Raw genomic sequence first — 72,089 nt, 5'->3', positions numbered from 1 at the left:
GATTTTAAAAACTTTTAGGCGTACAATATGATTGCAACAGAGTCCCCAAACTCCGTACTTTTCTTATGTTTTGAGTCCAGAAACTCAAAGCGAAAGAAAAGTATAAACTTGCCTTGCTTTTCAAGCAGAGTTAAATATTGATTACGATGACATTAATCTCAGAAACCATTTTTCTTCTCCAAATGAAGTCTCGGCCAGCCAAGCTCTTTTTTTTTAATTTGCCAAAACTTGATCTAACCTCTTGAATGAAAAAAGATAAGAGAAAAAAAGAGAAGCTGTAAAGTTCATTTACCTCTGTGAAATTGATTTCATTTGCCTGAAGCATTTTGTTATCTTTGATGAACATTTTCAAAATTTTGCTCCAGATGACTATCATAACAGCAGTCTCCAGCAAATCTTATTTTTAGAACTTTACTAGCTTCTACTAGAATGTTTGGTTGTTGCCTTTCTTTAATTCCGTCTAAAAATCATTAAAAATGGTTTTCCCTGATTTTTATAAAAGATTTAGTTTATGGTCTAATTGCTAAGCTAAAAACATTTGCTTTTTGGAATGTTTTATTAATAATTATTAATAACAAAATGGCTAGTTTTTTTTTTTGTGACATAGTAGAGCCATTAAACATTTCAATATGTTTCTTAGTAAAGACATGATAAATGTAAATCTTATTAAATATTTTTGATTGATGGGCTTTTCTATTTACAAGATATAATTATTTTTAACTTCTTATTTTTCAATAGTAAATATATATTTATATATATAAAATATACTTTTAAACTTGAAGGTAGCCTCAAAAAAGCTGAATAATGACAAAATCTAGATTTGTTATTTTTTTATTTTGTTAAAAAAGAAAAAAAAAAAAAATTCAAGATATAAATATAGAATAAAAAGAGCATTTTTATTTTATTTTTCATTTTTCACTTAAAAATTTTTAATTTAAAGTCACTTAAAAAAACTAAGTTTTTTTCATTATTCTTCGATATGTTTTCGAAGAATAATGAAGAAAGTCCGCGTCACTTGATTTTTTATTTACGAAAAATACATTTAAAATAACTTTCGCTCCAAACATTTGAATGAGGAACAGAATTTGATTGTCAGACAAATTTAAACTTAATTAAAGATAATATTTTAAATTCCCTAAATATTTGGGAAGGTTGTTCAAAGTTCACATGGTCATATTTTTTGAACACTAAGAGATTATTGAATGATATTAGAGATTTGTTAAAGAACTTAAATTTAGTTTAAAATGTAAATATAAGTGTTATAAACTCGTTGCTCTTACTCTAATAGAATGAAAGGGAAGTAAACATTTTAGGGATTTATTGTTAACAGACGATTATCGCTATATTTTTACAAAGCTTTCATTTTACATAAATATGAGCATATAAACGTTGCAGTTTGCGCCGTGTCGTGACATAAAGTTAAATTCTTAAACAAAAACAAAAACCATGCTATAAGCCTGATTTTAAATATGTGATTGGGATTCGGTTGTTCAAATATTATGATTTGCATTTTTGTTAATTTTTTAACTTTAAATATTCAAAAATTTAAAGCAAAAAAAAAAAATTACTGAAAAAAATGAACTTGATGTCATTTCATCATATAGAATATTTCTCTTTACAATCGATCATATAATTTTAAATTAAAAAGAGTGTTTTTTTGAACCACCTTACTTAATTCGCCATTTTGAATAAATTAAATTTAACAGCTGTTGCGGTTATGAAAATTATCCATATTTTAAGGTGGAATACCTCTCAGAACATTTTTTTGAGTAATAATTATTATTTTATAAATTTAAATTAATATACATAATGTAAATAACAAAAATAAATTGAAAAGAAAAAATTTTTTTTTTTGGTATAATGGCACCTGTAAAATAGACAAAAAATCACAAAGGTATTGAAAGACCCCGGCCAGCGTATCTCAAGATCTACACAACTTTAACAAAATCTTTTTTGGATAATTGTTCTTTCAAGGTTGTTCTGTGATATGAGTGAAACAGATTTTTGATATGATTTTTTAATAATCTAAAAAGTGGGACCAACATTAGGCTAAAAATATACTCGAATTTTGTGACTTCGTTCCAGGACTGTAATAAATTTTATAAAAAATCTGTCGCACTTAAATCACAGAAAGTAATAAAATGCATTCATACTTAAAATTTTATCTTTACACCACTTGTGGTTTTTTAGATATGTTAGACCGGCGTCTTTATAAACCTCCATCTGAGAAAAACAGCTTTTAAAAATGCTTACATATAAAATTTCTATAAAATATATATATATATATATATATATATATATATATATATATATATATATATATATATATATATATATATATATGCAAATCTTAATAAAATAAATGAGATAAATCTTAGAATGCACCAGTTTGATATGGGTTTTCTTCTTTTTCAAGAGTTTTATCATATCTATTCTTCTTTTTTCCTTAAATTACTTGTCTGCGTTTTTATACGTGGTTCAATTTTTTATATCTGGCTAAATATAATCGTTTTTTATTTATTTGCCTACACCCTTCTAACAAGTACATTCCAGGTGTCAAATCCATTTTTTTTTAAATTAACACACTAGCTTGTTTACCAATGTTAAAATGGGCTACTGCATCAAAAGTACCAAACTGAAGATGTGAAAGCGAAACATAATGACCTTGGTATACGATCTCATATTGTCATGTTAAATGATTCGTTATTACTTTGGGTAACAAAAAAAAAGTCTTTTAAAAAAATGTCATTACTTAACTGTAATGACATTCTTTTCAAAAAATGAAGACATTTTTTTAAAAGAATGTCATTACTTAACTCATCATAAATTGGTTTAAGTTTCCAAACAATTGATATAGGTAAATCAGGGCCAGGCTTATATGTTGAGGTATGATTTGCTTTGTCGCGATTGTACCAAAACCAACTACCTGCACCTTCAGGACAGTGAGGAAAATGTAAATTTTCATTTTTTGATGAGGCGACATGATAAAGCGTAGCTCTTATAGCAGATTTCATATCTTTTAAATTATTTTTGTTATGGCGAATTGCTCTGCCGTAAAAATTTTGGAGACAATCAATGGTCAATTTTCCGCGACCACCTAGACCTTTTTCCTTTTTTTTATGTTACGTAAACGTGTTCCAACTCTTTTTTGAACATGTTCAATACATTCACAATTGTTTACTTGTACACCTTCATAAACAATTTTAACAGCATCATAACCCTTGCTATCTCCATCACCATAAATTTCAGTTAACATTTGTGTTTATTGTGCCATTTTTCATAGACAAATGAGTTTTCTTTTCTTAAGTGTACTTTAAGAAAACAAACTTTACATACCTTATTTATTGCTTCAACATCTAATACTTTGCCTGTTTCCATTGAAATAACAGAAACAACTCCATTAATTGAGGAGTAGCCTCGTCGCTGCCAAGTTCCATCACATGATAGTGCAACATCAATTGGATTGAGCAAACGGTCAGTAATGGAGTTTAAAACAAAATGATCATTTTTCAAACCTTTTAATTCTTGAGCAGCATCCATCATTGTGACTTCAGCTACACATTTTACTGCATTAGTTAATTTTAAAACAATTTTATTATAATTGTTAATAGTCATTGGTTTCGGCATATCCATCAATTTAACAAATCTTAAAAATCCAGAATAACCTTGACCGCATGATCTCATGGCATATACAGCCCTGGTAATTATATTAAAATTTTTTTGTTTGTTGAATGTCTATAAGACAAATTCTTTTGAGTAATTACAAATAAAACAGTTAATATAGAGACAAGAAGCTAGACCTTTTCTCTTGTTTTCGTTTTCTGAAAGAAATAGCTCTAATGACATGCATTCTGGACATGTAAGGGTAGAAACTACACAGTTAAGTATTTCTAAATCAATGAAACGGTATCCTGTAATTAAACTACTCAATATTGTGGGTCTTGATGATGAAATGTTTTTAATTTTTTTAGCAGAAGCACTAATTTGATCAGAACCAATTACATTAAAATCAACAGTTCTCATCATATTTACATTTATATCTTCAACACTTTTAGTAATATTTACATTCATATCTACACAATTTGACTCTATGCTTACATTGCTTTTATTTACATCTATATCCACACTATTTACTACTAATTTCTTCGTTCCATAAAACATTTGTTTCCTTTTATTTCCTTTAGTTCTTTGTTTAACTCTATAAGCCTTAACCATTTTAAAAGAATAAAAATGGACATTCCAGTGATTGCTTTTATTCTAAAGTGGTTTTAAACAATAGAAAATAAATTTACTTATTTAAGTATGTTTTCCAAACAGATAACAAGATTTTTAGTGGATTTTTTAGTTATAATGAAAAAAAGTGCCGTTGCTATGGCGGTTGTTATGGAAGTTAAAATTTTTAGGGTTCAATAAATTCTAGTTTAATAAAGATCTATAACAAATTTTTTAAAATGGTTTTGAGATTGTGAATCTCTGATAAATTTTGCACAAAATAAGAAAACAATATTTTTTTTCCAAAATTTTTATATTTCTGAGGGGTATTCCACCTTAAAGTTAATTACTTTTACTACTGCCTTTTTAACTTTAATTTTTTTTTTTTTTTAATTTTTCTTGATATTATTTACATAAGTTATCTAAAAGTGTAAAAGTTTAATTTCTAATTCGTTTAAAAAAAACTGGGAATTGCTCTGCATTTTGCGATTTTATTTTAGGCTTTGTATTTTGGCTTTTTTTATTCAGCGCGGTTGTTAAGATTCTCCTAAAAATGACTAACTGGAATAATTGTTGTCTGCAATGGACTTATTGAAATTAGTTTGTTCCAGACAACAGTTTTTTGATTGGCTATTTATAAATAAAGAAAAAAATTAATTTTGATTTTTGTAACGTGGTTGTTAACTAAGATCTTATCTTCAATGCGGTTGTTAACAGCGAACACGCTGAATAAGAGAAGCGATAATCAGCAGCAATGCTACCAATTTGACCGGTTCAATTATGATAAACTTTTATCAGGACCACTTATCTATTTCCTCTCGACATAGTCAATAATGAAACAAGTAAATCAAAAAAATGTCTTTTCAAAGCTATATTATAAAAAGTCTTTCATTCTAAACCCCAACCAAAAGTTATAAATCCCAACGAAAAAACTTTTTGAGAAAAAATTTAGGATGAGGCCCCCCTTAGCCAGGAAAAAATTTAACATGCATGTTCATCGGGATTACACAAATGCTGCCAGAGTTCTACCAAGTCTAAAAGATAAAGTAAAAAAAAAAAAAGAAATTCAAAAAAGCGTATTTCTCCGGTTTGCTCTGAAAAAAATTTTATCATGTACGTTTATCAAATTAACACAAGTGCTGAAAGTTTCTAGCTTGTGTGGAAGCTCTAGCTTGTGTGGAAGGTAGTGAAAAATCAATCGCGCTTATTCGGGACCGCTGATAATCGACAAACAACTTGTCAAGTCAAGCTAACGATTAAAAAATTAAATGTTTATTCTAAAGCAATTGAACAAGATTTTAGTTTTCTAATCTTTCTTGAGCGGGTTAGACACCAACGCTACGAAAAGGTTATTAGCGTGCCCACTACCGGCTTTTGTTATCATCTTTTTTTAAATGGATTATATATAATAAAATGCAATAAAAAGATTATATCTGATAAACACTCCTTTTATTATATAGCTTATCTCAGATAGTTTAAATGATTTATAATTTTTAAAAACTATTTTATCAGACGATGCCCTTAAAATAAATCTCTTTTTCAAGTAACATTTACTTATTTAAAAAACTTTAGTAATAAAGTTTTACATGTTATATAATTTATGTAAAAAAAAAAAATTACTTTTAAATGTAAGTAAATTATATTTTTTGATAAGAGTTGTGTGAAGTAATTTACGCATAAAAGAGCCATACCTTGTTTGATATCTCTTTCATTACTTTATAAAAACAGTTATAAAATTATATTATTTTATGGCTCTATGATAAAGTCATATAATGGTAAATGATAAAATGTTACACGTTTATGAACAAGTTATAAAAAAAGGTATTTTATTATAAACATATTGCTTACAATTTGTTAGCTTTTCAATCAGCCAAGGGTGTTTTTTTTTACTCCATATGATAATAATTTCTCAATTAGAACTTGATAGTTGACGGTATTAAAAGCTTTAGATAAGCCAATAAATACTCCTTAAGTGAAATGAGATTTTTTAAAAGATTCTGAAATGTTGCGCGTAAGTTGGAAAAGTGTGTAACAGAGTATTCTGTTGAACTAATATTTTCAAAACCAAATTGGTTTTTGTATACGATATTACCATTAATAACATAGACGTAAATTCGATTAAACCTTAATTTTCCTGAAATTTTTGAGAAATCTGAGAGAGCCAATAAACTATTTATGTTAGTAAGATCTCCGGTCTTGAAGATAGGAACTACTTTAACAATTTTTAGACAATGTGGAAACATTCCTTGACTTATGCTCTAAAAGATTTTGAAAATATTGTGTTTTATAACATCACAAAAAACATAGTGGTAAATCGTATTTTTGACATGTAAACTAAGTTTTCAGAAAGAAAAACTCTTAATATACCACCATATTTTGATAGTTAAAGGTAAATAATTAGAAACATAAAAGCCACAAGTGCCTGAATTTATATACAACGTGCCTTTAGAAATAATAACTAAAAAATCTTGCGAAAAACACATTTTTTATGCCAATGAGTTTTGACTTTTTTCAAAAAATTAAAACTCAAATATAATTCCAATAAGAGCCACAGGGGCACCTTATTGGAATTATATTTGAGTATAATATCAACAGAATACTCTGTTAAAACAATCTTTTCAAAACTAGATTTATTAAACTTTTCGCAAGCTAACTTGGATCAAAACGCGAACAAACATTTCAAAATGCAAAGAAACTTAATAAAAATTCAGAAAATATTACTAGGATCTATTCTCATTAGATTTTTGCAACCTTGAACGTTTGCCAGCTGGTGCAATTAAACACAAGTTAGAAAGAACTAAATATTCAAAAAGTTTACATCTCGATAATTTTCTTGTTGAAAAAATGAAAATAAAATTAACATAGATGCAAATAATATTTATAATCATTATAACAAAGAAATTTGTAAATTTTCCATTAATTCTGATTTAAATATAGAATGCAGCATTGTTCATTTTAATACTGGAAAAAGCCATGATTTTAATGTTGTTTTCTGTTTCACTTAGTCATTTATTGTATATAATTTCTTTGCTTTAATGAATCTCAATTATTTAGTTTTTTGACTTTCTTGGACCAGCAAACTGTCAAATTTCATACTTCAGGTCAAGGAGTGCGAGTTTTGAAACAACGTCTTTTAAATTATTTGTAAAAAAGTACAATCATGAATCAAATTTTATATCAGTATGCATTTACGATGTGGCTATTTTTCAAAAGTGTGGAATTATGGAGTATATTAATTTTTAAGTTTTTTTTTCTTGTTTATAAAAGAATTTAAAATTGAAAAGTAGCTTTTTTGCACTAGTTTATTTTGAACGATTCAATTAACGCATTAAGATTTAAATAAAAATAAACAATTGAATTAAAAGTTTGGATTAACTTGGATTAAGTTATTTGATCGAGTAATGCTTTATTTATTGGCTATAGCATCTTAACTAGTTTATGTTACTTTATAATTAGTAAATTTTTACCAATTATGAAATTATGCTTGCGTGCTTTAATATATTTATAAAATTGAAGTTTTGTTTATACAAGTTTACCTCTTTATTTATTTTATTATATATTTTGCAGGATGCAATTTTTTCATTAATTTTCTATGAGTATATAAAGATTCCTTCGTGTAACCTTTATACAAGTACAAATATAAAAACAAGTAAATTGAAAAAGATTAAAAACCATTTTAAACAAATTTTTTAGAGTTGAAATTTTGGCTTTCTTAAAAATTATGGATTAAAATTTATTCCTCAACAATTTTGTAAATATCTTATAATTTTTTTTGGTCGCAACTTTTAAATATATTTTTATATAAAAAAATCATTTTAACAGTCAATGTTTAGAGAGCTTGCTATAAATTTTCTGATCTTGTAAAGTTTTTTTTGTTTAACATTTACTATCATGTGCTTCATACGAAGGAGGGGAAGTTTATCAACTTTTGGAAAATGTATTCACCCTGAGCGTACTAAGATTCTTTAAATTCTTTCGTTTATTTAATTTCACTTATTGTCAAAGAAAGCTATCAACTGATAAAAATAAAGACATAGAGAAATCAGGTTTTGAAATGTCAAATTAAAACTAAGCGATCAAAAAAAAAACTTTATTTGTATTCAGCTCTTAAGTGAGTTTGCATGTAAAGTTGGGAAACTTGAATGGCTATTGTTATACATTGTTAAGTAGTTTATCCGCATTTGTTATACATTGTTAAGTAGTTTATCCGTTTGCTTTCATCCGTGGGATGAAAGCAAACGGTACCCAAAAGAATATAATGCCGAATTATCTAAACGTAACATTACATTCAAATCTATTGTTTCAACTTGTATTCGTTGTTCTGTACAAAAAATTGAATTTTTTTAGTTTCTGTTAGTTCTATAATGTCTCAACATTTAAGATATTGAAATTGATATACCCTAATGCATTAATTTTAATGTTGGAATAATAATAATAAATTTCAATAAAAATCTTTTATTCAGAAAACCGTATTCAATTGATATATGGTTTTGATTTAGTATTTTTACTTTATGCATTTTTTCAACACTCACTAATACATCATGGTTTTCACCCAAGCACAAGTATTATGAGTTTACAAATGCTAACTTGTGTAACAAATGAGCTCAGTTGTCAGGAAATATGTCAGAAATTATGACTTTGTTACTGATAACCGTTATATATTTAACTGCTTTGGCGGGAATATTTCTTCCAAGACAACTATATACACTTTGATCATTGAATGTATAAATGCCCGTGTGTTAAAAAATTTTTTCGGGCTTTATGATATAGATATTCATCAATTTTAAAAATTTAACCAAATAACATCTCTTTAATTTCCTTTTTTTTTTGATTTATTTGTTTCCTATCACATGTTTCTTTTTCCCAACCATGTTTTGTTTCTCCAAACATAGGAACATCTGCCATTCGTAAAACGTGCATATCATTCGATGGCAAACTTATTAAATAAACTTGCTTTTTTTTGCACCGTTGAAACAAATTTTAGTTTTTAAGACTGCTGTGATTATCATAAAAAGTTAGCACCAACATTTTTTTAACTCAATTATTTCTTTTCTAAAAGTAATTAGGGAAAGACTCTTGCTTTTCCATCCGTTTAGAGTTTGAGTTAAAAGAAAATTGGCAGCAAATGCACTACAAGACATCATGCATCCAACTAAATGAATTTTGAAATATTATTTGACGTTGAAACATTAATCCAACGGCAGAAAAACAGTAGATAGCAGTTGCAACTCTTGCCAGAGGCGCCCAAAGCATTTTTTGGTCTTTGAGATAGAAAACTTTAAGATGTGGAGCAAACTCCAAACATTTAAATGTTTATACTTATGTTAAATAAGGACTTGCGAAAAATTGTGATGCAATCATCAGCTTGGGAACAAAAAAGCCTTAAAAATTAAACCCCTTCCTGCCCCAAACGTGAGAGCAACAAGTTCATGAAATTTTTTTGTATTATTTTCAACTAGACTTATATTCATCGATAAATTTTAAATTTCATAGTAAAATATTTTAGCGTTCAAAAATTATCACCATATAAAGTTTAAACCCCCCTCAATTTGAGGGGGTTGCAAATTTTATATTGTCATAATTTTTGAACTCTGAGAGATAATACTATGAAACTTAAAATTTATTGATGAATATAAGTCTAGTTAAAAATAATACAAAAAATATTTCGTCAACTTGTTGCTCTCATGTTTGGGGCAGGAAGGGGCTAATTTTTTGGGGCTTTTTTGTTCCCAAGCTCCAATCATCGCAATTTTTTGCAAAGCATCCTTATTTGACATAAGTATAAATACAAAAATGTTTGGAGTTTGCTCAATATCTGGAAGTTAGCTATCTCAAAGACCAAAAATGCTTTGGGCGCCGCTCACTCTTGCAACACTTTTTGAAACATTTCATGGAATTAAGAACAGTAGTCGCATAAAATTTTTAGTTTGAAAGCCGATAGGTTTAAATTTCCTTAATTGACGAGAACTTCCTATATTTGTAAAACGCAAATAAAATTTTTAGTTTGCATAACCATTTTATTGTCTATTTCTATATTCAACCAGGTGGTATGCGGAAAAACATGCAACTTAAAACAGCATATTGCACTTCTTTTAAAATTGCACTTAGATTAAATTGCTTCACCAGAAGTTTATAACATTAGTGTAAAATGGTTTTTATTTTTTAAAGTTTCATAGATGCTGCAAAATTATATTGCAATAAACAAAACATTTAAATGTCTATCTTTTCTTCAACACCTATACCCCTTACGATTTTTATTTAAGTTAGAGATATCCAAGATTTAAGTTTTTTTTGACCCCTCTTGCAATTTAACAAATATCATGCCACTAACAATGTAATTTTTAATAAATTGTTGAGATACTTTAATAAAATATACATAAGATAACTGATGGCTTTACTTAAAATACTGACTTCCCTATCTTATCCCGAGGACCACGGTTATGGAAATCGATCCTTAAAGAGGAAATAAAAAACATGAAGTTATCAAATCTCTTTAAAGCAGCAGTCAAACAGCACCTATTTAACTTAAATGACATCAACATACTCTCTTATTTTTAAAGATCAAATTAATCATAACTAACTAAAACGAATTAATCCCTTTTGAATGACCACAAACGATGATTATATTACAATACAAATAGTTTTTTATTTCTTTTCTATACTCATCTATCAGATCGGTATGTAAAAGGCTTTGTTTTTAGTTTATTTCTACTTATTTCTACTTATTAAAAAATTCTACGAATTTTTTATGTCACGGTTATCTCACGCAAAGTTACAAATGAAAGGGGCCTGATTGATAAGACTGCAGTCTTCTACTTGCTCCTGCCATTATTTTAATTTTTTTTTTTAATCTTATTTATAAGTGTATACATATAATTATACTTGTATTTATAAATGTATTAAAGTTAATTGTATGTAAAATAAATAGTGACAAAATAAATTACAAAAAAAAAAAAAAAATGAAGTATTAGTGAAAAAACTAAAATCAGATACAGCTGGCTCATATTTTTGTAGTTTACTAGTCTAGACAATATATATTGAAGAGGAAAGGTATCACCAAAATAAAATATTATGTACCAGGTTGCTACTTTTTATATGTATGTATAAAAAATCTGGTAGAAAATAAAATTTTTTATTTCAAAAGATACTGTCTATTGAATAAATTTTGGATAAAAAAGTAAATTTTTGGCATTCTGTCTATAGCTTGATTAAATAAGACTTTTCTTGAAAAGTATTTTAATGAGAAATTTTAAATCACAGTATTATGCCACAAACACGACTTTTTGGATTCAATTGTATTACAATATTATTGCCAGTTTTAGTATTCTTTCATTTGTTATGAAAAACTTTCGAATAAAAAATCTATTAAAGAAAAATTGTTACCTTTTTTTTTTAACTGAAATCGAGTTATTGAATCAATTGAGTATTCTCTGCAATGTCGTTATAATGAAACATTATTAAACCGTATTTTGTTTCTTTATTGTTTTAAACGTCAATCCTTAAGCCTCAATATAAAAATACTATCTTAAATTAAAATAAGAGCTTTCAAACGCATTCAAACATTAAGTATTTATCTTAGCTGTTGTTTTGTTATAATAGTGATTGTTATAAAGTTGATTTACTTTGATGTACAAAGAATGATAAAACGTTTTAATATTTTGTGCTCGGGTAATTTTTATTTATTACACACATAAATACTTGACGTTTTATTTATAATTAAGACTGTCAAATAATGTAAAAAGTTCTATTATAACCCTATTATAGCAGAAAAAATCTAAAAAACAAGACTTTTAAATAATCAAATTTATACAATTTGTGTAATACAATCTTTTAGTATTAGTCTCATCATACTCATAAAAAATAGATAGTCTGAAAAAACGGTCCGTTTCCATTATTTTGTCGTTTCAATTTGAAGCTTGATATTTGGCCTGTTTACCTTGCACAACTTTAAAAAATAAGCAATCAAATTTATGTACTATATAAATTCTTTATAATATAGCAACACAGCTTGAAGATATGTATATAGCTGATGGAGTTTTTGACAATAACAAGGAAATTGAACAAGATCTAGATGTATTATTATTTAAAGATTGATTGGTATCCAAGTTTTCTTACAACTTGTGTTGTAAAATTTACAAAACGAAATATGCCTAAAAAGACATAAATCTTCGAAACACAAACTCATCAACCTATTTAGCAAAGATAAAAACTCCATAACATTTTGTCATCTTGATCTAATAAAAAAAAAATGTTGAATAGTCTGCTTACAAATTGTCAAATGATTTATGGGGCTTCGCGATAAGGCTGAATTTGTCTTCTTCTAGCCCTAGCAGTGTATATACATTTTATTTCAGTCTAATTTTGTAAATGTTTTTTTTATGGCAAAATACAAAATAATAATAATTTATGTTTGCCTGAAGAAATTCTTTGAAAAAAAAGAAAGAGTTAAATTTTCAAAGCAGAGCGTTAGTTTCAGTTTTGAAAAAAACTGCAGATTATTATTTCAAAGTATGTGATGCAGAAAAATTTTATTCTTAGTTTCATGGGCTTCTTCATAAAATCTTATTGCTTTCCAAGCTTGATGATGTTTTATTAACCAACACTTAATAAAATTATTAAAAATGCCAATCAAATTCTTTAAGATTTTTCACAAAGTAAACATAATACATCATCTAACATTATCTACTTCAACTACATAACACTTCAAAAAACGCGAAAGTGAACGGACGTGTATTTTGAAAAATAATTAAATTATCAAAAAAGATACAAATGATAAATTTGCAACTTCTTGTTTATTTATAATTTAATATCCTATATACGTTGTATTTTTATCAAATATGACTTCTATCGAAAAAGAAAACACCGAAGTCTCGATTATATTAGTTCGGGAAATATTTCAAGAAATGTTCCGTAAGCAACAAAAAGATATATTAGCGTTAATAAGTGCAAATTTAAAACTATCTAATTATCGAATCGGTAGATTGGTAAAAGAAAGTAGTAAATTAAAAGATACTTTCAAAGATTTAAAAAAAGAAAACGAAAACCGAAATACTGATCTTAAAATAACTAACAATCAATTAATAAAATATGAAAAAACTCAAAAAGAAATCGAGGAAAGTCTAACGTTTTACCAAGATTGCAACGACAAAAAAGTAAGAGCATTATAAAAAAAGATAATAGAAAAAATGAGCCTGAATTCAAACATAGGATCAAATACAAACATGGGAAAAAACGAAAAAAATAAAATTAGACAACTTGAAGATTGCTAAAAGCGATATAATCTTCGAATCGAAGGAGTCAAAGAAAATGAAAATTAAAGTTGGGATGATACAGAAATAAAAATAATAAACCTATTTGAAAACAATCTTAATGTAAAAGACGTAATCATAGAAAGAGCTCCCAGAACTGGTTCAATTGGCAATGTAAAGCCAAGAACAATTGTAATCAAATTACTTAACTTTAAAGCCAAAGTAAAACGTTTAAAAAATATATAAAAATATTAACCCGTCATACTATAACCCAAATTCAAAAAAAATTGATAACGGTATGGAGAAAAATTTCTTTTCATTACTTCATATTAATATTAGAAGTATTCAAAAAAATTTTGAGTCGTTTACACAGTTTTTATAAACATTGATATTAAATTTCAAATAAATTGTATAAGTGAGACATGGTGTCACGATTAAAACACTGAAAACAATTCTAATTTTCATTTACCTAATTATAAAGCGATTCATCAAATAAGAGCATCGAAAAAAGAAGGTGGGGGTTTGTGTATATACATAAAAAATTCAATATTATTCAAAGTTAAAACAGATTTAAGTTTAATCACAAATGATTACGAATCGTTATGCATTGAAATCATTAATAAAACCTCAAAAAACATTGTCGTCCATGCTTTATACCGACCGCCCTCAGGAAACATCAAGGTATTTGAAAATCACATCAAAAATATAATTAAAAACAAATCATCTATAAATAAAGCGGTTTATATTGTTGGTGATATCAATCTCAATATATTAGATTACGGAAAAAAAAAAAAAAAAAATTTCTTTAACATCATATTTCAAAATAACTGTATTTCACTAATCAATAAACCAACACGAATAACTAGGGAAAGTGCAACTTCTTTAGATCAAATTATTACAAATGAGTTTATAAATACAAAAATAAGGACGGGAATATTTAAGTCTGAGATTTCTGATTTTTATTTATCCCAAAAAAACAGAAATGATGATCAAAATGAAAGAAAAAAAAAATTACACGAAAAAAACACGTTTAGTAAACGAAGTTTCCATTTGTCACTATCATAATCTTCTATCCTGTGTTAACTGGGATACCCTTCAACTTAATCTAAACACTAATAAAGCGTATAATATATTTCTCACTCAATTTTTTAATTTTTATAACAAGGCATTTCCAGTAGTTACTAAAGTAATCAAAGCTAAAACACTTCTAAACCCCTGGATAACGAGGGGTATTCTTAAATCTTCTAAAAAAAACAACGTTTATATAATAAGTTTCTTAAAAAAAGAACTCTTAAAAATGAAAACAATTATAAAAAATATAAACGGCTGTTTGAATCAATTTTAAAGCGCTCAAAAAAACATTTTTATTCTGATCAATTATTAAAACACAAAATGATTCCAAAAAAACGTGGAATATCATTAATGAGGTAATCGGAAAAAAAAATTATGCAGAAATTTACTTCCTGAAAATCTTAAAATAAATATTAATCGTATTATAAATAAATCCTTAGTAGCTGAAGCTCTAAATCAGTTTTTTGTAAATATAGGGCCTACTTTATCATCAAATATAGAAACCACTCTAGTAAGTTTCCATTCATACTTAACCTCAACCAACACTAGATATATGTCTAATTATAAACTTACAGAAAAAGAATTATTACACGCAGTCTCTTTATTAAAGCCTAATAAAAGTTTAGGATTTCATGATATAAGTAGTAATGTCATTATCAAACCAATTTAACATATCACAATTCCACTATTGCACATTTTTAATTTATCTTTACAGCAAGGTGTTTTTCCTGATAACCTAAAAATTGCTAAAGTCATTCCAATATTAAAATTAGGTGATCCTTCTGATGTTGCCAATTATAGACCAATCTCAATACTTTCTTGTTTTTCTAAAATATTATAGCGGGTTATGTATAATAGACTATATTCTTTCTTAAATGTTAATAATATTCTTTATAATAAACAGTATGGGTTTAAATCTGGTCATTCCACATAGCATGCAATCACTCATCTTGTTCATGATATATATAAAGATTTAATGAAGACAAGTATACCCTAGGGGTGTTCATTGATTTAAGTAAAGCTTTTGGTACAGTCAATCATCAAATCTTTCTATCAAAACTCAAAAGTTATGGTATTATAAATAGTAGTTTGTCCTGGTTTGAGAGTTATTTGACTAATAGGAAGCAGTGCATTATATGACGGAGGAAAAACTGATTATCAAACAACTACCTGTGGTGTCCCTCAAGGATCAATTTTAGGACCACTTTTATTTCTTGTTTATGTTAACGATTTAAACAAATTCTCTAACAGCTTAAGCTCCATTTTGTTTGCTGATGATACCAACTTGTTTTGTTCCAGTAATGATATAAGTTTATTGTTTCAAACTGTAAATAAGGAACTTGACAAATTAACCCAATGGTTTAAGTTAAACAAACTGTCTTTAAATATCAATAAAACTAAATACACTTTGCTCCATCGTCCTCATAAAAAAGCATATATTTCCCTAAAACTACCGGATCTGTTTATTGATAATAAACTAATAAAAAGAGAACAATCAATAAAGTTTTTAGGCGTGTTATTAGATGAAAATGCAACCTGGAAAGACCACATAGGACTAATTGAAAATAAAATATCAAAAAATTTGGGTATATTGTACAAAGCCAAACAGTTTTTAAATCTGTCTTGTTTGAAAAACCTTTACTTTTCTTTAATTCACTGCTACTTAAATTACGCAAAGATTGCTTGGTGCAGCACTAACTCAACGAAAGTAAAAAAATTGCTGAGTAAACAAAAACATGCTATAAGGATAATCTCAAACGTAGATCGTTTCACTCACACTCGAACAATATTTAATGAACTCAATATTCTAAATGTATATAAATTAAAACTCTATCATGTCCTTATCTTCATGTTCAAACTTGATAAAAAAATATGCCCAATTTTATTTAATTCAATTTTTAAAAAAATCAGACACCTGAATACCTTACCAGATTTTCAAAAAACAATTATACTCAATCCAAAATATATTATTCAGTTACTAAATTCTCAATTGCAAACCGAGGTCCTAAACTATGGAATATTATATTAAATAACAAACTGAAAACAAATTATTCTCTAAACCAATTCAAATTAAAACTTAGGCAATTGCTGATGACAATTGAAAACGAATCAAATTTCTTCTAAAATTTTTAATTTTTCACTATATTTTACTATATTTATATATATATAGTTTACTATATTATTTACGAACAATACTAACAATTAATTAACTTGTAATTAAATGTTATTGCAGTTTTTCAAACTTCAGATTGTAATTTGTAATTATTGTAATTTTTTTATCTTTGTTATGTCTATTAATCTTATAGTTCCCGTATAACTGCTTGTTAACTTATTAAAACAACATCAACATAAAGAATTGAGATTAACTCAAATATAATTATTTGTAAATTGAACCACCTAAAATTATATTTTTTAGTTTATAATTTCTTACTTTACTAGCCAATTCTTAAATTTAACTCTTTAAATTACTAAATATTTTGAAAGTTGAAAAGCTAAATATTGTAAAAATTTTATATTTTATTTATTTTTTGCATTTTCTTGGAAAATCTTATTTTATAATGATGCATTTTTCGGGGCTTAATGATAAGACTAATTTTGTCTTCTTCTAGCCCCAGTCATGTAAATTTTTCTTTTATTAATTACAATTGTAAAATTTTTTTACTAACTGGCAAATACATAACATTATTATCTAATAGTGAAATTATGCCAGGCAATAATTTTTATGAAAAGGAATTAAGTGTAATTTAACATGTGGCTGGTTATGTTGTTCAAAAACTTTACTCAAAGTTCAAGTTTTTTAAATCTGATAAACAATATAAAAAACAATTCATGGAAATATTATACATTATGTATTTTGATACTAATAACAGAGGTGATTTTTTTTAAAATTAACATTTACACTTAAAATATCTTTATTCAATGTAAAGCAATTTTTCATAGTGATTCAATTTTTGAAAGTGATTTAATTGTTTATAGTTATCTAAATTACGCAAACATTGCTTGGTGTAGTACAAATCAAAACAAAATTTAAAAGCTTTTTAATAAATAAAAACATGCAATGAGAATAATAACTAATGTAGGCCGTTTTACTCACTCTAAAGAACTATTTGTAAAGCTGAATATACTCAATGTCTATCAAATAAATATTTTTCATCTTTTAATTTTCATGTATAAAGTTAATAAAAGAACAACACTAAATAATTTTAATTCGTTATTTAAAATAAATAAACATAGATACTTAACCAGATACTCAAACAACACCTATATTCAACCCAAAAGCTTTTATGCCGCAACTGAGTTTTCATTATCCATTGGAGGACCAAAAGTATGGAATAAAATCCTATCTAATAAACTTAAGACTCTTGAAACTCTTGACGAACTTAAAGTAAAATTGAAGCAAATGCTCCTAGTTGATGATGAAGTGCTTGACTTTTTCGGGTGACGCAGATATGTTTTTTCGATTTAGTTTAAAGTTTATCCTTGCCAACCCTCATATGGTTTTGGTTAAAGCATGCTTAAATACATATATATATATATATATATATATATATATATATATATATATATATATATATATATATATATATATATATATATGTATATATATATATATATATATATGTATATATATTAATTGGAAAGGTTCAATTTCTTCTCAATTCTGTGTTTTATTAATAATTTTAGTATTTAATCTTAATTAATTAAAAAAAAAACAAAAAACAAAAAAATTGGTAAAAACCCTTTTTTTTATAATTTATTTTTTTTATTGCAAGTTTTACTTTGTGCAAATTTATATTAATCTTTATTTACTTATTTATTTAATATTTATTTCTAAGAATTTGTTATTTTACTTTTTATTGATTATTTTATTACTTTAAGATAAATTTTTTTTTTAATTTTTAAACTTTTTTTTTCTTTAAGAAAAAAAAAAAAAAAAATTCTTTATGACCCTGTAACTTATTGTTTTTGTTTTACCTTTTTAAATATAAAGTCTTATTTTATATATATTTGTAACATATATATACTCTATACGCAATTATTTATTTTTTACGGAATTAATCTTGGGGCTTGGCGATAAGACAAATTGTGTCTTTTTCTTCCCCCGGCTCTATATACATTGGAAATATTGGTCAATCATAATTTTATACGGCAAAAAATGCAGAGAAAAAAAAAGCAATTTTTCGTAAACAAAGCAAACTTTTTGTAACAACTATTAACAGCAAAGCTCTGGTTAATAAGTGCTTAACAACTCAGTAATTATAAGTATCTTAAAAAATATGTTACAGTACTGAATTGCAGATTGATAAAAAAATATCTTTCTCTGTTCTTGAAAGTATACTTGTTTTGTTTACAAAGGTAAGAAGCTTTTTCTATACTTGAAATATTCGTGAAAAACATCAGATCAACAAGCGACAAACACGCAACACTTTTATAAGAACAGAGATCTTAAAAGCAATGTGCAGCAACGTTATTGCTCCTTAACTCCGGCCATTAGGTCGGAAAAATACAAATGAATATTTTTATGGCTACAAATTTAATAAAAGTATTATGGCTAAAACAATTTAAATCTTTTTATATAAATATATTGCAAGTTATACGTTGAATGAAAAAGAGATTATTAGCTTTTTTCTTTTTTTTTTTTTTATGTATAATATATATATATATATATATATATATATATATATATATATATATATATATATATATACAGTGCTTTTTTTCTCCTGGAACGCTCCGGAACGGCGTTCCGGCTCCTTTTTTTTGATATTTATAATTTTTTTGCTTTATATAAACATTTTTTTCCTCGTATTATTATATAATGAAAATAGTTCATTTTTAAATATTAAAATATTTTTTGCAGAGAGGAGGCTGAATAATTGCAAATTTCATAACTGCGAATCTGCATAAATGCGAAGCAGTTGCAAAGACTGGCATAAGTGCGAACTGGCATATGTGCGAATCAATTGCAAAAACTGGCATAAGTGCGAACTGGCACAAGCGCGAACTGGCGTAAGTGCGCCGAAAGAATTTGCAAACATTGGCATAAGTGCGAACTGGCATAAGTGCAAACTGGCACAAGTGCGAATTGGCATAAGTGCGAACTTGGCATAAGTGCAAAATGGCACAAGCGCGAACTGGCAAAACGGCACAAGCGCGAACTGGCAAAAATTTTATAAACATTGGCATAAGTACGAATCGGCATATGTGCGAATTAGCATAAGTGCAAATCAGTTGCAAAAACTGGCATAAGTACAAAAAAGTCAGAATTATTATTTTGAAAATAAAAGTCACTAATAACTGATAGAGAGCCAAGATGGGTCCCGTGGCAAATTTCTTTATGGGCCCTATCTTGACTGAAAATAAGCACCATGTAATGCCAAATTAGCTACTTTTTTTTTCTGGGAGAATTTTTTCTGGGAGATTTTATGGGAGAAAAAAAAAGTAGCCCGGCTTTCTTTAAGAGTCCTGCTCCGGACTCTTAATGAAAGCCGGGCCCCAGGACAACACACCTGCCTAATCTTCCCTCTCTACGGCCATGCCGATAACCACTGAAATAACCTCTTAGTGGATACTTAATTAAATTTTTGCAACTTTTATGTAAAGTGCATCAACATTACTCTTCACATTTTGATTTTGCTTTTGTTAAAGCAAACGGTATCCAATGACAACCAACCAAATGCTATAAATTCAAATATTAGTTTGAAGATGATATTCAACTCGTGCAAAAAACCAAATAACGATTAATAAGTTTTACACTGACCACAAATATTATTTTTAATTACATTATTGATAACCTGACAATTACCATTATTTGTAACGATCATTCTCTTCTATACTTTTTATTTTATTTCGGTACGCTTAGTTAAAAACAGCAGGAAGATATGTCGAGCAGAACAGTAAGTATCATACCCTTATCGAAGGTTTTTTAATTTTTAAGTTTCATTTTATAAAAGGTTTTATAAAAGCTTTTAAATGCTCATAAAAATATTAGAATAGTTTATTTATGCTATAATAAACATATTCAAAAAAAGCACTTTTTATATTTTATATTTATAATAAACATATTCAAAAAAAGCACTATTTTAATATTTGAAAAAACTTTTAAAAAACTTTTCCTTTTGGGTTGCCATAAAGTACGCACGAAGTTATGGGTTTCCATAAAGTATGTTTGAAGTTATTTTTTATAAACTTTTCTGGTTTTTGAAAGTTCATTCAAAAATTTAATAAAGCAAAAGAGAGCACAACCACAACTGATGTAAATAACACTATAGTCATTAAATATTGATATTCATTAGAGTCATTAGAATAAACTCAAGTTTATTACAAAAATAGGTAAGACGTTGTTCGTCAATATTTACAGTTTTATAGGTTAATAATAACCTATAGGTTATTTTAACCTATAATAATCGAACAACTATTTTATAATTGTCCTTAATAACACGTTATTGGTGGTAGCCAGTCGGTTTTCAAAATCTGTAGTATCAGTATTTTTTTATTTAAGAATGAAGCCAACGACATCAAAAGAATTGATTAGTTAAGGCAAAAAACTGAGGAATATGTTATTAAAAATAAAAATGACTTTATGTCGGCAGATGATGCTGTCGGCAGATGATGCTGTCAAAATGTTTACATCGAAAACAACGATGTAAAACTTATTCCGTTTGCACCCATTCTATCTATTGCTGGTAGAATATTTGTTTTTAAAAGGAAGTCTGAAAATGAAGACGATTATAAATGCAATCATTATAGATGGAAAAATAATAAGAATAATAAGTTCTAAGAATAGCAAAAAAGGTTTTAAAAAAACTTATTATCTTACCCAAACTACTACAGGCCAAAAACATTGTACATCCGCGAATTTTAGTAAACAAGTGTTCATAAAAAAACTACAAAAGGTCTTATTGCTATTATCTATTATTTAGGCGATGAAAAATGTGGTGTAACAGATTTGAAACACGAAAACAGTAAAACTGACCATTCATACATTCGCACTGCATTGTCTGTAGTGTCATGTATAAAAAAAGTTTTAAAACCAAATGATAAGCCACAAAATATTTATGAAAAACTAATGTTTGAATCAAATGTGATTCAAACATTAACAAACGTTAAAAAAAATAGGTCGCGCAGGGTCGTCAAATTTTTCATGAGTTTTTTCAAAAAAAAAATAGGCTAGGCTCCTTATGCAGGTAAGAAAACGGTTAAAAAATAACTTTTTTCGTTGTAATTAGGGTTTTAGGTCACTTTTTGAAGATTTAAAAAAACGTGTAAACTTAAAATTACCTTAAAATTATCAGCTTACTAGGGAGTTTTTAAAGCACATTTTTTATTTAAAATGGCGTATACATTTAAACTAGGAGATTTTGATTAAAAATCTTAAACTTCAATAAAAATGAACTAAAAACGGGTTCTAAAATATGAAAAATGGTTCATCACAAAGAAAGTAAACTATATAATTAGGTTCAATTTCTTTTAAGACCAAAATATGCTTATTTTTTTTAAATTGATAACATAGTTGGGTGGGGTAATCTGGGCCTATATGTCAGTATTTATTGCATTGTTAAAAATCTAATACTTTTACAGCAATAAATACTTTTAAAATGAAAACTAATGTAAATAAGATCTCTGGCAATGCTTTTGTATTCATTTTCTGATTTTATTTTTCAACGGATTCATATAGACGATCATTAAAGATGTAACTTTCCATTGAAACTAGTAAATACCGGAGCGTAGCAGTTTTGAATCTTAGCACATCAATTAGCACATCAAATTTATTTTTAAATAAACATTGCATTTTTAAAGAATAATGAATCTATTATATATAATGCGAAAATATTTGGTTAATTTTTACTTGAGCATCCGTCTAATTTATTCCTTAAATTTTTTTTATCATGATTAGGCCTAATATAAGTACTTAGAATTTTGAATTGGAATATCATATATTCAATATGGAGAGTTATATTTGGATTTTTAATAATATATTTTATGTTATGGTTTTAAGTTATAGTTTACTGCGTTAATTGAATTTCCAAAATATTATGGAAAACCGCTAAGAGAGACTTGAAAATGTTTAATTTATTTATTTTTCTAATTTGCTGTTTTGAACACATAAAGTTATTTTGCATTTAGCGCATTTATTGTAACACTATTATCTTTAAACTTTTTCTAATTATCTTTAAACTTTTGAACAAAATGTTTAAATTGGATACATACGCAATGACTCAAGTCATATTTTACTATGAGTTGGTATATTTCATGAAAAAAATACGAAAAAGTAACATAGGCCCACATTACCCCACTCAGTGGGCAGGGCCTTCCCGAACGAATTAAATCGATCGTTATTAAATCGATTCTAATACGAAATGATATGAATGAAATTTTTTCTTATTCGGTTGTTTTTTAAACTGTTTTTTATCGGTTTCATAATTGTTTTTTTCAGAAAAGAATTGTTTTATTTGCACAAAGATTTGCGTATTTCATTCTCTCCGAATGTCAAGGCACAAATATTTTTTTTTATATTTTTATATACCGATTCTTATATATTTAAATACAGCTCAATACTCTCTTTAAAAAAAAATTTTTAAGAAATCATTTTTCCGTAACAAAAAAATTATTAAAATTCTTAACTATTCCATTTTACTCTATTTGGGGAGAATTTTATAGCCAAATAAAAATTTAACCGTTATTTGCTAAGGAGGTTGTCAGGGACGCGTAAACAAGTAAGGCTTAGTAAAGTTTGCTTTCCTAAAGTTAATTTTAAAGCTAAATTAAAAAAAAAAAAGATTTTTAGAATATGATTCTCTAATAAATTTTAAATAACATTAAACAAAAAAAATTGAAAAATTTCATTTTTCTGAGGGATATACCAGCTTAATCTTAATTCCACCCCTCTAGCGCCGGCCCTGTATATTGTTCTCTATATTCGCTACAATATTCAACAAATAATTAAAACATTTTATTACTTCTATACTAAGAATTATTATTCCGTAGTAAAAAAATTTAGCTTTTAGTTTGCAACTCAACTTTGAAAAAACATATTTCTTCATAATATTTACAGAAGTAAAGAAAACAGTTAAATTCGAATGGAGAAAGTAATTTAAATAAGTGCTTTGGGTTAAAAATGGAATTTCGTTAATTCGTTTTCAGATAAAACATTCCGGTACAAAGAAGAAGAACTGGTTGGTGACACACAAAATCGAATTTTTTTAAGTTTAGTTTATAAATGTTAGAACGATTAGTACGTTCTTATTAAATTTAATGTTAACGCTTCAATTTATTCTATCAAAGTACAAAAAAGTCATAGTAAAAGAAAACTTTTCTTTTTTTAGTTAAACATTAAAATGGAAATACTCGAAGGCGAAAGAAAAAACTCAAAAATTTCTTACCAAAATGGTTACTGTTATCGTAAAGACAAAAAAGCAACAGAATCGTATGGCGGCGGTTTCAAATGTAAGGATGAATTTTGTAGAAGTCGTGCAACAAGTGAACCGAGCCTAGGGTTTGTACAAATAACGCCGCATAACCATTTGCCAGATTTTGAAAAAAAAGAAATTTTAAAATTAAAACAATCAAAAAAACGAGCTGCTGAAACTACAAGTGGAAGTTTGCGAGATATTTTTGACCAAGAAACTGCTTGTAACCAATCAGCACATCACGTTTCTTTTGGAATGAAGGAAAACACTATGTATCGCAGACGTAGATCAGTGCAGCCGCAATTACCAGCCAATTGCAGGGAATTAGACAACTCTTTGAGAGTAAACAACATAAGTATGTTTTTAGACGGGACCGATTTTTACAAAGGGTACGTTCGTATAAATAACGATTATGCTCACATATTTATCGGGAAAACAGTCGTTGCTTCACCGACTGATTTGCACGTTGACGGAACATTTAAGGTAGTTTCGAGAATGTTTTATCAAATGACAACATTTGGATACATTTTGCTTGATCATGTAAGATAATCAATAAAAGATAATATAAGAAGGGTGTAAACAAGGAATTCTATTTTTTCCGCGGTTTTTTTCAATACCGTTAGATTTTTTTAGAGCACCTTAATGAATTAAAAAAAAATATATATATATTCCCTGTTTTTTCTTGTTCACTCTCCATATATTATTATTTTTGTTATTATTGTTATTATTGTTATTACTACTGTTTTTTATAAATTATAGTTGTTTTTATTAATGTTGTTCTGCAAGTAAAGAATCAAGAAGTAAAGATTTTTTTGTTTTAGTTTATCCCAACTATTTTCATACTTATGACTAGAAAAAACGCAAGAGCTGTATTCTCTTGCATTTTCCAAAGTTGCTGAACTCGTTCCACATTTGTCACCGTTACGGATAATGACGGACTATGAACAAGCATTGGTGAATACCTTGGAAATTCAATATCCTTTAGCTGAAATTTCAGGCTGTTGGTTTCATTGCGTAAATGTAAGCAAAAAAATATTTAACTAAACATACAATAACCTTTGTTATAAAGCAATTTTATAACTAAATTAAAATACAATTTAAAAAATATATATATTTATTTGTACTGAAAGTTTATGTTTGCAATTATTTATATTTAGGCTGTGGTTAACAAGTGTAAACATCTTGGATTGTTTGGACTTTTAAAATTGCAAGTACACAGTGATTTGAAGAAATGGCTAAGGCTATTATTGTGTCTTTCTTTGCTATTGCCTCACCATATTCAGCCAACATTAGGCAATTTGAATCCAAATTTGTTTGTAGTGTCATTAAGTATAAATGACTTCGCAAAATGTCAAATTTTAATGACCTATATGGAAACATTTGGGATTGGGCGTATTGGCAGTAACAAAATTTCTGTTTTTGGTTGTCCCAGAAGAACGAACTCTGATCAAGAAAGCTTCCATGCCTCGCTTTTAAAACGAATAAAGATTTCTCATCTAAACATCTCGTTTTTTATAAGTAAATATATATATATATATATATATATATATATTTATATATATATATATATATATATATATCTATATATATATATATATATATATATATATATATATATATATATATATATATATATATAAAATAAAAATATAATTAATATAAAATATAAAATAAAAATATAATTTTTGAACTTATCTTTTATTTGCATTTAATTCTTTTAATATTTTAGCAGAACTAAGAAAGTTTGCAGAAGTCCAGCAACATGATAAAGTACGTTTAGAATGTGGACTTCAGATTCGTCGGAGACGAAGGCAGAAATATGTTTTAAATGATCGTAAAATCAGAGTTGCTACTGAAAATTTGGCCAACGGACGTCTAACTTCATTGGAATTTCTAAAAAGTGTTTCACATTGCGCAGATGCGTTATTTAACAATCAACTTGGCGTTAGTCGTATAAATCAACTTTATTTTGTAATTTTGGAATTGGAAACAGTTTCATCGTTTACGCAAGTTCAAATAGAGCGCTCACAGCCTAATTTAATTCCAACACAAGATGAAGCCCAGCAACTTAATGTATCTATACCACGTGATGTAGCTATAGTGCAAAATACAGATTATGTAGCTATAGTACAAAATACCTTCCAACTCGGAGAAAACTTACATAGTTCTACAGAAATTGTTGGAGTCACGGAGACTTCAAGAGTAGTGGATAGAACTAATGAAACAACATGTCCTGTTTGTTTAGAAAGTACTCCAAACTTCGCTGCTGTTTCCTGTGGACACATGATTTGCACAGTGTGTATACCACATTTACAGTTAAAATGTTCTCGTTGCCGAGCAACAGTTGTTATGTTTATACAAACATTTGCGTGATCTGCTTGATAAATGTTCATATACAAACTTTTTTGTTGAAATTTAACAGTATAGTTGTATTCAAAACTAAATTTATTAGAACTTACAAAAAATTATTTTTATTTGAACTTACAAAGAATCATAATATTTACAAATAAAAATAATTAAATAATAAAACATTAAATTTGAGATTTCGAAATGCAATTTTGTTTGTCGAATAATTAAAAATTATGTTTATTATTTAAAAAAATTGTAGCCACTTAATACTATCATCAATATGAAAGTATCATTTTTACAGACCTATATGGGGCTGTTAATACGTGACAGTTTTAAGGTGGGAGGGGGTATCAGAAAGTGTTACCAAATGTCATATGGGGAAGGGGGGTTAGCTTCAGTGTAACGTGACAAATTTTTAAAAATTTCAATTCTAATCACAGCGGAATCAATGAAAATGTTAGCGAAAAGTTGCAAAATTGGGTAAAAATAACGCCACGTCTCATATTGGAAAAAGGGAGGAGGTTGACAGAAAATGTCATAAAATGTCACATGGGGGAAGGGTGAAGTGTCTAAAAACAGCCAAAAAGGTGTTACGTATTATTTGAACAGCCCCTAACTTAAAAACAAACTAATATTTAAATTAAATCTAAAACCAATTAAAACATTATCATAAAGGTCTTTATTCAATGTAGTAAAGTTCAAGTTCCGCATAATCGCTTTGCCCGAAGAGAACTGTAACCAGGGGGTTTAGGTGGTCTAGAACCCCCTAGTACTTAAAACTAATAATTTTCTTTTTAAGGAAAAGCATAATAAAAAGTCTTAAAAAATCATATATTGTGATATACCAAATAATGTTTCCAAGAAAGAATGAAACTCCGCAATAGTCAATAGTCAAATGTAATCAAAAACTTTTGAATATTGATTATTTGTGTTTTATTTGAAATAAACTGAAATTTAAAACCAGTTTAAAATATTTTGCTTAAACTAATTTTCAACTTATTTTAGACAAATGATTTTATATAGTTCTCACTTCACCCGCTCGCTTGTCCCACTTCTACTCACACCTACCCGCTTTACCCAAATTGCAAGGTTTCTGTAAAAAAAAAATTATATACTCGATTATAATACGCGGGAAATTTAAGGGGATTGAAGCAGTGCCCAAATTGAAGGTGCTTTTGTTACAACTGTTTGGTTTTTTTAGGTTTGGTTTCGAGCATCAAAAAAATAAGACATAACTGTAAAAGTAATATTTAATGTCCTTCTTCTCCTCCTCTCCCCAACCTTTTCCATAATTTTAGAAAAATACCTTTTATTAGCCATAAAGTTAACAACAACAAAAAAAAATTGTAATTTTATTTATGCAAAAGCAGTTTTTTGTCTGCCCGAACTAAGAAATGTACGCCAGCACCTAAAACATGGTCACAGAATCGGAAAAACCCGCGACTACAATTTGATCGACCTTATAAATATAAAAAATGATCAAATGTTCCATAACCACAAAGGAAAAAAATTGTTTTCTTGTCAAATTAAATGCACACTACATATTATTTCAGAAAGAACAATGTTTATGTCTACAGAGAACATGCAGAACTACTCCAGAAAAACTTGAAGAATTAACTGAGCTATTCCAGAAGAGGTGTCATGAAACCATACATAAAAACTTGTGAAAACCATATCAATTTTACTTGTCCTTAAATCTTTAAAAACTCCGATTGGTATAGATTTTTATCTTAGTAAGATAATCTTATCACTTTAAATATAAGTTACCGAAGAGTTTACCATCATCATGAAACAAGAATTTTCGTTATGGATACTCAATAACCTTCAAAACGAGGAAACAGACTAAAATGTTTTTTGATGAAACTACAAAACAAGGGTTTAAAGATCACATCAATAAATTTCTGGAAAAATTATAACACTGCGGGTTTCAATAAATGAAAAATAATTGATATGAAATTTACATTGCCTATTGTTAAGTTAATAATACTCCAGGTATGAAGGATATGTATATATTTGAACATAATTTTAAAATTTAATTTCAAAAGACAAAAAATGAAAACTGAAAAACTGAAACGGAAAAACTGTTATGAAAAACTAAATGTAGTACAACGCGTGAAAATTAAGTACATACTGATAAAGACCGCAAAAAATAAAAACGTGGCTGTAGTGTACATTGAGATGGATTGTATATGTGCCACAGCGTAAAAATGACTAAAAAAAAGGTTCTCTTCACATTTCGGAGTTAGATTATTTGTATAAATTACGATAATTAAAGTAGAAGATGTTAACGTTGTTCTGGTTGCGCTTTTTATTAGCTGCTTGAAACCATTGAATTTTAACATTGATTTTATTTCAGTGTGATCACTTGACCTCATGTAATTAACATTAGGATCTCTAATTAAAATTGTTTCTAATAAATTAGGTTAATTAGGTTTAGATATCATTACTGAAAATAGGTTGGAGAAATTGTGGCTAAGGTATTTCGAGCCATCCGGTTGGCAATATAGGACACAAAACAATATACTCTTCGTCTTTGGAAGTATTTTTTCGAAACAAACGCTCTCTATTTCGTTGGGTTTGAGATCGTTACGTCTTACCCAGTTTAACTTATTAGATATGTAAACGGCAACACATCCACCACGTCTGTTTTTACGTATGCTGCTAAGCAATGCATAACCCTCGATATGATATAGTTCACTAGGGTCGCCCTTGCTTATATGGGTTTATATGGGCGAATATGTCACTGTTTTTGTTGCAGTTAAACAAACAAATTATGCTAGATGTTCTATAGGCCACGGATAATTAAATGAAAACGTTGTAAGCCTTTCATATACAGAATATTTTCAAGTTTCTCCATCACTAAAATAATATGGTTCAAATACATTGGTCAAGGTCATAGTTCTGTCTCCTGATAATAATAACATAACTCTTAGGAAAGCATGTTCTTTTAGCATAATTTTATTTTCTGGTTGGTATTGCCTTAAAAATAATTGTATAAATTTCAGCTCAAATTCTATAGTTTCAAGAGATGTTTCAGAATAACATATCAAATTTGAATTTTGCAATGACGTCACTTTAACAGTTATTGTAGCGTAGATTAGAAGTGTAATATAGATATAGTTAAACATTTTAAGAAAGTATACTTAGATACACGCAATATTTATAAAGAAAACAGCTTTAAATTGAAATATTTCATACGAACCTGGCTGATGGCGTAGAATAAAGTAATAATATGATGTAACTTCCAAATCTATATTATTGTTTTTTCTTCTTTTAAAACTTTATATTAAAATATGAAGTACCCTCCCCCCCCCCCCCACACACACACACACACACACACACTACTGTGTGACGTCTAGAAAGACGTCTTTAGTTTGACCAGATATGACGTTCTCAAGACTTTTATATGAGACCAATATAGGATGTCTAACGGAGAAGAAATCTAATATAAATGAGTGCAGCATAGAGCCACCGAACTAGTTACATCAATTAGCCATTTGTGCGATGAAGATCGATCCTCCTAGCACAAACAACTAATTGATGAAGCTAGGTCGGTTGCTCAACGCTACACTCATTTAACTATCATGTCTCTTCAAACCAAGAGGGGGGAGGGGGGATCAAACTTTACTATAGTCATAATTTTTTTGACATATATGTATACATAAAAACAGTGATCGATTAACAAAATGATAGATTATTAGAAATAATTTTCTAATATTCGTGTTCTAAAATTATGACCATAAAAGTTTGATTCATTCCCTCCCCCCCTCCCCCTTCGATTTGAAGAGATATTAAACTTTGATGGGACATAAAAACCGAACACAGCAGATTATTTCTGGAAATTTTAAATTTGTAGATAATTTGAAAATAATTTAATTATGGTAAAATAACTACTTTTTTTTAGTTTTTTTTGGTTCCCAGGCTGCAATCATTACAGTACTTGGCAAAGCATCCCTATTTGACATTAACATAAACATATACATGTTTGGAATAATTAAACACTAAAAAATGAGGTCAACGCCCCCTGATGAATCGATATCACTTATAACACTTGAGCTCAGCTAAAATCCATATTTATCCATTAGTTTATTTATGCTTGGGTTAAGTAAAGTGTTACAAAAACGTTAGCCCATACTAAGAAAAGTACTTTGAAAAAATGCTAGTATAAAAAATAAATTTTCATATCTTTTTTTCTTATTTCAATATATGGTGTCTTTGACCTAATATGTAGAGTTAAGACATTAGAATAGAAAAAAATTGTTTCTCTGGCTTCATTTTATTTTTCATTTTGACTAATATTTGAAAAATAAAATATTACCATTTCCCTGGTAAAATTGATATGCTGAACCTAAAAATTAAGTATGGTTAATATTAAATCAGTTTTTGAATGACCAACACAATATTGGTTTTGCATGGTTTTGCTTACCTCAGGCCCAACTATCCAATGACTAAATTAACACTCAGTAATAAAATTATAATTAAAGTTTTTTTTTTTGGAAATACGAGTTGATTAAAAATGTTACATTTAAAAAAGTTGACGAACTTGATTTCCTTACAAATTAAAAGTTCATAAACTTAATGTTCAGGCCCGTGTACAGGCCTGACATATGAACATATATTGCCCGTATACGAACAGCAATTGTGATTGTTAACTATAAATATAGTTTGAAATAAATAAATAAGACATGGAAATTCATGAACTTTGCTTTAAAAGAAAAAATTTAAAATGTTTTGTGTAATGCTCGGAATAATTGTAGGAACTACAACTTGATTAAATTGGTTGTCACAGCATGCTTTACTCTATGTTCACTATGCATGCTCACTGGACAAGTTACAGCAATAAAGAAGAGAATAAGTCAAACTATTGAGTAGTATTTTGATAAACAAAAGCTTGTTTATCAAAACGGCAAACAACTTGTAAATATTTTATATAAAGAATATTTTAAACATTGTGTGGAGTAACCTCGTAATTCATTGGAAAGTTCAACAATCTCTTTTAATACTTTTATTAACAAAGACTGTAACACGAGCCCACTACCGGGCCTAACCAAATTTGGAAAAAACGTTTATTAAGGTCCAATTTATTAGGAGCCTTTGATAAAAAAAGATCTAAACGGCTTCGTGGCATTGAGGCCACTATGCCTTATAAGAGCCACTAAGGTGTTCCGTTACCGCACAGTTTTTGAACGACAACACCAACTTTTAAATTGACTTTTAGACAAAGAAAATAATAATATTTCCTGAGTAATTTTTAAAAATAAAAAAATTCAAGAGTCCCCCACTAAGAAAAAGTTAGAAAATCTATTCGGTGCACCTATGCTACCGCCCTCTTATTCCAAAATTTTTAAATTTTTTCGGCGCACTTAGTCAAGTATGCACTTATGTAGATATTTGCAAATTCTATTGAGGCACTTATACCAATGTTTACAAATTCTTTCAGCGCACTTACGCTAGTTCGCACTTATGCCGCACTTATGCCAGTTTTTGCAATTGATTCGCACTTATGCCAGTTCGCACTTATGCCAATTCGCACTTATGCCAATGTTTGCAAATTCTTTCGGCGCACTTATGCTAATTCGCGCTTGTGCCAGTTTGCACTTATGCTAGTTCGCACTTATGCCAATGTTTGCATATTCTTTCGGCGCACCTATGCCAGTTTGCGCTTGTGCCAGTTCGCACTTATGCCAGTCTTTGCAACTGCTTCGCACTTATTCAGATTCGCAGTTATGAAATTCGCACTTATTCAGCCTCCTCCCTAAAACCCTTAGAATCAAACAGTGTAAACATGAGCATATAAATGTTGGATTTTGCGCCGTGTCGTTACAGAAAGTTAAATTCTTAAACAAAAACAAACACCATGATATAAGCCTGATTTTAAATTTGTGATTGGAATTCGGTTACTTAAATATTATGATTTGCATTTTTGTTAATTTTTTAACTTTAAATATTTAAAAATTTTAAGTAAAAAAAAAAAAATTACTGAAAAAAAAATGAACTTGATGTCATTTCATCATATAGAACATTTTTCTTCACAATCAACCATATAATTTTAAATTAAAAAGTGTGTTTTTTTGAACCACCTTACTTAATTCGCCATTTTAAATAAATTAAATTTAACAGCTATTGCGGTTATGAAAGTTATGCATTTTATTAAAATTAATTACTTTTACTACTGCCTTTTTAACATTTTTTTTTTAATTAATCTTGATGTTATTTACATAAGTTATTTAAAAGTGTAAAAGTTTAATTTCTAATTCGTTTAAAAAAACAGGGAATTGCTCTGCATTTTGCGATTTTATTTCAGGTTTCGTTTTTGGCTTTTTTTATTCAGCGCGGTTGTTAAGTTTCTCCTGAAAATGACTAACTGGAATAATTGTTGTCTCGAAAGGACTAATTAAAATTAGTTTGTTCCAGACCACAGTTTTTTGATTAGCTATTAATAAATAAAAGAAAAAAATTAATTTTTATTTCTGTTACGTGGTTGTTAATTAAGATCTTATCTTCAACGTGGTTTTTAACAACGAACACGCGGAATAAGAGAAGAAGCGATAAACATCAGCAAAGCTACAAATATGCCCGGTTCCTTTATGGTAAACTTTAATCATACTACTTACCTATTTCCTCTTGACATAGTCAATAAAGAAACAAGTAAATCAAAGAAATATCGTTTTAAAGCTATTTTATAAAAAGTCTTTCATTCTAAAAAGTTATAAAGCCCAATTTTAAACGAAAAAATGTTTTGAGAAAAAAAATTAGGATGAGGCCCCCCTTAGCCAAGAAAAAATTTAACATGCATGTTCATCGGGACTACACAAATGCTGCCAGAGTTCAACCAAGTCTAAAAGATTGATTAAAATTAAAAAAAAAAAAGAAATTCAAAAAAGTATATTTCTCCGGATTGCTCTGAAAACAATTTTAACATGCACGTTTATTATATTTACACAAGTGCTGAAAGTTTCAGAGCACTAGCTAGTGTGGAAGGTAGTAAAAAATCAATCGCGCAATTTCGGGACCACTGATAATCGACAAACAACTTGTCAAGTCAAGCTAACGATTAAAAAATTAAAAGTTTATTCTGAAGCAATTAAACAAGATTTTAGTTTTCTAATCTTCCTTATGCGGGTTGGACACCAACGCTACGAATAGGTTATAAGGTATTAGGGTGTTCGCAACCGGCTTTCGTTACCATCTTTTTTCAAATGGATTATATATAATAAAATGCAATAAAAAGATTACATCTGATAAACACTCCTTTTGTTATACAGATTATATCAGGTAGTTTAAATGCCCTTACGGATACCAAAAATGTCACATTGCGTCATATTACCATAACAGAATATTTGATTGAAATGAGTAATACAAAAAAAGCTGTAGAAAAACTGCGCTCTTACGAACAGTGACTTAGCCAAGGTTTGTATGCATGGCTAGCATCCAGTAGCGTAGCTACTAAAAGGAAATAACAAAAAATAAATAAAAAACCAATCATTATTTAGCAACCCCTTTTAGCGCTTTGGCTCTAAAGCGGCAGGGAACCCGTCTCTACTCTACTGGTATACACGCATGTTATAAACTACCCTTTATGATATACGTGAAAAGATATCCTTTCAAAATGCCCTGCGACAAACACTACCCACATACATCAGAGTATTACCTGAATTACTTACCAAAAGGGCCCATAAACAGGTAATTGATTTGAATACGCTACTTATCTCAAAATTTATGTTAAGTCAACATGAAATGACTTCACATTGAGAAAGTAGATAGTATAACTTACATTTTACTTACTTACAAAGTAAAATATAAAATTTCAAAGATAAAATTTACTTTTAGGTGTAATTGTAAAATATGAAGTTAAACTTTTACTATATTTACTTTGTTATGCTTATTACTCTTGCTGTCTTATAATTATTACTCTTAACATAAAATTGTTCTTGAAGTATATCTTAAACTAGTTGTTTTTTATTTTTACACTTATAATTTTCAATATATAATTTGCAAAGTATAAATATATTATACGGTTATTGTAAATACGTACGATTGGGGCTCGGTGATAAGACAAATAACGTCTTCTACTTGCCCGGCCAGTGATTTCATTTATAAACATTTAAATTATAAAACTAATTATACGGCGAAATAAACAAACAAATCTAATGTTATGTGCGTATAACACTCAAGCAAAGCAAGAGGAAACGGTAAATAAAGATCTCTAATGAGGCTACGATCAATACTTTCACCACAAATGAATAGTATAATTGTGTAAACTGCCGTTTATTGAGTATGTTTCTAGCTTTATATAAAATACCAATGCATTTGTAAAATCTAGAAAAAATAATATTAATGTGATGTTTCCAAGAAAATTTTTTATCAATATAGATTTCTAAAAATTTTGTTACTTTTTCTCTTTTCATGATTACATTGCCAATGTAGAGTTCAGGTAATAGATGTTGTATTCTATGCTTTTTATAGAGTGGATAAAAAAGTAATCATTTAGTTTTAGCAGTGTTAAGAGATAGTCTATTTATTTTGAACCAATCGGAAAGTTTTTTTAATTTGCTATTCATATTATTGAAAAGAATATTAATATTTTCGTGATATAGAAATAAATTTGTGTCGTTTGCAAAGATTAGGTTGGTTGGCTTGAAATTTTATGGAGATTGTTTAAATATATTATAAAGAGAAGAGGTCCAACGAAGATTTTTTATTATAAATTGAAAAGATAACATATTGCTTACAATTTGTTATCTTTTCAATCAACCAAGGGTGTTTTTTTTTTACTCCATATGATGATAATATTTCTATTAGAACTTGATGGTTGACGGTATTAAAATCTTTAGATAAGCCAATAAATACTCCTAATGTGAAATGAAATTTTTTAAAAGATTCTGAAATGTTGCGCGTAAGTTGGGAAAGTGTGTAACAGAGTATTCTGTTGAACTAATATTTTCAAAACCAAGTTGGTTTTTGTATACAATTTTACTATTAATTACATAGGCGTAAATTCGATTAAACCTTTTTTTTCCTGAAACTTCTGAAAAATCTGAGTGAACCAATATAGGACGATAACTATTTATATTAGTAAGACCTCTTGTCTTGTAGATAGGAACTACTTTAACAATTTTTAGACAATCTTGAAACATTCCTTGACATATGCTCTAAAAGATTTTGAAAAGAATGTGTTTAATAAAATCACAAATAACTTGATGGTAAATCGTATTTTTGACATATAAACTAAGTTTTCAGAAAGAAAAACTCTTAACATACCACCATATTTTGATAGTTAAATGTAAGTAATTAGAAACAATAAAAACCACAAGTGCCTGAATTTATATGCAAATTGCTTTTAGAATTAATAACTGAAAAATCTTGCGAAACACACATTTTTTATGTCAATGGATTTTTACTTTTTTTAAAAAAATGAAACTCAAATATAATTCAAATAAGGTGCCCTTGTGGCTTTAAAAATTAAATTTATTAAACTTTCGCAAAGCTTACTAGGATCAGAAGGCGGACAAACATTTTAAAACTTAATACAAATTCAGAAAATATTATTAGGATCTATTCTCATTAGATTTTTGCTACCTTGAATGTTTGCCAGCTGCTGCAATTAAAAACAAGTTATAGAAAGAACTAAATATTCAAAAAGTTTACATCTCGATAATTTTCTTGTTGAAAAAATGAAAATAAAATTAACATAGATGCAAATACTATTTATAATCATTATAAAAAAGAAATTTGTAAATTTTCCATTAGTTCTGATTTAAATATAGAATGCAGCATTGTTTATTTTAATGCTGAAAAAAGCCATGATTTTAATGTTGTTTTTTGTTTCACTTAGTCATTTATTGTATATAATTTCTTTGTTTTAATGAATCTCAATTATTTAGTTTTTTGAATTTCTTGGACCAGCAAATTGTCAAATTTCATACTTCAGGTCAAGGAGTGCGAGGTTTGAAACAAAGTCTTTTAAGTTATCTGTAAGTTATAAGTACAATCATGAATCAAATTTTATATCAGTAAGCATTAGCGATGTGGTTATTTTTCAAAAGTGTGGAATTATGGAGTATATTAATTTTTAAGTTTTTTTTTTATTGTTTATAAAAGAATTTAAAATTCAAAAGTTGCTTATTTGCACTAGTTTATTTTGAACGATTCAATTAACGCATTAAGATTTAAATAAAAATAAACAATTGAATTAAAAGTTTGGATTATTTGATCGAGTAATGCTTTATTTATTGGCTATAGCATCTTAACTAGTCTTTGTTACTTTATATTTGGTAAATTTTTAACAATTATGAAATTATGCTTGTGTGCTTTAATATATTTATAAAATTGAAGTTTTGTTTTTACAAGCTTACCTCTTTATTTATTTTACTATATTTTTTGCAGGCTGCAATTTTTTCATTTTTTTTCTATGAGTATATAAAGATTCCTTGGTGTAACCCTTATACAAGTACAAATATAAAAACAAGTAAATTTAAAAAGATTAAAAACCATTTTAAACAAATTTTTTAATATTGAAATTTAGGCCTTCTTAAAAATTATGTATTAAAAGTTATTCATCAATAATTTTGTAAATATGTAATAATTTTGTTTGGTCGCAACTTTAAATATATTTTTTATATAAAAAAATAATTTTAACAGTCAATATTTAGAGAGCTTGCTAAAATTTTTCTGACCTTGTCAAAATTTTTTTGTTTAAGTATTTACTATTATGTGCTTCATACGAAGGAGGTGAAGTTTATCAACTTTTCGAAAATGTATTCACCCTGAGCGTATTAAGATTCTTTAAATTCTATCGTTTATTTATTTTCACTTATTATCAAGTAAAAAGCTATCGACTGATAAAAATAAAAACATAGAGTAATCATATTTTGAAATGTCAAATTTCAAAATATGATTACTCTATGTTTTTATTTTTATCAGTCGATAGCTTTCTTTGACAAAAAAAATTAAGCGATCAAAATAAAAACTTTAATTGCATTCAGCTCTGAAGTGAGTTTGTATTAAAAACTGAGAAACCTGAATGGCTGTTGTTATACATTTTTGAGTTGTTTGTCAGCATTTTGATCCCAGATTTTTTATTCAATAATTGTAGGATGAAAGCAAAACGGTACCCAATAGAATATAATGCCGAATTATCTAAACGTATCTTTACATTCAAATCTATTGTTTCAACTTGTATTCGTTGTTCTGTGCAAACAATCGAATTTTTTTTGTTTTTGTTAGTTCTATAATGTCTCAACACTTAAGATATTTAAATTGATACACCCTAATGCATTAATTTTAATGTTGGGATAATAATAATAAATTTCAATTAAAATGTTTTATGCAGAAAAACATATTCAATTGAAATATGGTTTTGATTAAGTATTTTTTACTTCATGTATTTTATTCACTAATACATCATGGTTTACACCCAACTACGAGTATTATGAGTTTACAAAAGGGGGTTGCAAATTTTATATTGTTATAATTTTTAACTCTTTTTTAAAATTTATCGATGAATATAAGTCTAGTTAAAAATAATACAAAAAATATTTCATCAACTTGTTGCTCTTACGTTTGGGGCAAGGGGGCAAATGATTTGAGGGCTCTAATCATCGCAATTTTTTGCAAAGCATCCTTATTTGTCATAAGTATAAATATATAAATGTTTGGAATTTGCTCAATGTCTGGAAATCTCAAACACCAAAAAATGCTTTTGGCGCCCCTGACTCTTGCGACACTAGTTGAAACATTTCATGTAATTAAGAACAGTAGTCGTATAGAATTTTTAGTTTGAAATCCAATAGGTTTAAATTTGCTTAATTAAAGAGAACTTCCCATATTTGTAAAACGTAAATAAAATCTTTAGTTTGCGGAACCATTTTATTGACCAACTCTATTCTTAACCCAAGATCATGATGTCAAGAGGGACGATTCTTGAATAAAGCGACAAATTTCTACTGGTTAGACTTTTTAACACAAAATCACATTGTCAAAAGTTAATTCTTTCGGGCAAAATCGCAAAAGAATAACTATAAACAAAACGACAAATTCCAATTAGGCAGAATTCTTAACCCAGAATCATCGTACTAAAAGTAAAAAGGATGATTTTTAGGCAAGGTTACCAGGAAGAAGTCTCAAATAAAACGACAAATTCAAGTTGGCTAGATTCTTTAACCCAAGATCATGGTGTCATGAGGGGCGATTCTTGAATAAAACGGCAAATTTCAACTGGTTTGACTTTTCTAACGCAACATATTCAATTATACCCGAACCAATATAATACAAAAGACTATACTTAGACAGTTGTAGACAGTTGTAAAATAGAAAAGAATATGTGTCCCTACTTCTTCTACATAAGCTTTAGTTTTTTACTGGACATCTGTCCAAATTTTAGTAATCTAATACTAACACTTAATCTTACTATTTAATTCTCCCTTACTTCTCTCAGGCTATTACGGCTCAAAGTGTTCCAACCAGTATACGAACCCTGACGAAAACACAGATAATTTGCATTTTTTTTTATCTCTACAAAGTTTACTAAAAGAACAATCACTTTAAAACATTTAAACAATAATTTTTTGACATGCAATAAAATATTATTAGATTACATTAACTTAACTACTAACTAATTAACTACTTATTAGATTACATTATAATTAATTATTAGGTTACATTAAGTTAAAAAAAAGCTAAACTGTTATAAATCGAAACATTTATCCCTCTATACTTTATTGGATATGGGTTAAAAAACTTGTCATAATTGTCATTAAGTAGAATACCATAGTAAATCAAAAAACTTTGGTCTGCCTCAGTTAAACTGTTATAAAATTACTTATATTTTATAATTCCATTTATAAGTAAAGAGCGAGTTTTTAAAGTGGAGCTAAGCTATTCTTCCCAAAATTAAGATTTTCAAAGGTTCAGATTCTTAACGAAAAAAGAACTCTAACTATGTCAGTATGAATAAAAAAACTCTTCATCATCTTTGTTTAGGCTTAAAAATCTATTGATTTTCAAAACATATTTTGCCAGACAATTAGATTATTATTTTTTTTCCAAAACAATGAAATGAACGCTTTAACCCCTTTAGCAAAACGCTCTTCAAATAGTAATAATAATCATACTAAAAAAAACATTATTGAAGAATGTTTTTAGGCATTTTAACACCAAGACATAGTAAAATTGTTGCATCAAATATTTTTGAACAAAAATTAATTAACATACATTAAGTATTTTTAGTTCTCCGGTCCATTCACAACCATTGGAAAAATTATTACATTTAACTTTTAATTGCATTATAACTCTTTCAATAGCTGTATCGGGAAAAATCTATGAGAAAACATTTTATCAATTGTTAGTAACATTTTTTGGAAAACTAAAGTTTGGATTTTTCTATATAATTACAAAAAGTTACATAAACTGATTTAAAAAAATAAAACTAATAAACTAAGTTAAAAATAGTTACTTTGCTAGAATCCAAAATGCTATTGTCTAATGGACAAATTAAGACTCCCTTATTTCTAAAAAAAGAAAAACGTTTCTTATGTTGATTACATATAAATATACATACATATATATATATATATATATATATATATATATATATATATATATATATATATATATATATATATATATATATATATATATATATATATATATATATATATATATATATATATATATATATATATATATATATATATATATATATAAATATATAAAAAAAATAAAACTTTTACAACATATTTAATTTTTCAAAAGTATAAAAAATGCAGATAATGCAAAATAAATACACTGTTGCATTACCTCAGAAAATACTAGTTTCAATCGCAAATTTTGAAAGATTGTTGTTTTAAACGAAAGAAAACGGTATTTAATAAAAAGTATTATCAAGGTAAGGATTTCTAATTTCTAAGGATTGCTAATTTGAGGTTGCGGTATCAATCGTGAAATGAGTTTTAATTTTTGGTTGCTATGGATACCTAAATTACCTAGCAACCACATATTTTATTAACCATAATAAAGATAAAGTGGTCTAAAGTAATAACTTTATCTGATTACTCCCATAATTACAACATACATTATTATTACACTCCAAATGTAAAGGTACTAAGAATTTTTATCAGCTTGATTGTGATACCTGGAATAACTGACAACGGTATTCACGATTATATCACGATTTAGATAACATGTTAAATTTCTTAAAATATCAAAGTTATAAACAAGACTAATATTAATGTGGCATTCTGATTGAAGATTATTATATGCATTTAGGAAATTAAGCTCATATTATATTACTAATTTTAGTGTTTTTATGCAGTTCTAGGGCTCTTTTTATTATATCAGGAAACCAATACATAATCCATATAAAAAAGAACCTAAAGCTTAAACCTTTTTTTGTATATAATAATATAAAAATTTTGGTTTAAAATTACTTTTTATTCAAAAATTCATATATTCTGATTATTGTAAAGCAGCTTTAGCTTTTTTTTCTTTACCATCTTGGTGCAAACTACAATCCGATGCAAACAATAGTTATGAAGATGAAAAAGATGCAACTAATGGTGCCAATCTTCTTTTCTTTGCTTTATTACTTGAAAAATCATAATTCACCTTGGGTCTGGACACTGTAATTGAATAAGAGCAGAGCTATTTTTATCAATGAAGGCAGCTAAAAGAATATTCTTATCAATTACAAATTGAACCGATATTGGTTCATTTTGTACCCATTGTTTGTTATTTATTCTCTTCGAAACGAATTTTAGAGCTTTTGCATATTCCACCTTTATCAAAGATGGTTTATGAAATTAGACAAGTTGTTATGTGCAGTTAAGTTCGTACCATTTACAATTGCACCCAACATATTAGGATCAGCTAACTTCAATTTTTCTTATTTTATATATGAATAAATATCAATACTTTAAATGTTTTAAGTATATAAAAACATAAAATACACTTGCAAAGTCTTATAAATAGATATTTTAAGATGTATCAATATTAAAACAAGTTTATAACACTAATCTAGACTCACTGAAACCCAATAATTACATAGCCATTTAAAACAAAATGCTTATCATGTTTTCGCCACATAAAATTGAATAGATCAGTTAATTTGTAAAATTCATAATTAGAGACCAGGCGGACATCCGAAGATTGTAAATCAAATTTGTATTAATAATATACATATTAAACAATATATTTAAAGTCTCAAATTACTGGACCACCTTGGAACGTAAAAGTATTTGATTATATTAGTGAAATTTTATCAAAAAAGCACTTGAAGTACGTCCTCATCTGAAATCATTTTTTTTGACATAACTTACGTGCAAAACAGTGTTGTAATAGCTCAATTCAAAGATAATACTTGATTTTATTAAATTGTGCAATAAAAAGAGAGGTTTTAAAATTGACAAGTATTTTATGGTTATTAGTGACGCAAAAAATATTTTCGAAAAAAAAAAAACAACCTAAAAATTCTTTTTTCATCAAAAAAAGCTTTTTATTTTACAACTCAGAAGCATACTGCTTGATAATTATACAAAGATTTATACATTTTATAAAAGCTGAATGTTTAAGCTTTGAATTGGTATACAATAACGTAGTTTTTAAGAATTTTTTTTTTACTTATGTCAACCACCTGGCCCACTGTGCATTGTATAGACGTATTCATATAGGGACAATATACACTTATTACATTAAAATTATACAAATATAGATAGAAATTTATATTTTCGTTTTTCTCTTTAAACAAAAAACAAAAAAATATATGAAAATCGTTCTTTTTAAAGTCAAATTATAACTGTTTTTTTTTTGCCGATAACAACAACCGCTCCAAAGAAGTAAACAAACAAAAACAGTACAAAAGTTGTTTAAGCTATTTTTGTTTTTTTCTATTTAAATTTATATTAATTTCCTATTTTGTTAGTTTTGCTTTCTTTGTTTTTGAAACTTAGTTTTTTCCGCAACGCCTAAAGAACTTGCAATCGGCCATGGCCAAATTGCCTAAAATATTATACTCATGCGTGGACATACTAGACAAAAAACGCACGCGTTTCCTGGGAAGACTTGTCTAAAAACATCCTACATGAACCTGATAAAATTGAATCACAAGTTAAGTCAAGCCCTTTTTTTCACTTGTTGTCAGGATGTTCTGAAACCATTGATTTAAATATAGTAAATGCTTTTTTAATACTTTAGCTATTACAGCTATTAATTCCAGCTAATTATTCCAGTAATAGCTTACTTTACCATCAAGAATGAGAGAAGAATCACAGATAATAACAACATCACATTACAGAAAATCACTAATTGAATCCTCTGAAAAATCAAAAAATTTAAAAGAACAAAAAATAGAAAATGAATTAGGGTAAGGACAGAGTGAAGAAAGGGTTAAAAGTTTAAGTGTTGAAGACTGGGTATCTTATGTTTTGTAATGGATTATGAAGTAAAGCTGCAACTTCTTGTTGCAGCCTTACTTCATAATCGTAAGTTGCATTGGAGTCAATGTTTAAAATGTACAACTTGGGCTCATTCGGACAGTTATTCATTTCAAAAATGGGTGAAGCAATATGTGGTTTAAGTAACTAGTGACAGTGCGCTTGATTACATGATTGGCTAGTGACAATTTGAATATGTATTATGTTTGTTTGCTTATATTTTATATATTATTAATAGCTGCATTATACTATTAAATGATAAACTTATTGATTCTCTTAAAATTCTCTTTGGTTTAGTGTTATTTATTTGAGTTACTTCAAGAAAAATCTGTATTATTTTGCCTTGCATAGCGAGGGTAGGTGTTGTCAATAAATCTCTGATGATCAAAGCCATGTAGTTTTGAAACTTTTATTTTGTTAGGTTTTAGTAGAATGGCAGAAGATTTAAAAAGTATCAAGTTCTTTGTTCAAAAGTTATTATGTGGCCTGTATTAAATTAGTTAGTGCTAAATTGTCTCAATTTGCCCCTCGTTACCCTAATATTACTTCATGCAGTGTAAGTTGTTGCAGTAACTATTACCATACATATATTATTTTCATGTATTATGGTATATAATAATATAATATATTATTATATACCATAGTATATAGTATATATGTATAATAAGGTAAAATAATTATAACTGCATTATGTATAATAATGATTACTGCAACAAGTTAAGAACTACAACAGTTTTATTGTACTTGAAATAGCTAAATATTTACAGCATTATAAAAATTTACTTTGTTATTAAACATATTTTTGTAATTCTATATTAAATTAACTTTCTAAATTTGTTTCTTAGTTATACTTTACAAATAAATTTTTTTAATGAAATGATTAAACATGTTTAAAATAAACAAGTAAACTTTAAATACGCCGATTGTCAAAGAACTGGTATCAAATCACACGATACCCTTGTCACTATGTACAGCTCAATCACCATTAGCTGCTCGCATAAACCTCTTGAAGTACACACTTTTAACTTTTCATTCCAAACCTCATTGTTCTAACATTTTGTCAAACAAAACGACTCTTCTTTTCAAAAAACTGCAAACTGTCTTTACCAAACACAAACTGGCATTTTTGTTATTAAATTGCATCAACCTCGAGTTGATGGTTTATAAAAAAATAATAGTTAACTCAAAAATAAAAAAGTTTAAAGTTAACTAGTTGCTATTTTATTTGAAAAATAAGTTTAAAAAATCAACATAAACGAGTTAAAAGACACCATTTTTTGTTGAGTTACAAAAAAATGCGTCATTAAAAATATGTGAAGAAAAACAAAACTAAATTTTTCCAGCGCTTTATTACTATTTCTATATGTGTCTATCAAAACCCAAGCAAATTGCAACCACGTTCTTTTTAATTTAAATATATGGCTTTTATGTAAAACTACCTATTTTTACAGGACCCAAACATGTCTAAAAAATTATAAAAATTAAAAAATAAGTTATTTACGTTTCATTATGTATAAAAATACGCGGATAAAAGTTTTACACCAACATTCGTGTTAAAGTTCATTAATTATAACTCAAAAACAATCTCAATACACGAGCCCCATTTCATCCAATCTGTTCCCCTTCCTAACTCTTCAAACTAAATTTTTCAAAATGTCTGTTAACAAATAAGAGTCATACTATTTTCTCATTGACAAAATGTTTTTCATGTTGGTGGATACTCCCCACTTCACCAAATCATCTTGATCTTTAATGACACATGAAGATATTTCATAATCACTGGCGCAACATTTAATCCAAATGGGTTACCTGGGGCAAAACGAGACACTTTCAGGGAGAAAAATGTATTCACATAAAAAGCAAACAATGTTTAATGTGCAGTCTTCGTGTACCCAAACAGTACATACACAACAAGCTATCCAGTCAATTAGGGTGCCATTGCACATTTTCCTTGACAAACTGGACAAAACCAATCCTAATTGTTTACATCTTTTTCAATCAAGCATTTTTTTTGTTTTCTTTTCTTGTTGTTCTTTTTCATTTTTTTTTTTTTGTTTAATTTATTGTCATTGTTCTTTTCCAGTAAAAATTTTTTCTTATTGTTCTTTTTTTTTTTTCCTATTGGTTTTTACTCATTGTTCTTTTCAAGCAAAATTTTTTTCAAGCAAAATTTTTACTGCAAAATTTTTTTCCTATATGGAGAACTAGTTATAATTGGAGATTTTTCAGCTAATTTTTTTTTTGGAGGATAAAGTTTTGGAATTTGAAGTCATCAAGTTCTTTTGAAGAATGTCTTCAAAAGAACTTGATGAAGTAACAGTAGTCTCTGAAAAGCTTTCAATTGGGTTTAATTTATCATGACTCATTAATTCTAATGTAGTCAACTCTAGCTGCTGTAAAATTTCACTTTATTTATTTTTATCGTATTCAAAGTGAATTTCAAGAGGTATGATTTTATTATTATTATTACTCAAAGATGTCCTTGTCACGAGCATAGTCTATAAGTTTTAAACTTTTTGTATGAGAACGATGACCGTCAAACATAAGTAAAACTTTGTTGATCAAGGTGCATCGTACATGTTTAAAAAAATGTTGTATAAATTCAAGAAATAAATCAGTATTAACCCAGCCATTTTCTGAGCATCCTTGAATAGTTCCAACTGGAGCATTATCTGTGAGTAATAATTTCTTTTTTTTACGCTTAAATATCATCATGGGTGGTATATAATGACCAACAGAATTACATTAACATAAAATTATTGTTGTGACTAATTTTTCCCCACTTGTCACTGATAAAACACACCGTTTTCGTGTAAATGAGATCACTTTTAATGGCTTATGGACGTATGACAACCCAGACTCATCACAATTAAAAATTTGATGTGACTCAAAGTATTTATCTAACAAATTCTCTAAATTACTAAAATAGATTTTATAATTATCTTCGTTCAAATCAAACACTCTGTTTATAGAAATTGCCTCTGGTTTTCTAAGTAATAAATCAGTATGGCGTTTTAAAAAGCCTCGCAAAAAGTCCTCTCCTGCTAATTTACTATCTTTGTTAAAAGGATTTGGAAATAAATTTTTTCTGCAGAACTCAAATACTATCAATCTAGTATCCATCATTGAGAGACCATAAAATGAATTGTCCATATCTTTAATATACTTATTTAGATCTTGTTCTTGGTTATCAGTAAGCACTTTTCTAAATCTACCAAGTATATTAGTATGTAAACTACTTTCAAGTGAAACCTTTTTAACACGCCGATGTAGTGAATCTTTTGGCACACTAAAGTTTTGAAAAGCTTTTCTTAAAGACATTTGCTTCAACTTTACTGTTGTAATAGCATTTTTTATGTCATTTTTGTTCCAATTAGCTTGATTAGTTTTTCTCTTGTAGTTTTTCATTTAAAAATTTTTGATCACTAAATGACAACAAAGTTATGTTATACTCTTTTAAAGTTTCTAATAAAATAATGTTTTACTTTTACATAACGTTCTTTCATAAAATGATGATATCGTAAACGTTTACTTTGACGATTTATAAAGTTTATAAACTTGCTATCCTAAACGTTTACTTTGTCGATCTTTTTCAGTAACTAGCGTTGTCGCACTTTCCCTGTAAATGTGAAGTTAGGGTCATTTCGGATAAAGCGAGCCAATAAAACTAAAATCAGTGTGTATTAATAACTACGTGAGATATCTTAATACTTCTTGTACTAGAAAACTCTATAACAGATACCTAAACTATGATATAATGTAAAGTGAGCCACACTAATATAAAGTGAGCCAAGTAAACTATATATGATACATAGGAAAGGCACGCTTTATATTAACAAATTTATAAAGTGAGCCACCATTATTGGTAAAGCGAGCCAATAGCTTATATGATTATTCTGAAGTGAGCCATTTAGCTTTTATTTCAGACAAAAATTTACAAAATTGGAAGTATTATTACAAATAATATTTACTATATTAGTATTAACTTTATTACCTACGATATAGTAAACTGGTATTAAAAGTTTGCAAACATTAACCTCAAATGCATACAATGCAAAAAATTTAAAGAACAAAAGCAATATAAAAATGTCAGCGACTAGTCTAATAAAAATAATACTGCTAAAGCTGCAGATAAATGATGCAGTACAAAATGCAAAATATCAAGTCTTAACTAGAGTTAATTTACTTAGTTGTTGTTTGAACACAATCAGCACATAGTTGTCCACGCACGGTTATTTCGATACAGCTCTCATGTAACCAATCAAGGCACGCGTCACACTCAATCCATTCATCATCAATGAGAGGATCAGTTGCTTCACCATATGCAAACCCACAATATTTGCAAATGTCCTCTTCTTTTTGTTTCTTTTCTTTTTTGGATTCTTTCTTTTTCTTTATAACCTTCTGTTTAACAGTTTTCTTCTGTTTCTTTTCTTTGCTGGTCTCTTTCTCTTTAGCTGCTTTTTTTGTTATTAGTTTAGTTCTTTCTTGAATAAATGCTACATTCTCTTCTGATGTCAATTCATAAGATGGTGGTTTCTTACGTGGCCGACTGCTTTGTGGTCGATCTCTGTGTAGCACTGGCATCAAGTTTTCGAAAGACACATCGAGGTCTGCTTGTTCAATTGACACAATTGCATTTTCATCAGTGGTAGGTAAACAAGTACTACCAGCAATATCAGTATTGACATGTTGCTCATGCTGCTTATCTAGACGAGTATTAGAACTAGATGCATTAATATTATCTTTATTAGCTGTATCAACAAGTTTAGCACTAGAACTATTTGAAATATCTGGCAATTGCATTTCATTCAGATTAATTATGTCAACGGATTCGGTCACAGAAATCAACTGCAAATTCATAGCTGCATTAGGTACAGGTGGCTGTTCAATACTCAATTGCAGTGGCAAACTAGAATTTTCAATATTTGACAACATATTGGGCTGAGAATCCAATGGCTCGGTTTACCTGAATGCCCTTGGCTCGGTTTATCTAACAGTTATGCAAAACCGAGCCAGGTTGAAAATTCGATTAAAAAACTTTATCATCGCTCAAATACATATTAACACTGTATTTTTTGAAATAGTTTCTCATATTACTAATATTACAATCATATTTACTATAAATAGTGTCAAATATGAAATACTCACTTTTCTTAATTGAAGCTAAACAAAATATAAGGTCTTAAAGCGAAAAAACGTTTTGTTACTACTCGAATGATTAGAATTATACCACCGCGAAAATAATTGCTTAGCAACTGTTTTTAAAATATTCATTAGACTTTAAAATGAATAACTAATATTAAATAAATTGTTATAAATCGAAAGCATAATTTGATTTCGTAAAATTGCAATATTTAGGCGACCGGCTCGCTTTATCCGATGGCTCGCTTTATCCGAAATGACCCTATATATTTCTTAAATATCTTTGAAACAAAATAATCTGACATAAAAAGAAGAATGGCAGCTGAAATATAACAATTAAATGATTACAAACTCAATACTATGTTTGTTCAGTAGTAAAAAATGACAGCGTACATGGATTTTTTCAACATAAGAAAAAAAAAATTAATTTTGATTTTTTAATCAAATTGACGTAACTCATAAGCATTGAACCTACTTTTCTATGTCATATTATATAAAAAAACTGATGGAAACTACTTTAAAACATAAAAAAAAACATGAAATTTTTAATTTAATTAAACAAAATTACTGAATCATTTCAAAAAAACTCTGTGCAAAGCTAGAAAACCTAATTGTCTCTCTTTTCCCCGGTGTCTCGCTTTGCTCCAGGTTACCCTACCAAGTCGTATCAACTCTCGTATACGTTTTGATAAAACTGCTTCTCTCCAGTCCAAAACATATTTGATTTTATATCTTTATTTCGTTGGATAACAACCATTAAGAGAGTTTTCACTTTGGAGAGTTCTATTTTGTTTTTGTCATTTTCAATTAACCATTTACGACTAATCCAATCTTCTAGTTTTTTTTTTCGGATTCTGTACTTGCATGTTTTGGTATGTTGTATTCGGAAACTTTGTTAAATAATTGGTTGGAGCCTTCTCTACTTTTCCATTTCCGTTTAACTTTCTATTTGACACGATTAAATATTTATGATTTTCTTGATTTTGTTTTTTAATGCCATAAACACATTTCTCTCCAACATTCAATTAACGTTTTATAAAAAGTTTGTATGCAGTATAAGCATCTACAGAAAATGCTGCCAACAAACAACGCTCAACTTCCCTTTTATCTTGCTTACCTTCAGCGTTTAAAGCATCATATACTAAATTTTTCAAAGAAGGGTTGAAAAAATTAATTGCACTTTTACATAGCAACTGCTTTCGGTCGTTGTATTCACACGGCAACTTCAAAAGTTCCATCATACGTTTGAAATATGTCAAACAATTTTATAGTTAAATATATGTCCGCTTAGCTTGTAATTTTCTTTGTTGAAACTAAAACTTCTTTTCATTCCAAACAAATTATCCTTTTAAATTACCCACAATAATCGGCGTTAAAAAACCACTTCATACATAATTACAATTAAAATAATTAAAAGCTGATTAAAAAAAGAAACAACATAACTACCAAAGAATACTCTTGAATTTTCTACACCCAAATTACATTTTATACATTGAATGAAAATAAACCCATTTCATTAAATGAACATTGGGTCAGATATATTGGATCAATGTTGTGTTTATATTGTAAAAAAATTTTTGCAAGATTAATCTTACATTGGATCAATATAACAAATCAAGCTGCTTTTAAAATTAAAGTTGATATTAGATCATCGTTGGGTTTGCGTCGAAACAAAAAAAAGGCAGCATTAACATTAGTTTTACATATTTTGGTTTAGTGTATGCATGCTAGCTCGGAAATATGTAGTCTATTAAATGTATTTTTTATATAAATGCCACATTACTTGCAATTTCAATCTACAAAAGTTAATACCTTTTTCTCATTTCTTCTGCGCATGACAAACAAAGTCGATGACCACATAGTGTTTGAATAGGCTTACGAAGAGCCATTTTACATACAGGACATTCATGTTCATTTAAAAGTTCATTTATAAAATACGCATCGTATCCACCGAAGTTCTTGTCATTTAGGCTTTCCATTTTTTTTCTTTTGCTAAATATAAATATGTTAATATTAAACTTTTTTTTAACTTTTTTTAGTTAAAACAAATAAACTTTTAAACTATTTTGTAAACTAAAATATTGAAACTTTGATTTTGTATTCTAATACTTTGATGAATGTTTGCTTTCATTAAAGTGTCATTTTGTCAAAATTTGCTAAACCTGTTATGGTGCGTTTGATTTAATTTATTCTTGTTGTGTTGTTTAACATGGCTACATCACTTTTTTGGTTGGTTGTTCTAGTCACTTAATGATACTTAGAAGTAGGAAAAACTTATTTGTAAAGTTCAAAATCGTATATAAAAAGATCCTATCAGCTAACGCTATTTACACTATAAACCTAGTCTTTTTTCAACTAAATAAAGGATCAATGGCGTCAAACAATTTATAAATGCATTTATAAATTTATACAAATCTGAATGGGAATTCAAAATACTGTAGAAATAGTTTAGATTGTGTTTGCGATGAAAGGTTTTAATACCCTATAGAGAGATTAGGGTACAATTAGGTATGTGTATTAAAATTTTAGGTTTATCAAATACTAGATAATTATATATAACTAAACTCTACAATACAGTATTTTAAGGGTGAAAAAACTATAAAATGCAAGCAGATCTACTCAAAGTTAATAAGTTTTAAGTAATGAATTTTTGAAACATGGATTTATTGAAAAAGTTATAGTAAAATCTTATTATTTAATTGTCTAAATTGTTATTACTTTGTCAATATTCACGTTTAGGAATATAACTTGGTATCAAAAAAATTAACTTTTACCACCAAGCACTTTTTGAGGGGACTACCTTCTTAACAGTAAAAAAGAACATAATCCTTTAATAAAAGGGTTTGTTTTTTTTGCCAAAAAGTAAAATTAATTTTATTTCGGACCACAAAAAATAATGAGAACTGTAACTTAGAGTTGCGAGAGTATGTGGTAATGATAGTTTTACATATCAAAGTACTGAAAAAGTTTAATTCTTATAAATTTATTTTTTTAAAAAAGAATGGAAGTAAAACACAATTTACAATACATCTAATAAAAATTTTGTCAAAACTTATTTCGCGCAGTTTGTTAAAACGTCAGTTTGACGTAATAACTCATATTCATTAATGACGTTCTGCTGAATTATTTCAAATTGTTTATTTATACTTTGTATAAATGAAAAACAAATATACTTTTTATTAAATAAAGTTTAATAAAATAACAGATAAGATAACATACCAGATAGTTATTTTTGCACATTATTAGTTATATTAAAGTCCAGTTGCGACAGAACACGCAAAAAAGTACAACAGTACTAGTCTGTCATAGCTGTAGAACATAGTTTGTGGATAGTCATAAAGATCAGTAATTATGTGTATCAAGAAAGAAACTTATTTGAAGAAGTATTTGATTGGAAATCAAAATGTTTTCTTTGTACCAAAAAGGTAGACCACAAGCATTCAGCAATTGCTGAAATTGAATCCATACCATTGATTAACAAAATAACTGAACGTTCTTTGAATAGAGAGGAAAAATGTGGAAACGCTGTAGATTCTCGTTGGATGTCTTGTTATGACGGACTGCAAACATTGTACCTTTTCGGATGTGCACATTAAGATCAAAAAACTTAGTAATAGTTATTCATATTACTCAACGATATCTTTAAAATGAAAATTACTTGAACATTATGGTGATCATACTTTTTTAGGATAACTCTCCGGTCAATCTAATTTAGTTTGTGTTTAGAGACATTCTTTTATTATATCAAAATTTCAAAAAAAGAAGATTATACTAAAGATAATGTTATTGCTCCCAATGCAAGTATAATTAAGAGCAAAATCAGAAAAATGGATGTAAATAAATCTGTATATCAATCACAAGAGGATATAGGTGACATTGAATATAGACATAAGTGGGTTCCTAAGAGTTTACAGCGATTCCCAAGCCTTTTAATTGTTGTAAAGCTTTGATAAATTAGTTTAGGACAATGAACTACTCAAGTTTTGCGACGAAGATTTATGAAAGCACCAATTCCATTTGGGATTGGCGTAGATTGATATATCTTTTGTAAAAAAATTGCTTGTGAATCACCTTTGTAAATTTGGATCTTCAATATCCACCGATGAACAGAAGTTGTTTAAGTCATCTGCTGCAGTTAGTAAAGTAAATGCTGTGCAGGAACAAAAGCCGACCTTCCAACATTGAGTGGCTGACAATCTCTATCACAACATTGACTGGAAAAGGAGAGTTTCACGGAATAGCTTTAATACCAATATGTTCTTCTTCTAAATACAATTATGAAAGCATAACGTGTTTGAAACACAAGTCTATTAAAAACATATCTGATGTGTCTTCTAAAATAATGCCTTATCACGGATCAAGCTATCACGGTTTGCTAAATGTAAGTTTTAAACCAATAAAATATATGTATCTGAAGTATTTCGTGCGCCCGAAATTAGTGATATTGTTTGGTTTGTCGCATGGTTCTTTAGCTCAAAAAATAATCCTCGCCCAAACTGGTCAGGTTATATGATGCATACAACATCACAATCAACAACAAGTAATGAAACAGCATTCATCAAGGTTTTACCTATGATTAACTCCTAAGGTGAAACTTGCATATACTTACACTGCTTTTCATAATTGATAAAGCTAATAAATATAAAACAATTATTCCCAGCGTTACGTTTGATCAGCCTTTGTGGCAGAAACCGCTCGGTGTTGTAAAAGATCAGAACCTCAATATAGTATGTCGACTCTTAGAGTTTCACACAATGATGGGTTTTCTCGGAAGAATTGGAAAACTAATGACATGAACTAGCCTGAAAAAGATGTTAAAGCAAGTTTGCTCTGAAGATACGGTAAAGTATATGCTTAAAGGAAAAGCTGTTTCAAATTCCTTAAGAGGTCACGTGTTGGTCTAAGAGTGCATGCATAAGTCATATAATGGATATTTTAGTTGACGAACAAAAACTAGATATTTGCAGTAATAAAATGACAATGCAAAATGATATGAACAAGAAAGAGTTAATCAGACTTGGTAATACAAATGCTTTCAAAAATATTGAATTTGCCATATTAACCTACACATCATATGAATGACGCACTGCCTTGTCGATTCAACACTTTTTAATAGGTTTGCAGCAACTGCAGAAAGAGAGGATGACGCTTAACTACACATTGATTATGAGCTCATTCATATCCCACGACTATTATTTAAAAATAAGCTAACGCTGAAAGCAAACAAATTATCTTTACGCAAACTGATTCTTTCTGACAACAAAATTAAGTCTAGTACAAACGTCTGCTTGTGCATGTATGTCCTTGGCAGAGGTTCCTTACTCCACAGAGTTATTTGGAACAAAGGTATGAGATATATAAAAATTGTTGAGACCAACGTCAGCTATATAAAAAAAAGTATGCCACCACTTATATTATATTTAATGGTCATAATAAAGGGTTTTCAATTGAATCTAACAAACACATAATTAGAACAAATTGCAATGGTTTTTCCCAAAATTTTGTTATGAGAGAAAATAATTAGATTCCGAACTCACATAAGCAATTTCTATCAATTTCACACAAAAAAGCACAGTTAATTTTATTTTGTCAGATTATCTTAAACAAGATGGCCAAAAAGTATATCTATGCAAAGGGGATGCTGATACAAAAATTGTCTCTAAACTGTTGGAAGTTGCAAAAAAATTTCACCATGCATTGTTTTTTCCGATGATACTGATATAGCAGTGATGCTAATTTATCATTGGAAAGATTAATTAAATGAAGTTTATTTTATCATAAAAGCAAGAAAAAACTCTGGAGAATAAAAGATGCTCAATTTTGAATAATGGATTTTAGAGAACATCTGTTATTTGTTCATGAAGAGTCAGGATGTGACTCGACATCTTCAATACTTTGTTAAGAAAAACGTTGTTTTTGAAAAATACTTTAAAATTCAAATAGTAGACAATCAGTATCTGAAATTATTTTGGATTACTGGGCAACCAAAAAAGAAGTTGGAGAATCTTCTGTAAAGGCTTTCATTGAATTTTTTGGTGAAAATGTAGAATCTTTGTTTAGGAAAATGCGGTAAACATTTAAACGTTTAATTTTGACTTTTTGGACTTGCGTCCTTCATTTAGATTGAGAAAATTTAGATTGAGAAAATGTCATATTTTTTAGCATTATTTCTTAGATATTTTTGAAACATAAACAAATGTTTGTGAAAGAAATATTAAACCAGAAAAGTTACCACCAACAGATCGTGCTGCTTTTTTCATGGTTTTAGAGTACATCTCCAGGTTATTGAATGGAAAATGCTAGATGAATCTTTCAGCTTAGATCCAAAAGAATGGGGATGGAAATTAGATAATGGTTGTCTTCTTTCAATACCTACAGACAAAGATGTAGCACTAACCAATATATCAAAGTGATTCGTTGTGTTTGTAAGACTTTGTCAAAAAATTTGCGCAGAGTTAGTATGTGTTCTTGCAAGAAAAATGGATTAAAATGTATGTCTGCATGCTGTATCTATCACGGGCAAGACTGCAGTAATAAAATCGTAAACTTTATTTTTTTAATATATTATATGCACATAATCTTCTTAAAATATATTACTTACTATTGTGATACGATTGTTTTACATTTTTAGAATTTTGTAATTGAAGAAGATTCAAGTGATGAAATTGAAAACAAGAGAAGTTTATTTGAAGACTTACTTTAAAAAAACTAAAGTATCGGGCATCTAATTCTAATGAAATTTACATTAAGTTCTCAAAGTTATTTTAAAATAATATATTTCTTTTCGCATTTTTTTTCCATATAAAGTCACGCACACAAAAAAATTATTATGCTTTGAATATATATATATATATATATATATATATATATATATATATATATATATATATATATATATATATATATATATATATATATATATATATATATATATATATATATATATATATATGTAGAATATTTTCTATATTTTAAAAATGTTAAATTTTATTTCAACAAAAAGACTATATCATGTCCGTTAAATGTTTTGTAACTGGTTGCAAAAGCAACTATGACAAAGAACATAGAGTAAATTTTTTTCGGTTATCAAACAAAAATCGTAATCCTCAAGAAAGAAAAAGATGGATTCATGCAACACTAAGAGAAATTATTTCAGACAGCCCAAATACATTTATTTGCGAAAATCATTGTCCAATTATTTATGAAACGTTTCAAGTTTATGGTAAAATTCATTCTTCAAGTCCTCTAACTATTTTTATCTGTGTATTGCCGAATCAAATTCCTACACCTCTACCAAAAAAAAAAAGAACAGCAACAAAATTACTACCATCTACACGAAACGTAAAGGCTGATAAAATTTCATCTCACTTGGATTAAAATGAAATTAGTTGTTTCGATGACCATTGCAACAAAGTAAGCAAAAAAGTTGTTTTTTTTTTCCAGTAATATCTTTTAGAGTGGATAATGGGTAAATAATCCATAGTAAAGATTATATTAATACCTCTGCAATTTCACAGTTTCTTTCAAAAACTAAAATGTAAATGCTGTTCGAAGGTTTTCATTGTGGAACTTGATGCACTATTAAACCACTAAGCAGTTATCGAATACATAAAATTTCATCTTACTTACAAATTATTGAAGCTTTTTGATATTTACACTCCATTGTAATGAATCATTTAAAAAAAATTGTTTTGCAACAAATTATTAGCATGCATGCATTAACATTTGTTGGCAATAAAAAATGTGCACCAAAAATTCTAATTCTAAGGATTTTGAGTATTTTGCAATTTCAAAATCTCTATACAGTTGTATTATAATACGACTGCAATGAGATTTTGATTTTGCAAAATCAAAAGCCTTAGAATTAGAATTTCTGATGAATATTTTTTATTACCAAAAAATGTTAAAAGCATTAAATAATGCAAAAACATTTTGCAACTACTGTTTTAAGTTTTATAATTTGCTCGTTATTTGGAGGAAATAAAGTAAATCAAGTATTCTTTAAAAATTCTGTTCGATTTCTCCATAGCGGGAAACTGAAAACATTTTATTGCCCTGCGATTATGTCCATCATATCAAATCTCATAGAAATAATTGGTTAACTGAAAAAATGCAAGATTTAAAATAATCTGACTGTGGCCTCCCAGAAAATATGTCAGCATTTGAATCAACGTTGAAAACCAGTTGCAGCGTAAAAAAAACGTTACAGTCAAAAAAACAACGTGCTTTCAACATTGATTCAATGTCTGTTTTTGTATACCAAATCGCGGTAATTTGAAACTTTAAATAAGCGTTGAAAACTTACCGTAATCTCAAAATAAAACGTTTGTTCAACGTGGAAAAAAGCCAATCTAAAAACGTTTTAAAATTTATGCTTTATTAACGTTAAAAATAAACCGCTTTGTTAACGTTACATTTTTAACGCTTATAAATTTAAACCTATCTTATCTCCTTAAAAAATCGCTCATATTCAATGTTGAATAAAAGTACCCAAATAATCACGGTGAAAACGCCTCAAAGTTTAAGGTTTATCAATGTTAGACATTAGCTGCTTCTTCAACATATTTAATCTATTTATAAAGTTAATTCAACGTAACATATCCATCCAGTCGGAATCACGTGACTATATCACGAAATCAAAAGTAAGCATAATGAATTGGGGGAAAACAAACTATTTATACTTATACGCAAAGTCAAGAAAACATTATTAAACAATAACTTTATGTCCTAAAATTACATTAAAATTTAATCTCTGTTTGAATAAAATGATGCTTTATATTGCTCTCTACATAATATTTTGGTTGTTTTAGGATATAAAAAGTACTGATATTTTGATATTTATTTACCTGTACTAAATTAAGATGCAAATTAAAAGTATCCAACCAGTAATCAAGTGTATCGAACAAAGAAAAATACTACAAGATTTTAGGAAACCATTGTTTGCTACATGCACTACTATCTACAGCACGATGTATCGTATTTAACCACTTTCTTTCAAGTACTTTATCTTTAAAAAGACTAGCTTTTATCTTTTATTTATTATGTTAGTGCAACCTTACTGCACAACAACTTTATAGGATTTAAAAAAAAAAAAAAAACAATAAACCGCAACAGATTTTTTAGATTGTTTTCCCTCAATTCAAGTTAATTTTAAAACAATACTTATAAGACGGAGTGACGTCACGCCGATTGGAATGATATCGACGTTGAAAATGTGGTAATTAGAAAACTTCGAAAAAGTGTTACTTTGCCAACGTTAATAAAACGTTGCTTTGACAACGTTGAGAAAGTGAAACATTGACAATTATTGTCTTGTGTCTCTTAATGGAAAGGCAAGGAAAATTTAATAGAATGCATGCAGATGTTATAAAAAATATTTTAATAAAGTTATGTTTTATAACCTATTTTTATTGCGACTAATTTAAAACTTTTAGATTTTTTATCAAATTGTATATAATATACATAAATCTCAGCGTAAATTCGATTTATTAAAGGTTGTTTTTGGTCATTGTTTTATTTATTTTAAGTTGACCATTTGAATAAACTTTTTTAAATTTTTATTTTTTTTTTATTTTTTTTATTTTAGGTGCCCCAAGAAGTCCTAACGGTCTTGTCACAGAGCACCGCGGAAGTGCATTTAAACTGGAAGTTCACGCCTCCTTCCTTACCGTGACGCAAAAATAAGTCCAGAGCTCGTTTCGAACCTAGATCTCCTGCTTATAAAGCAAGCGTTCTAACCACTGCGCCACGGCCGCACTATATTATTTTAACCACTGCGCACTATATTATATTAACCACTGCGCCACGCCCGCAATATGTTATTTCTTACTTAGAAATAGTACTTAATTTTAATAAGATTAAGATGTATAAAGTGATATCAAAATTATTAAAACATAATAAGTCAGACTAAACTAAGGCTGTTAACTGACATACATTTTTAATTTGTTCGAAAAACATTGAACACTTTACCCTAATTATCAAGTAAATACTTCAGTATAAAATCCTCCACAAATAATGAAAGCATGCACTATTAAGTTTTTTTTTTGACACATTTGGGTAAGTAACTTCATTTCCATTTTTTAAAGGAACTTCTAATTTTATCAGGAAAAGTATCAAGTCCTAATTACAGTGTTGGTGTTGTATATTAAATTCTAATATTTATTCTTTATCATATATTTTTATAGATATATATTTTTATTTATTTTAATAATATATGTTTATTCATGTATATATGGGTAAATTTATGAATATATATAAAAGAAATATATATTTATTAAATACGTATATACAATGCTGGCTGGTGGCGTCTGCGAAAAGTGCAAAGCACACAGGCAGGAAATTTTATGATCAACAGAACTGAAAAAATGCCAAAAAAGTACGTTGTTCTGATAAAATTTGATCATAATTTTAGGCGGCAATATTTTTTTTGCTCACACTACAAAATACTCACGTGCCGGTTCTGTATATATAATATAATATTATATATATATATATATATATATATATATATATATATATATATATATATATATATATATATATTTATTATATATTTATATATACATATATATATATAGGTACCTTCATTCGTGTCCGTTTAATATCCGTTTTTTATTTTGACATCACTTTTCAAAAAGTTTACAGAGAATTAAAAGCAATATATGCAAAAAAAAAGAAAAAAAGCGCTACGTTATTTACAAGAAAAGAACAGATAATTGCAAAGGACGGTTTGTTTTTTAAGAAGTTCAATGACTCCAAACAAACTTATGAGCAAAAAACTTAAAAGACAGTGTTTTTCAATAAATTTGTGCAAATTAAAGTATTCAAACGAGAAAAGAAAAAATAGAATTCAGCAGAATAAGTTCTATACTCCAGAATGTAAAATGAGTTAAGAATTCTTAATATAAGTAGAACAAAATTGTAAACCAAAAAACTAAAAACATATGACCTACCCATAAGAAAATGTGTTTATGCTGCAATTGTTAACAATGTACCAGTGGAAAGTGTCTCATTTTTGTTGGAAAAATTTCTGAAAAATTACATAACACAGAACTACAGGAAGCACCCCACTCATCACCCCACTCAGTAAATAGAAAGGCATTTGAGCCAGGTGTTTAGCATTGGTTTAAGCTGGTGAGGCACTTTTTTTATTGTAAATGTGCAACATTGGTGTTCAACGCGACCACCATTTTAGACAAACATTTCAACGCGTTTCATATCAGTACCTATCCTTCACAGAGATCTTATTCCTTATCAACCGCTAAACTTGCTGGGGGTACAGAATTTGACTGTGCTACTCATATAGTCAGTGTGCTAAAAGAACTTGCCAATACATTTACAGAGTTCAAAAAATGCTATCAACTGAAGTTTTAGACATATTCACTCAAAAAATCAAAAGTTGTCTGTCAGACAGAGCACCTGTTAATAGTTGTGTGAAAAACATGCTTCAGGAGGAGATGAACATTGAATTAATACAACTGCACTGCAATGTTCATCCACTGGAAACTATTGATTTAGAGACCTTATCAGCTATAGAACATTAGATAACGAGATGAAGGTAAAACTAGCTAAAGAAAATAATGGGATTGCCATAACAGTCCTCAAAAATATTTTGAAGATAAGGTAATGGCTATTTTTATTTAACTTTATAAAATAATTAATAATAATTTTAAAAACTTTTTTTTTTCTTTATTGTTTCACATATTGTTTTGAAAATATGAAATTGTAATTTTTTTCTCTCTGAAATCAGGTAAGGTTTCAAAGAAGATCCTGCTTCATTCAAAATCTTAAAAAAAAACAATGTTGCTCCAGGGCTATTTCTTCGATATGTTGGTAACAGAATTCATGTCTTGTTCTATATGGCAGGGATTGTTGTTACACATAAAAAACTTATAAAAACTTTCTTTAAAGGTACAGATTTTTTTAGATGAATATTAAGTTTAATAGAATTTCATTACAACTTTGTATTATACTTGAATTTTTTTGTTTTTGTTTATTATTTCAGCAACACTAAATATAAATTTTGCAATTTCTCAAGTCTTTCTAAAGTAACAATATGACACTTGTGCAATTGAAAGGATTGGGCTTGATTGTAAAAATAATAATTGGGCCATGGATGAGTATGTTTTATAAAAATGCAACAGGAAAGAGTAATCTTGAGTTGGTAAATTTTTAATGTTTTTTAATAAAGTAACAAAAGAATTTAAAACATATATGAGAATTTAATCTTTTTTTGTGTGGGGGACATTTTCCAGAAAGCAATAAAGAAATTATCCATTTTCAAAAGTAATCTAAAATCAATTCTTTGTACAGATGTGGATATATTTAGTCAAATATTGAATATTAAAGAAAATAAGGTACGCCAATCACCTTGTGTCATTAAAAATAAAAAAATTTTGGTAAACATTTTATCAGCTTTGAAAAGCTCCATACAGAAAGTTATTAAAAGACAAATGGCCAGGTATTTGACTGGTAAACTCTCAAATCCATCTAAAGAAATGATAAAAATCACACTGCTCTACCACATACAATGGAGGCTAAAAGGATCTTGGGCAGGCTTGACTTTTTTACGTTGCTTTCTTTATGCAACTTTTGGCTTCCTGGATTCAAAAACAAAAACCAGGGTAAACAAAACATTAACATGGCTTAATGAGAAAACATTGCCAGAACAAGAAGACCTCATTCAGTTTGCAATTAAGAGAGGAGCTTTAACATGTCAAGCCTCTAAAAATTTTGATAATCTTTTGTATGAAGAAATAGGAAAAAAGATGTACCAAAGCTAGTTTAAAAAAAGAACTACTGGAAAGAAAGCAACTAGAAAAGGATGTTAAAAAAGCAATAGCTGGTAATGCAAAAATAACACATCCTCTTTTTATTATTATTGATGAAAAACAAAAACATTTTTTAGGTATAATTTTGAAGAATGGAACCTAGATAGGGCAGCTTGTATGGGAGCTTGATGATGGAAATAGACATTTATCTTTCGATAGGATTATTAATCAATGCAACAAAGAAAAAATCATTTACATACACATTGGGGTATTGGAAAGTCAATGAAGAAAAAGCTGAAGATATTGACATAAGCAAGGAAGAAGTTGTAGCAGATTTAATACTTGAAAAGACTTGAAATTTATTTAATACTTTTGGTATTATATTTGACTTTATTATTATATTATTATATTAAGCTTTATTATTGTCCAAGACATGTCTTTTTTGAAAATATTGTATAAAATTTTTTATTTAATCTTAATTTTTTTAAATTTTCTATAGTAACTAAGAGCTGACACATGATTATTTTACATTTTAGATAATGTAAAATAAAAGAAAAACCAGACACATGACTTTAGGCTTTCTGAAAACTCTACATAAAATAATGTTCATTTATATGTCAAATGAGAATGATTTTCAAAAAATTGCGATAATTAAAACTTGGGAACAAAAATATCTAAAAAAGTTAGCACCCTTGTCTCTGTTGGCCTAACTAACTGTAAAGCCAACGAGTAATTAATTTTTCATCTTACACTAAATTTAAATTCATGGACAGCTTTCAAATTTAATCTAAACATCTTTTAATGCTCGAAAGTTATGACCATGTGATAATTTCAACCCCCCACCCCACCCCGTTGAGGGATGAATGGAAACTTCACTTAGTCATAACTTTAGAAAAATAAAACATTTTTAGGTGAATTTGAAGTCTGTTGATGAATTCAAATTAAGTATTGTATTTAATCCCGTCACATATTTAAATAAGGTTTTTTCATGGTACTTGGTGAATATCTTAAACGTTACATTTTAAGTTCCACTTTTTAAAGTGCTAACCTTTTAGGGTATTTTTGTTCCCAGGCTCCATTAACAATTTTTTTTTTCAAAATTTTTTTTACATTCTTATTTGATACATGCATAAACATAGTTAAATTTTTGACAAATTATGACAAAATAAAATGACTTGAATAGAATTTAACTTGCTTTTAAAATAGGCCCAAGCAACCCCCTTTATATATATACATATATATATTTTTTTTTTATTAATCTAATTATCATTAAGTCGGATATAATAAATATTTTTTATTAATTATGTTATCGTACATTGAGAATATCTTATGCGCTATGTTTTAAAGTCCACTTTTATAGTCGTTTTCCTGTGTATCTTTATTAAGATGTCCACTATATTTTCTTCACGTTCAAAATGCTGTATCTTTTTTTAATTTTTGTCATTTTATTTAATTTTTTAACTTTTTGGCTGTCTGTCGTTGAGAAACTTCGTCTTTAATGAAACATAAGTTTGAGCCTTTTAATGTTTGTCTTGGTCATTTTTTTAGTTTTTCCTCCTCTTCCTTGAACTCTTTCGTAACCAGATTCACTATCAACACGTTTAGGTATTATGTAGATTTTCAGAATATACCTAAAAGTACTATCTTGTAGATAGTACTTTTAGGTATATTCTCAGTTTTAAAGTGATTATAAATAAACTTTTTTTTTATTTTTTTTTTTGAAAAGGTCTTAAGTGAACTTTTTACCAACATTTCTGTGATTTGGATGATAATTTTTAATCTCTTCTTGCTTTGAAATTGTTATTTTTATTCATTTTTCTTATAAATTTAAATCGTAAGTCGTAAATCATAATATAAATACAAATAGCAGGGGCAAGATGAAGACATAGTTTGTCTTATCATCAAGTCCCTTAGTCTATACCGTAAATATAACACAACAAAAATTAAAAAACGTAACACTATATAATATAAAACGTTTTTCTAAAGACTTTATAAAATAAAAATCATCGGTCCTAATGTCCCACTTTAACTTATTGTTTTTGTATGGTTTAAGAAAAATTAAAAAAAAAAATGAAACAAAGTAATTAGTAAAAAGAAAATAAATTACTAAATAGCATGCAGGTAAATACGCATAATCCCGGAAGCTTTTTCTTTAACACAAGCATATTCCTTGAAATATGTGAATAATTCTTAAAAATCATTATTTTTTTTATTAAAAAAAAAATGAATTGAACCAATAACAAGTGGCACATTCTTTTTATAAGATCATCAAGCCGATAATGACAAACCTCCATGGAGTTTTGTCATTATCAATTGCAATTTTTTGGTAAATTTAACAGTAGAAATCAGTAAAACTTCAGAAAAAGCTGAGTGCGACGCTACGTCGCGAGCGCTACGTCGTTCATCAATAGTTCTTGCTTTAATTTGTTCTTAAACTCATTTAGCGTAGCAATTGTTTTAAGTTCATCATTTAGTATTTTATTCAATAATTTTGGCCCTCTAGTAGAAATTGAAAATTCAGTTGCCGCCAGTGAACTTTTGGGTTGAATATAACTGTTATTTGAAAATCTGGTTAGATATCTATTCTGATTTATTTTGAATAGTGGATAAAATATTTTAGGAGATATATTTTTATTAATTTTGAACATAAACATAAGAACTTGATAGACATTTAATAGACATTTAATAAACATTCATTATATTTGAATTAACAAATAATGCTTTGGAGTGTGTATAACGACCTACATTAGAAATGATTCTGATTGCATGCTTTTGTTTATTAAATAGTTTTTTTATTTTATTTTTATTTGTACTGCACCAAGTAATGTTTGCTTAATGAAGATGGCAATGAATGAACAAGAAATATAAAAGTTTTAAGCAAGTTGGATTTAAACGTTTGTTTACTACTAAAAATTAGTTTTACCTTAAAGAAGTTATGTTCCTTTAAATCCAGTTTTTCAGTTGTCACCCGTTAGCATTTTAGCAATTTGTAAAGATATTGAAATATTTTCCAGAAATATGTAGATTTTTCAATCGCTCAGCTGAGCGAAATCATCTGATCAGATGATTTCAATTGAGGAGCAAGTATTATATTTCTTTATATTATCTCCTTAAAAAGATTTTTTATTTAATAACTTATAAATAAACTCTTTCAAAGATGTCAATACCTAATTATAAAATGTTTTAGCTCGGTTTTTCATTTTTTAGTACTCTAAAACGTTTGTAAAATAAATATACAAAAATATATTAAAAATGATGAATAATTGTTATGCAAGCATCAAAGTTTGAAGTCCAGTATGAATCGTCACAAAGCCAATCACCTCTTCCCCCCCCCCCCCCCTTCTTCATTTCTCGTGTTGTATTTTTACTAACGACCCCTTTTGTGCCCTGTAGTTATGCTTATTTATTTCATATTAATTTTCATTTTGTTAACAAATCTGAAACTCATCTACTTTTAATTATTTTTTTTCTAAAATTTAAGGAGAGTTTGCAATAAGTGAAAACATTAAAGTAAATGTTTAATATCATAACACATGATTATGATTATGGAGAATTTTTTCACAGAAGTGGAAAAATTCTCCCTGATATGATGTAGCTGCTGAAATTTATTAACAGATATGCCTGGTCAAGGAGAAGATTATCTTACAGAATATATTGTAAAAAACACATAAACGCATTAGTGGAGAATATGACTCAGTAGATGAATAGATATTTTGAGATGCTAAACAAGATAATGTTAATATTGAGATGCTAAACAAGATAAAGTGGGTGTTAGAATGACGCGTTAGCGTAACACGTCATTCTAACACCCACTAATGTAGATTTGTTTATGATTTATAAATTATTTTTTTTTAATTGTTCAAACGTTTTAAAAATTTCCTAACATAAATAAAGATTCGAAGGTAGTAGGCATGAATCTAAATATTTAAATCTTTGAAGCCTTACATGATTTCGATAAATCTTTGAAGTAAAGATTTTAATAAATCATTGAAGTCTTTTAAATTAATATGACAAATTTTTGATTTTTTTTTTAATTAACTTTAATTAATTAATTTTAATTTTATTTTTAATTAATTTCGATTATGTCTAATTTTAATAAAAAAAAATTTTTTGTTGTAATATTTTACTAATTTAATTTAGCTTGTTTACTATTCAATGACAAATCCAATGGGGATGTGGGGTACGCATCGCTTAAACTTCCCCCCCCCCCCCGCCCTCTCCCAACCAGACTTAAAATGTATAAATTAACTAATCAAAGATATTAAGAAAGGTAAAATTTGAAGTTAACAATATCTAATAAACAAAAAGGCCCGTACCACGTCCTTATAATTTGATAGAGCTGAATTAATTTTATCAATATGCGCTTCCTATCTAAAAGTTATACATAAAAGAACTGGTTAAATCTTTCGGTGTACTGTAGATGAGGTTTTTTGTTCACTGGTGTTGGATAACTTCCCTTCACTTTATTTTTGCAACCGAAAAAGCTTTTTAAAAAAAAAAATTTTGAAGTGATTTTTTTTGAAAAATGTTAAATTATAGGAAAACTAATGATCTTAGCGGAAAAGTGCAAGGTGGACTAATTATTTTACTCTTTAAGAGCAAATCTTGATCTTTCTTACTTAGTTAGTCAGGGTTATGAAGGTACATCAGCTATGTCCGGCTGGTAATAATGGTTTTCAGGAGAACGTAAAACAGCTGACTCCATCTGCAGTTTTAGTGTGTTGTAGTAGCTACGTCTTCAACTTAGTTTTAAATTTTGCATGTTCTTTTCCCAAAATAAGACACATGTTCAGTACAGTGAAGTGGTGTACAACTTTTATTAATGATTCTATTAAGAAAAAGAAGATATTAGAAAAGTTGCTGCAAGAGTTTAAAAGTTCTGCTTCATGTTTGAAGAGCTTTCGTGAAGCACGTTTTGTATAAAGGGATGATTGCTTACTTATTTTCTATCAAATTTATATTGATATTGTAAGATGTTTAGAAGAAATTGTCAATGACAGCAAAACTGCTGACGTAGCAAAAGGAATACTAAAATGTCTTTATTATTGTGTCGTTGTTGTAGCACTTTGTTACGCAAAAAAAGTAATTGCATTAAAACCAGCTATTGCAAACAGCCTATAACAATCTTATTGGTGCCTTAAATGTCATAAACTTTGTGAAAAAGTCTAATTTATTGTGGCGTTCTGATTAAAATGAAGTATGGAAGAATGCTAGATTTGGTCCTTTCAACACTGCTAAGTATTTGACAAACTATTTAGGTATTCCCTTAGTCACTCCTCGTGTCTTATGTGAGCAATTGGATAAAAGCAACGTTTCTGCTGAAAATGCATGCTAGTATTACAAAGGAACAACTTGGTTCCCGTTCTTAGATTCAGTTACTTAATCCGTGGATACGCGCTTTTCAAAGCACTAGCAACTAGTAATAAAAAGGTCTGCTCTGTTACAATCAATAATTTCTCATCATAGTTGGATTGATGTACTTAAAACTGTAAGACTGTTCAGATCTGCAAAGAAAAATTGCAATAAGAAAACTATTAATAATGAGTATTTGGAGTGAAAAGAATTTTGCTCACATCTTCAAAGTCCTCCTTCAACTTTATTAGCTGCTCTAGATCTTATTCCTAAAAGATATTATTTATAAACAAAGTTGAAATACTATATTAATTTCATTTTCTGTTATTTATTAATTTACCTTTTTAGGTTGGCAACCACCAAAATACTTTTTTGGAGTTTCTCTGCCATATCAATCACGACAGCTTCAGAGCAATAAAATTTTTAAAAGACCCACTAAATTAAATTTATTAGTTTACTTTTGTCTTTGTTTATCGGCCTTGCAAAAAAAAAAAAAAAACTTTTTCACAGCTTGTACAGCTAAACCGAGCTTCAACGAAATGAAAATTAAAAAAAAACAACCATCAAATTTGCTTTATTAGTGAAATTTTGCTTTTGTATCTGCCAAGCTAGAAAAAGAAAGAAATGGTGCAAAAAATGAATAAAAGTTCAATAATGAATAAAATATTCTTACAATCATTTAAATAAAATAAAAAAAAGAACCCATTTCTTAAACAACAAATGTTTAATGTTTTTGTGGTACATACATACATTATATATACATACATATATATATATATATATATATATATATATATATATATATATATATATATATATATATATATATATATATATATACATACATACATACATATGTATATATATATACATTATACATTATAAGTACATTATACATACATTATATATATATATATATATATATATATATATATATATATATATATATATATATATATATATATATATATATATATATATATATATATATATATATATATAATCTTTGAAAGTCATTTACTTGCTATACGATAAAATGTTATTAAAATCAATAAATACGGCTGCGAAAAAAATATATTTGTTTTTATTTATATATACAGTGGCGGATCAAGCATTTTTTAATCTTTGAGATAGCTAACTTCCAGACATGGAGCTAACTCCAAACATTATTATGTTTGGAGTTAGCTCACTTATATCAAATAATGAGGGTTTCCAAAAAATTGCGGTGATTGGGAGGCTGGGAACAAAAGAGCCCCAAAATTTTTGCCTCACCTGCCCCAGACGTGATAGCAACAAGTTGATGAAATATTTTTTGTATTATTCTCAACTAGACTTATATTCATCGATAATTTTTAAGTTTCATGGTATTATTTTTCAGCGTTCAAAAATTATGACGATATAAAAGTTAAACTCCCCTCAATTTGAGGGGGTTGTTATTTTTATATGGGCGGTCCTGGGCATATGATTGATCATATTGAGGGCCCGTTAAGTTTTCTTAGCGGGCCCTCAATATGATCAATCATATGCCGGGGACCGCCGAAAGTGCATTTACTCTGGTCATTGAAAATTAAAAAAGAAAATTTATTAAATCTTTTAAATGTCAAAACTATTTAAATCTTTTAAAAGTTAAAGTTATGAAACACTGTTTCATAATAAAGATTTGCGAGCATTTCGACTCGCAAACAAATTAATAACTTCTTCAAAATTAATTCACGGAACAACCATAATACATTGAATAAAGAATCTATTTCTTTTGCTGCATTAAATTTTCAAAAATCTAAATATTTTAAAAAACTACAGGTTCAAATAACTGAAGGATATTTTACTTTGAATGCTAAAACTTCTAAGCTATGCTTAGATTTGTTTCCCATTTTGTGCAAGTGGTGTTTTATAGCATCATGAACGCATCCATGTTCGCTTGTTAAGCAGCGCTTAGTTAATCTTTCATTACTTTCAATTAGCTGCTTTATTCGGGTTGTCGGGCTATCTGAGTTGATCTTGCGATGTTAAGTCGTTGTTACAATAACATTAAAAGCAACGCTTTGTCGCCTCAGACACCAAAATTTTTATCAATACATGCTCCTTATGTCTACGGTTGCCAACTAGATATTTATATTAGCCAAATTTAAATCCGTTGTAACATGAAAAGCCAGTGTATCTAACTGGAGAACATCTAGAATTTTTTTTACTTTGATCAGTTTTAGGAATAACTTTAATAACAGCAACAAACTGTATACGTATACACAACGTATAATCCCCTGATCCCCTACAGAATTGACTATATAAAACTATAATGTATACAAATCTTTAAACTTTAACAGACGCCTTAACATATACTATTAAATTAAACTAACCTTCTTTACCTTCTGTGACGATCTGGTTGAGGGATCCTTTCTTTTTTCTAGCAATTATAAAGTGACTTTACGATTTCAGCATATTAAAGATAAACAACCTGCACTTTCTTTCAAGTTTTCGCAAATTTTTCAATGGTATACCATTAAAAACTTTGTACAGATAAATCTTAGACAGCAATAAGATTCTTTTTAGGTGGGTTTATTTTCCAGGGTTTAGTTTGGGCTTTTATAAAAAATCATGTACGGAAACTTGTACATTTTTTGACCATTATTTTTAAATAATAAAATCTGTAATTTACCCTTATTTATTTCAAATCTATATAAATACTCTTAGAAAGAATGATATACATTAATGATATCATCAAAAAATAAATATTGAGTATTTATTGTACTTGAAAATGTTATCTTCAATGTAGAATTAAAAACATAAACAAAATTTAAAGTAATAATTGCGTTATAAATATAAATAGGGGTTATCGAGTTTTAAGATTGAGTTCAATAGCAATTGTTCAAATTGTTAAATTGGCAAGTTTGATTAAGGCAGTGTTTATATAGAGTATAAAAAAAATATTTTTTTCGATTAAAAGAATATAGATATATCTAATAAAAAAAATTACTTTTTAAGTTATTTCAAGTTTTCAAAACTATTTTATACTTTCAAAATTATTTATAGTTTTACTATACCTGTGAATAATATTTATAAAACTCCATATTTTTCTCCAATCCTGATTATAATCTTTATAATCAAAAATCTTTTGGCTCTTTCCTACAACTCTAAAGCCATCGCAATTGCTTTCATAAGTCCATAATTTTATGCTTTTAATATCTACTTCCAAATTAAATTTTAAAATGATAGAACACTCTTTAACAGCGAAGTTAAGCATTTCATTGATCACTTTACTGTTTACATAAAATTATTTTTAACAACAATCTCTTAGTAGAAGATGAGATTGTGTCCAAAAAATTATTGATTTGTTTGTTAAATTGCTTCTCCCACAAGCTATCATTAAAAATAGAATTTCGCAGCAAAAAATATTTTTTTCAATGTTTTAATTGACTTGACCCAGCTAATACCCGTTGTATATAGTCAAAAAATGGTGAATCAAATGTTATATCTTGTTTAATATTGTTGTTGTATACCCAATCTATTCATACTAAAAGTATTGGTATAATTTATATTTAAAGATGTTTTTTTTTTGCTGTTTCTTTTTTTTAAAGATAATCACTTAAACTAACTACTTTGTATTAAGTAAAATATAATGAATTAAATTAAAGATTCGTCATGTAAAAGGGTTTAAAAATTAGTAGCCCTAGGTACAATAAGCTATTTTTTAATTATGCCTAGGACTGCACTCTGAAAACTAAGTTTAATTCCCTAATAGCACATTGCTATACGTCACTGTAAAGTATACTAATCTGTATCAGATAATTACACAAACAGTTCTGAACAATAAGTAATACAATTTTATTGCAACACTTATATAATAATAATGATAAAAAGGGATAGCTATGGTTTCATATAAAAAAAACAACGGAGTACAGTATTAAGTTTCAATATAATAGCCTTCGAATTGATTGTTTCTAAAATAATTATTGTCTATTTTGTTTTTAAATTTATTTATTGCTTCTTGATTTACTATTTGTGAACTTAGTTTATTCCAATTGCTTATAATTCTGTTGGTAAAAAAAGTGTTTATGTATGTATACAGAGTGTATAAATATGTATAAAGACTATATCTTTATTGAAGTTTTATTAAAGTTTACTATTGCTGAAGAAAAAAAAGACATTAATTATACTTTGTGAAGAACAAATCTTCTTCTTCACAAAGTATAATTAAGGTAAGTCCAATTATTGAACCTACGATTATTTTATAAAAAGCAATTTTTATCCAAACCAATTGGGATGTGTAATTTTAACGGGTCATTTTAAAAGCATCATAAGTCATTTTTGGATAAAAAAGATGAAGCAAAAAACCATGTTGTATGAGGGTTAATACATACTACATACATGTCAGATCTATGTGTATAATTGTATAAGTGTATAGTTATACGATTTCATTTTTTTAAACATAACGCAAAAGAGCGGTTAAGTTTTGTGATTTATAACGGGTAAAAATCGCAATGTTACCGTTATGTTGCAGAAAATTTTAGTATGAACCAACAACGCATATATGAACAACGGTAATACCGTTATGTTGTTCTCATGCGTATTATCAATTTATTTTATTTAAAAGACATGACAAGATAAAAATAAAAAGAGATAAAAACCGTACAGCTCTTGTTATAATTTTTATTTTAGATTAAATCCATTGCCGCAATTGAAAAGATTTAAAACTAAAAGTTGTTTATGCAATTTATTTAATTTATTTTAATTTATCTTTAATTTATTTTAATTTATTTTTAATTTATTTTAATATATTTTTAATTTATTTTAATGTATTTTTAATTTATTTTTAATGTATTTTAATTAAGTTAATTGTTAGTTGTCAATTAAAAGTTTTCTTGCACAAAGAGAAGCTTTACAATGCTTGTTTAAATTATAGATTTAAAAATTGCTTACAAATTTGTGTAGTGAAATTCCAAAGAACAATAGACTTCTCAGTGTCAGCGCTGAAAGATTTGCAAAGGTTTTGTTTAGTTTCAGCTCTGCAAGTTAAAAAAGTTTTAAGATATGTCATTTATAAAAAGAGGTTTTACAATACAAATTAATATACATAATATATATATATATATATATATATATATATATATATATATATATATATATATATATATATATATATTTCAATTACAATTATACATATATATATATATATATATATATATATATATATATATATATATATATATATATATATATATACATATATATATACATATATTTCTGTTATATGTATATACATATATATACATATATTTTTGTTAAGAATTTAAATATTTTACAAGTGTTGTAATTATATACATTTGTAATATATATAGTAATATACTTTTAAATACACACAGTTATAAAATGTTTATAAACAGATAGGAGCTCAAAGAAGATATGGATGATAAAAATGACATCACAATCTTTTCATTGAGCCCTTTTTAATAATCAAAATAATGGTGTTTTCTAAAAATACTGAAAGAAAAAAATACAGAAATAAGAATGCTATTTATACAGAAATAAACTATGCCTATCATGGAAGGCAAACATCTATAATGGAAGACAAACACCTATTATGGAAGATAAACATCTATCATGGGAGACAAACGTAAATAAAAAGATTAGTTTTAAAAAAATCATGGAAGACAAACATCTGTCATGAAAGATAAACATCTATCATGGGAGACAAACGTAAAAAAAAAAAGATTAATTTGAACAGAAATTTTTGTCTACCTCATTTTTGATTGAAATCAAAATTATTTAGCTAAGGTTAGATTTATAATTCATATTTTCTGGTAATATAGATACTTATCCAAATGTTAACTATCCTAATATTGTGAACTTTATTTTACTCTTACTACTAAAGAGCAATTAAAAACACATAAAATTCTCGTTTCTTATAACCACTTTGTATTTGGTTGCGTTAGAAAAATGGCTGTAAACATATTTGAAATGTTCTTATGACATCAAAATTATTTAGCAAAGGTTAGATTTACAATTCACATTTTCTGTAAGTTGTTATATGTATAGCTTACGTCATAGGCATTTTCTATAAGTTTAAAAGTTGTATATTTTTGTTTTATTTTGTTTTATTTGCAACAAGTG

The 72,089-nt window shown here is 27.6% G+C and overlaps 1 protein-coding gene across 1 annotated transcript; it reads right to left on the bottom strand.

The window, feature by feature from the left end:
• Positions 1 to 39,460: 39,460 nt before the first annotated feature.
• On the bottom strand, positions 39,461 to 49,854 carry LOC136083947 (TNF receptor-associated factor 6-A-like). The gene is made up of 3 exons (XM_065803903.1): positions 49,675 to 49,854; positions 39,744 to 39,798; positions 39,461 to 39,607 (listed from the first exon to the last, which is right to left on the bottom strand). The coding sequence occupies exons 1-3, from the start codon at positions 49,839 to 49,841 to the stop codon at positions 39,494 to 39,496; spliced, it is 336 nt and encodes a 111-aa protein (XP_065659975.1). The 5' UTR covers positions 49,842 to 49,854; the 3' UTR covers positions 39,461 to 39,493.
• Between the last annotated feature and the right edge of the window lie 22,235 nt (positions 49,855 to 72,089).

The sequence above is a fragment of the Hydra vulgaris genome, chromosome 08, assembly GCF_038396675.1.
Source record: "Hydra vulgaris chromosome 08, alternate assembly HydraT2T_AEP".
NCBI lineage: Eukaryota > Metazoa > Cnidaria > Hydrozoa > Anthoathecata > Hydridae > Hydra > Hydra vulgaris.
The sequence above is the reverse complement of the archived record's forward strand: the minus strand, read 5'-3'. Positions and strand labels throughout refer to the sequence as shown.

Bases quoted from the DNA above. Each gene is read 5' to 3' on its own strand.
- LOC136083947 (XM_065803903.1), bottom strand. From the start codon at position 49,841: ATGGAAAGCCTAAATGACAAGAACTTCGGTGGATACGATGCGTATTTT. The intron at 39,799-49,674 runs GTATTAACTTTT...TTCTTTTTTTAG, and splicing joins GCAGAAGAAATGAGAAAAAG to AAATAAGGGAGTCTTAATTT. The intron at 39,608-39,743 runs GTAACTATTTTT...GTTTTCTCATAG, and splicing joins GCATTTTGGATTCTAGCAAA to ATTTTTCCCGATACAGCTAT.